This window comes from Leuresthes tenuis, unplaced genomic scaffold (genome assembly GCF_036924035.1).
Source record: "Leuresthes tenuis unplaced genomic scaffold, fLeuTen1.0.hap1 SCAF_17, whole genome shotgun sequence".
NCBI lineage: Eukaryota > Metazoa > Chordata > Actinopteri > Atheriniformes > Atherinopsidae > Leuresthes > Leuresthes tenuis.
The window spans coordinates 32999768-33060715 of record NW_027325371.1 but is presented as its reverse complement, the minus strand read 5'-3'; the positions used below and the strand labels follow the sequence as shown (position 1 = coordinate 33060715).

The 60948-nt window shown below is 40.0% G+C and overlaps 2 protein-coding genes across 4 annotated transcripts; one reads left to right on the top strand and one right to left on the bottom strand.

The window, feature by feature from the left end:
• Positions 1 to 2999: 2999 nt before the first annotated feature.
• On the top strand, positions 3000 to 17582 carry slc16a6b (solute carrier family 16 member 6b). Of its 3 annotated transcripts, none has more exons than XM_072368791.1 (6): positions 3000 to 3188; positions 6494 to 6741; positions 13152 to 13295; positions 14084 to 14212; positions 14502 to 15422; positions 15520 to 17582. In XM_072368791.1, exons 2-6 carry the CDS (start codon positions 6510 to 6512, stop codon positions 15768 to 15770), a joined length of 1677 nt encoding a protein of 558 aa, XP_072224892.1. In that variant the 5' UTR covers positions 3000 to 3188; positions 6494 to 6509; the 3' UTR covers positions 15771 to 17582. The 3 variants fall into 3 exon arrangements, with proteins under 3 accessions (XP_072224892.1, XP_072224894.1, XP_072224893.1); XM_072368793.1 differs by lacking the exon at positions 3000 to 3188 and adding an exon at positions 8361 to 8696 and having other exon boundaries at positions 6683 to 6741; XM_072368792.1 differs by lacking the exons at positions 3000 to 3188; positions 6494 to 6741 and adding exons at positions 9615 to 11235; positions 11333 to 12172.
• Positions 17583 to 21411: 3829 nt separating this feature from the next.
• LOC140273784 (guanine nucleotide-binding protein subunit alpha-13) lies at positions 21412 to 42810 on the bottom strand. Its single transcript, XM_072369447.1, has 5 exons — positions 42486 to 42810; positions 35608 to 35837; positions 33470 to 33520; positions 30153 to 30353; positions 21412 to 29461 (listed from the first exon to the last, which is right to left on the bottom strand). The coding sequence occupies exons 1-5, from the start codon at positions 42766 to 42768 to the stop codon at positions 29090 to 29092; spliced, it is 1137 nt and encodes a 378-aa protein (XP_072225548.1). The 5' UTR covers positions 42769 to 42810; the 3' UTR covers positions 21412 to 29089.
• Between the last annotated feature and the right edge of the window lie 18138 nt (positions 42811 to 60948).

The window sequence follows — 60948 nt, the reverse complement described above, 5'->3', positions numbered from 1 at the left end:
TGAGAAAACCATTCTTATCAACTGTTGAGATGACGCAAAAACAGTTCGTCCCAGGGGACAGAGAGAAGGCAATGCGGAAAACGAATTATAGAAAAAAGGTCCAAAATTTATAGAGAAAGAGTGGAGGAATAAAAGGTCTTTGTGGCTGTGAGAAACCTGAGTTTCTATTGTATGCAAAAAAATTGCTTTCTTTTAGTGTAAGTGCAAGTCTCTGGAATATTAGCTCCAAGATCCATTTTCATAGATATGTATTTGTTTATGTTGGTTTTGTTAGCCCGATTCTTTCATTGGAAGCCCAAGAACAAGCTGGAGAAATCTTTTAATAAACAAAGTATTTATTAGTGGTCCCATGTAAAGTATATTGCAGCGCTGTTTTCGCAGGAAATCCGTCAGGCCGAGCCCCGATATCCGGAAACATTTCATATTTATATTCAGCTTTATCTCACAGAGGTTGCACCCACACTTGACAGAGTATAATTGGCCAGTTTTTAGTGGCCTGAACAGGCCAACCACTGTCCTCCTCGTGTTCTTTGGATGTGATAAACAATGTGTGTGTGTGAGTGCTGTTTTAGGCGTGGATCTAATATACCAGACCTATCTACTCCAATAGAGATGTTTTGTCTGGCCCAGTTGTTTTGTCTTGCAATGTTATTCTAAAGTCTTAGACCCTTCAAGGACATACATTGCGTTTGTATGAGTAGAGTGGAAAAGTACCAGCTAGGAACAAAGGTTATTTAGTAAAATATAGATTATGAATACATAATGTCTAAGAAAAAAGCCAATTATAACAGTTTCTACTGGCGTTCAGTCACGTTTTGAGTGAGAGGACCACTCTCATACAAAGTGGAGCACCTCAAGTGAGTCGGGAGGATCATATCTTGAAAAGTGAGAAGAATCAATGAAAATTTTGCTTTTGTAAGGAAAGGACAGTTTTTCCCAGCAAATTAACAGTTTTCAAAATGTATGCTCTCGCCCTTCAAGACAAGCTAAGCTAATAACATGTTTAATAGTGAAATGTGCATTTTTATAATGTTCATCTGCTTTGAGGGTTTTTTTGTGAGTGTGTGATTATTTTATCACTGAGCCATAGCATGGCTGTATTGAATGTGGCTAAAGACTCGCAGCCTTTGCTGTTTTCTTAATGCCATCATCCTGCTGCCACACTGAACTGATAAACTGTGCCTATTGTTCTTCAAAAGCTTGTGCAAAAGCCAAATGGTGGACATGGGTTTATTGTTAATTTAATCTTACATAGCATTTAAGCATACATTAGCTGCATGGTGGTGCGGTTGTTAGCACAGTCACCTCACAGCGAGAGGGTTCCAGGTTCAACTCCTGGCTGGGGCCTCTCAGTGTGGAGTATGTGTGGGTACTCTAGCTTTCTCCCACCATCTAAAAAATCATAATCATAAAAAATCATAAAAAACATGCATGTCAGGTTAATTGGTGATTGCTGGCTCATATGGAATTTTATTGTGTCTTTGCTATAGTATTCATATTTTTCTTTTATCAAGGTTGGAGCAGCTAACTACAAACATATTGATGCGTAGTTTCAACTGTTTGTTTTCTAAACTGATGTTCCTTTAAAGAATGAAAGAGAGAGAGAGAGAAAAAAAAGAAAAACACAGCTGGGTTTGCATTGTTCTCCCCGTGTGTGCATGGGTTCTCTCCAATATAGTCCAATTCAAATCAAATCAATTTGAATTCCAATTCAAATCAATTGGAATTCAATTCATTGTAATCATAATCCAATGAAATCCAATGAATTAATTTCAAAATAATCCAATTCATTCATGTAGAGTCAATTCAAAAACAATATCCTAGCTAAGAAAACCAACAGATTGCACCAAAACTTCTCTTCAGTCCAATCTTCCAACAGGAAGAAACTTCTGGCAGAACCAGACTTAGGAAGGGCGGCCATCTGCCTCGACCAGCTGGGGTTTGAGAAGACAGAAAAGAGGGAAAAGAGGGGGGAAAACCACAATAATGTCACATGTACACAATATCATTTGAGAAATTAAACAGGGGAAAAAAGCAAAGTGAGGCAAGGTGTGACAGATGAGGTCCCCCAGCAGTCTAAGCCTATAGCAGCTTAACTATGGGATGTTTCAGGATCACCTGAGCCATCCCTAACTATAAGCTTTATCAAAAAGGAAAGTTTTAAGACTAATCTTAAAAGTGGAAAGGGTGTCTGCTTCCCATACATTTACTGGCAGCTTGTTCCACAAGAGAGGGGCCTGATAACTGAAGTCAGAGTTTCATTCAATATATTCAAGGTTTAATTCAATATATTCAGAGTTTCATTAAATATATTCAAGGTTCATTCAATAATATATAATATATATAATAATATATGATATATATATATGAGTGGGGCCCGGTGGGGATTGACGTCAAACCGTGGCGCAGCCGTTACGTCCCAGATGGAAATCCCCAGTTGGGCTACTTGTTGAATATTGCTAACGCTAGGCAGTCAAAAAGCCATGTTTTGCATAAACGTGTTGGTTAATATTGGTTAAGAAATGTCCCTATGAACGCGACGACATTAAAAAAAAACTTGAAATGTAAACTGTGCAGTTCCCTGTACTATTTTCTCGCGTGCCAAAACTATACCACATTACATTCTACATCCTGATAAGTTCAAATCAATACCAATGACAGCTTCCATATTTCACAATTAGAGAATGCTAAGCTAATTTTGGTATATATATATATATATTTATTTATACAAACAGTGGCATTGGGGAGTGGCTCATTGATAATGCTTCCGCATACATACGGTTTCAGCGTCTCGTAGCCATACGCATTCATGGGCCTAGAAACTCGCGTGCCCGCGTTTGAATACCGGCCTGAGCCGGTAAAGAGCTGCCAAAGCAGAGCTGCAATTCACGGAAGCCAAATGATGCTGCTTAGACCAAGGAAGTAGCCAGTTTATTTTACAAATTGCGTTGTTTTTGCAAGTAAAGCACTTGCTGCTTTTTTCTTATTCATAAAAGTTTTTTTTTTTTAATAAAAAGCTCTCCAAAAAGTTAAACAGTATTTAATTACTGCGTTGTCTGAGCTAGTTAATATCTATTATAGCCGCCTTAAAGGTACACACACACACACACACACAAAATGACAAGACAATAACAGACGTCCGTGATATCCAAAGGCATCCCCTCCATCCTCTATTGTCATCTCTGCTGGTAAGTAAGATACCGACTTGGTAACTCCAGATGTAGGGAATGCTGTCGAGCCTCCATTCACATCAAAGCAGCAGTTGCCGTTGTTTTTTTTTATGTTGTTAGAAATGTCGGTCTTGGAGATAAAAATGGGTATTTATTATGTCGACTGAGAATTACAGTTCATTGTTATCATGCTTTAGACATGTTCATTAACGAGTTGCCATGTCCTACGTGATTTAATTTATTTACACTTACGCATACAATAACAGCAGCAGGAAGTAATTGCTGAGCAGTTTGCTGTATTAAACGCCCGTGATGCGGTACATTGACGTCATCTCTCCTCCACTGCAGTGCGGATAACCCGAACACACAGTATATGTAAAGTTTGAAGTGCAGAAATAAGTGTAAGCAAGACATAGACATAACAGCACAGAGGAGCTCGTTTAGCAGCAGGCTGCTGTCCTGAACTGCTCTACGGACAGACTCAGAAAATCCTTCCTACCCAGGGCCATTACACTGTATAAAAGCACATTGGTGGAGGGAACGGGCACTACAGGTAGTGCAGTGGACAATGCGTAGGACTGTAAATGACTAACCTTTTTAACTCATGTCACGTTGTATGTTCTAAACACCAGTGGTGCGCATTTGCAACCCTAATTGAACAAATTGCCTATTTAGAGCCTAACTTTCTTTGCTGAACTGAAATTTCCACAGTCATCATGAATTATTTACACCCAAGACTCTCTCTTGTGTTATGTCATATCTTTGCAAAAAGCCACCTGAAAGATTGAAGGCAGAGATTGAGGGCAGAGAAAGTGCTGAATTGTTTGTCCAAAGCATGGAATGATTAGAAGAAGGTGACATAACCATTATATTGTACCATTATAAAGTATTTCTCTATTGAGGTCCATGCCTAGCAGCCCACAGTGGTATTGCATTTTAGGCACTTCCACATTGGCCTGACGTTTTGGAGCCGATGACGGTCCATCTGTTATGTACATTTTAAGGCCTAAACACATTATCGTCCTCTACAGGCCTTGATATGCCCCTGATCATCTATGTTTATATTAATACCAAAGCCTTCAGCTGTGGAAACATCACACATCAAGTTTTTCATTGCATAATAATTTTAAAATTAAGGGTTAGGTTATTTATCCAGTTGGTGGTAGATTTTTGCATAGTTGGAAACAGGGAGGAATGAGGAATTGCCAATTATAACTAAGGGAGATAAACTCTTGTTTATTAACATAAATGCTCTGAAACACAGTTTCTCTGTGAGATTCAAAAATGTCTTTACTGTTGCATTAAAATCAGCTAATTACAAAAAAATAGAGATGTAGAAGTTTGAGTTAGATTAGTCATAGTATAAACTTTAAAGGATTTTTATGTGTCACATGTATGTGCACACAGATGTGTGTGAGAAAAGTGTTTTTTGGCTCGCATAGTCCTTTGTGTTTGTGTGTAAGATATCTGTTTTGGTCCCAGCAGACAACTTATGCCTAAATTTCCCCACAGAAAAATTGTCTTTGTTTGATGTAACCTTGAGATTTTTTTTTATCTTGGTGCTTTGTGGAGGAACGTGACCCAATGGATTGGTTTTGTTCAATGATGGTGCAATTTTTTAAAATTTAACTCATACTTCTTACAAAATGGAAGAAATGAAAATCAAGGGAAAACACAAGAGATTATTTGTCCAGATATTTCAAGATATGGAACAATATACCTGTATCAGCCAGTTTTGTTGCAAGCTCGAACGTTTTATACATATTATATGTAAGTATATATATATATATATATATATATATATGTATGTATTTTTTAAAAAGAGTCATGTGTTGAACTGGCCCTTTTAAGTTTTTATTAGGTAACATTAAGAATCCTTGAAGAATCCTATTGGGCATTATCTCATGTCAAAAAATGTCAAGAATGTCAACTCAGATTTCCATGTCAGGATGAAAAATATTAAAAACTGTGTGTAGATCATTTTAAGCTTTTTTCCCCCCTTTTCTGTTAAGTAAACTATGTAACCAATGATAAGATTTGATGTTGATATCAAAGCAAATAGAAAGAGCAAAAGAGTTTCAATTTCCATTTTCTAAGGTCCATCGAATGGAGCTTCGGCTTAAACTCACGTCCGAGCTTTGGTTTCTATTGGGTTTCTCTGTAACTGTTCAGCTGAACACAGAAGCCATATCCTTGTTGCTGAAGTTCAGCACTGCCTCACATTCTGCTCGTGTTATCTCAGTGATACTGTGGATAAAAAGTCTAAGTAGGAACCGTCTGTGCTATCACTGCACTTCAATAATAAAGATGACATACACCCATCAGCCATATCATTATGACAACCTGCCCAATATAGAGTGTGCTCTCCTCATCCTGCCAAAGAGCTCTGACCAGTCAAGGCGTGGTCAATATCTGAAGGTGTCGTGGAGTGTCAGTACCTTAGCAAAGGATCCTTTGGGGAGGGTCTTCCTGTATTGGACATGCCTGCCACAGCTGTTATCAGATCCCATCAGACTGGTATCTCGAGAGTTTAGAGGTCAGGCTTTTTTAAATGCATTTTAGACCTTACTAAGCTGTTTTGCCAAGGCTCAGTGCTGTCCATCTGTGAAAAGTTGTTCATTAGGGGAGTGATGTTGCCATACTTTATGGCTGTGGGAGTGATTGGTCTGCAGAAATGTTTAGGTAGGTGTCGGATTGGTTGAAGATGATAAGCGTTGCTCACTTTAACTGTCAGTTGTCATAAACCTATGGATGATTTGTGTATGTTTCCTCCTTGCTACTGCTTGGGTCTAAGTCAGCCATTCTGTATGTCACAAAGAAGAAAGTTTGACAAAGATACACTTCTCTGAAGAATTCTCTAATAGGCTGATGATGTTTATGGAGAACGATTACTTAATAAACTGAAAGCTCCCAGTAATATATTGGTTTATATTTTCATGTATTTCAAGTATTTTTTTTTTTTAATGGATAAAACGGCAAATCTTTTTATTGTGTATGACAATAAGAAGAACTATCATTGTCCTTCATACTATAAATTATTAATAATGTCAATTTTAGTAATGCTCAATTACTTGATAGATTTAGTGTTCAGTGTATATTGTAAATCCAGTTGGTTTTCTTTCATGTAGACTTGAACCTTTTATGACCTTTTATTATAAAAAAAAAGTGTCCCTGACTCTGGCTCAGCTGTATTTTAAGCAGCACCGGAGCTGTTTTCGCTGCCATTCCTCCACCTTTCAAGTCGCCCAGAATCCACAACTGTGGCATTGACTTCTAAATTAGTTCTAAAACAGATGTCTCATGTCTCATGTTTCTTGGTACAGGTGGCCTATTGTAGCCATGAGGATGCCCAAAGTGCCACATTGTTTGGGTCCAAAAGTGTATACAGAGGTGCCTGAAGGCGGCTGGGGCTGGGCTGTGGCTTTGGCCTTTTTCCTGGTTGAGGTCAACACCTATGGAGTCCTCAAAACCTTGGGCGTCTTCCTCCAGGATCTCATGGAAGAGTTTGAGGAGAGCAACAGCCGTGTTTCGTGGGTCATTTCCATCTCTGTCTTCATCTTTGCCTTCACTGGTTAGTCACTGAATCATGTGTCTCACCTCTCTTATCCACTTATGATACATCTTTCCTGATGGCTATTTAAGAGACTGAAAATGTTGTATTATTGATCATTACAAAGGATGGGCTGGACGATATGGACTACAAATCATATCTCAATATTTTTGGCTAAATGGTGATACATGATAATCTTTTTTCCTGTAAAAAAATAACAAAAAGACAGTTCTAAGTCAAAGCCACATGTGCTAATTGTCACATAGGCACTTTCATTAAGCTGCAAAATAGCAACATGAAAATGTAAAATGTAAAAGAAAATGCAACAAAAAAATCAACTTGCACAATCACACTCTGGGTTGCAGCCCACAGCTTAATACACTCTTCATACTGCATTTTATGATGCTGATGTAAGTAGTGGAACAAATTTGTCGTGCTCGAACCTTTGATTGTAAGCTCTTGTCCTATTCCAATACCTCGCATTAATATGATTTAAAAACTCAAAATGACGGCCAGCCTTACAAAGGACAGTTAAATGTATGGGAAACTTTCAACCATTTGCAAACACATTAACAAATGTAACTAAGTTTAGCTTTATCCAAAATTATTTAACTAGATCTTATCATCTGTGTGATATGGTTTGTTTTGTGAAATAGAATTTCCTTTTGGAATCAGTGTTCACTATTTATGTAATTATGTAATTAGTAATAAACCAAAGAGCTGGTGGTGGACTTCAGGAGATCTAAAACTCCATACCAGTCAGTCTGCATTGATGGAGGGGAGTTCTGTTCAGACCTGCAAATACTTGGGAGTGGTGCTGGATAATAAACTGGAGTGGTCTGCCAACATAGCAGCAGTGTACAGGAGGGGCCAGAGCCGTCTCTTCTTCCTGAGACGGCTCAGGTCCTTCAATGTCTGTAGTGACATGATGTGCATGTTTTATCACATTATCAGTGAGAGTGCACTGTTCTATGCTGTTGTCTGCTGGGGGGAGTTGCACTACAGACAGAAACTGTTGGCGCCCGGACCAACTGGTAAAAAAAGGCTGGTTCTGTGGTAGGCAGAAGACTGGACCCTCTCAGTGCTGTGGTGGAGCAACGGAAATTATATTCCGTTTTGGATAATAATAATAGACATCCTCTCCACAGCATCCTGGCAGGTAAGAGGAGCAGCTGCAGTGAGAGGCTGCAGGACTGAGAGGTTCAGGAGGTCCTTTGTCCCCACAGCCATAAGGCTTTTTAATAATGACTGCTGACATGTTCTTCTCAAATGTATTTATTTCGTCAATTATTATTATTATTATTATTATTATTATTATTATTATTATTATTATTATTATTATTATTATTATTTTATTATTATTTTATTATTATTATTATTATTATTGTTGTTGTTGTTGTTGTTGTTGTCTAGTATGAAATCATTGTAATGTTTATAATTTTTTGAGCTACTCGACTAATTTGAATTTCCTCCACTGGGGGATGAATAAAGTATTTTTCTGCTCTATTTTTCTATTCTATATGTACCAGTTGCAGGATGCAAACATTTAGTAATAGTGTGGTGATTATTATTTTGCATTTATTCATTTATATATTTCTATTGGTTCTGGGTGCTGGCTGGTTTTCTTTGTTTGTTTTCAGGCTGGGCTGGATGGCTTGGATGAGCACTCCCTCACCATTCTCACCTATGGCTGATTATCAGTCTAGCACCGGTTAAAACCTGCTCTCTCCTGTGCTCCTGTGCCAGATGATTGTCTCTCTTCAGTGTGATTCGTATGTCTGCTCTAGCAGCCAGCCTGATATCAGTGTTCGGCCCAACCTTCCAACGAACCAGTCAGCAGCCAACCTCCTAGCCTCTCCCCACGAGCCCCTGCATGGAATCCTCTGGACACGAGACTCACTCCCCTCGGATCACGCACCAGACACGGAGCCTCCTTCCCCGCTGACCCGTACCCTGGATCCTTTCCTCGCTTTCTGGTATCCTAACCCCTCCCCTCCCTAAATTAATCAATTTTTTTACATCTACCTTACAGTCTCCTGTTCGCCTCTGGATCCAGTCTTCTCCAGCCCTAACAGAATCATCTGGCCACAAAAACCAAATGGATCCAGCGAACCCAGACACCCTCCTGGAAGCCCTCAGCTCACAAGGGATTTTGATCGGGAAACATGATCAAATGCTAGATGGAGTTATGGGAACGTTGCAAACCCTTTCCGAAAGCGTGTAGCAGATAGCCACTCAATTGGCTCAGCTGTCCACTTCCAGCTCCAGCTAGTGAGACGATACAGTTGTATGTGATACCTTCTCCCTTGTCTCCAGCTGTTCTTGGCTTACCTTGGCTTAAACTGCACAATCCCCTTCTCGACTGGAGAACTTCGTCCATTTCCAGCTGGAGTGTCTCCTGTCACGCTCCCTATCTCAAGTCCGGAACCCCGTCAATCTGCATCTCCTCCGTAACCTCCAGATCTTTCCTCTGTGCCTCCTGAGTATCGGGATCTTGCCCTGATCTTCAATAAGGATTTGGCAGGCACTCTAACCCCCCACCGCCCTTATGACTGCGCCATCGATCTTCTCCCTGGAGCCCCTCTCCCCACTAGTAGGCTGTTCAACTTGTCTCGTCCGGAAAAGTAAGCCATGGAGACCTATATCAGTGAGTGTCTAGCTTCTGGTCTGACCATCCCTCCTCATCACCTCTGGCAGCGGGCTTCTTTTTTGTTGAGAAGAGGAATACTTCTTTACGCCCCTGTATAGATTACCGTGGTTTAAATCACATCACCGTAAAAAACAAGACTCCTCTGCCACTCTTCGATTGCTCATTCGAGCCGTTATGTCACGTTATCTTTTCCAATTTGGACCTCCGGAACGCCTATCACCTCATCAGGATCCAAGAGGGTTATGAATGGAAAATGGCGTTCAACACACCCCTTGAACAGTTTGAATATCTTGTCATGCCTTTTGGACTCACCAACGTCTCTGCTGTTTTCAGGACCCTCATGAACGACCTCTTCCGTGATATGCTCAACCGCTTCTTTTTCATCTACTTGGATGAAATCCTCATCTTTTCCCGTTCTCTCAAAGAGCATCGCCAACAAGTGAGGTTAGTTCTCCAACGTCTGCTACAAAACAAGTTATATGTTAAACCAGAGAAATGCAAGTTTCACGCCCCCTCCGTCAGCTTCCTTGGCTACATCATCGCTCAAGGCCAGCTGGAGCTGGACCCTGCCAAAATAAAAGTTGTCTCCGACTGGCCGCCTCCTGACAACCGCAAGGAACTACAATGTTTCCTGGGCTTCGCCAATTTCTACCGCAGCTTCATCAGGGATTACAGTAAAGTAGCCGACGCACTTACCAGTGTAACCTCCACCAAGATCACCTTCAAATGGACCCTGGAGGCAGACTCCGCATTCTCCAAACTCAAGTCTCTGTTCACGAGTGCCCCTATCCTTAAGCACCCAGATCCTTCTCTCCAGTTTGTGGTGGAGGTTGACGCCTCTGACACCAATGTGGCAGCAGTGCTGTCACAATGAGATCCCTCCTCTCAGAAGCTGCACCACTGTCCCTTCTTTTCCCGTCGACTTAGCCCAGCCGATAGAAACTACGATGTGGGTAACCGCAAGTTGCTGGCTGTGGTTCTGGCTCTTCAGGAGTGGAGGCACTGACTTGAAGGCTGCAAGCAAGCGTTCCTTATATGAACAGATCACAAAAACCTTGCTTATCTCCACTCTGCTCACCGACTCAATCCTCGCCAAGCCCGCTGGTCACTGTTCCTCAGCAGATTCAGTTATTCCTTGTCTTATTGTCCTGGCAGCTGTAATGGGAAACCGGACTCACTCTCATTTGTCAACTCACCCTTAAGTCCCCAGGATACAGATCCCATCATTCCATCCAACTGTGTGGTGGGTGCAGCATCGTCGGAAATTAAGTCGATGGTTAAGGAAGCCTAGAAGGATGTTCCGGATCCTGGCGGTGGTCCTCCTACTCGATTGTTTGTCCATCCTTCAGTTGGGTCACAGGTCCTTCAGTGGGGACATTCATTTAAACTGACGTGTCATCCGGGAGCCCACCGAACCCTCATCTTTCTTCGCCATTGCTTCTGGTGGCTGGGAATGACCAGAGAAACTCGTGAGTTCGTGGCTGTCTGCTCTGTCTGTGCCAGAAGAAAAGCTTCCCATCGGCCTGCTGCGCCCTTTATCCATCCCCAGCCGTCCTTGGTCACATATAGCAGTGGATTTCGTCACCGGGTTGCCCCCATCTGAAGTCATACTCACTATCATTAAGTCACACAGTCATACTCACTATCATTAATTGTTTCTCCAAGGCTGTGCATTACGTTCCCCTCCCCAAATTACTGTCTGCCTTGGAAACTGCTGATCTACTGCTGATGTAGAGGAGCATCTCCAGAGGATTCAGGAGGTTTGGAGGAACGTGAAGGCAGCGCTCATTTGCTCTGCCGAAAATAACAAGAGGATGGGGGACCTGCATTGCTCTTCTGCTCCTGAGTATGAGGTCGGGCAGAAGGTGTGGCTCTCTTCCAGGGACCTTTCACTTCAAACCGAGTCATGTAAGCACCATTTCCAAAATAATAAACCCTTCCTCTGTCCGCCTAATCCTCCAGGATTCGATGAAGATACATCCCACATTCCATGTTTCCCTCCTTAAGCCTGTCTCCACCAGTGATCTCAGCACTCTGGCCGTTAACCCTCCAGCAGGGGTGCCGGCTCATCGATGGCCACCCTGCATTCATGGTTTCTAGGATACTGGACGTCAAGCCCCGAGGATGGGTTTCCAGCACCTGGTTGATTGGGAGAGATATGGCCCTGAGGAGTGCTCTTGGATCTCCCGCTGTCTTATCCTGGACCCGTCGCTCCTCAGGCTAACCCTGGCAGACCGGGGCGAACGCCAGGTGGCGTCTGTTAAGAATGGGGTACTGTGGTGATTATGATTTTGCATTTATTCATTTATATATTTCTATTGGTTCTGGGTGCTGGCTGGTTTTCTCTGTTTGTTTTCAGGCTGGGCTGGAAGGCTTGGATGAGCGCTCTCTCACCATTGTCACCTGTGGCTGATTATGAATCTAGCACCGGTTAAAACCTGCTCTCTCCTGTGCTCCTGTGCCAGATGATTGTCTCTCTTCAGTGTGATATCTATGTCTACTCTAGCGCCCAGCCTGATATCAGTGTTCGGCCCAGCCTTCCAACGAACCAGCCAGCAGCCGACCTCCTAGCCTCTCCCCACGAGCCCCTGCACGGAATCCCCTGGACACGAGACCCACTCCCCTCGGATCACGCACTCGGACACAGAGCCTCCTACCTCACTGACCCAGACCCTGGATCCTTTCCTCGCTTCCTAGTATCCTAACTGCTCCCCTCCCTAAATAAATAAGTTTTTTGACATCTACCTTACAGTCTCCTGTTCACTTCTGGATCCAGTCTTCTCCAGCCCTAACAATAGTCAGGTATTAACCCCAGGACCTTTTGTTTGGTGCATACTGTTTTAATTTAATCATGTGTAAAACACTAAAGACATGACACAAGAAAAAATAAATGATTGAGTTAGGCTGACAAAAACAGACTTTTAAAATGCATTTAAGATAAACCTTTATTAAGATGTAAATGTGTCAGTTCAACACAAATCGGAGGAAATAAAGTTTCTCAAAACCAGACCAACACACCCAGATAATGCTGTTGCAAATTTGAATGCTCATAAGCTCCAAAGTTTAGTATTTTTCTAAAAACAACAAAGGAGCTCTTTTTCACATATTGTTCAGTTTCTTTCGTCAGACAGCTAAGTTGTAATGGAAAGCCAGCCCATTGAGACATGTAAACTTTTGGTCACTTAAAACATTTTCAGTCTGTCACTCTGCTCTAATAAAATCCTGAGTTTCAGGATCATGGATCATGTGAAAAAAATAAATCACCATTCAAGTAACTGCATTTAGGTTTTGACTTTTTCATTTTTTTTTATTTTTATCTTTTTTACCCGAGTGTCCTTAATTTTTGTTTTATTTTAAAGAGCATGTCCCCTTGTGGATTAGGTTTAGTTTTATTCCTGTCCTAGTTGTTCATCTGGTCTAAGTTTACTGATTGCCACACGTCTGCTTTGCATTTGTCATTAGTTTTCCTCAGTATATATTCTGCAGGGATTCCTTTTTTTCTGCCAGACCATTGTATGCTTGTGTGTTCTTCATTCCTATGTTTTCCATTTTCATATACATTTAGTTTCTCATATTTGGCGATAATTAAATCGATTGACAACACTTTGTTTGTGGCAACCTCTGCTGAGTCTTAGAAAGCAAAATATTGTCAGGGTTCAGAAACATTTTGAACATAGATAGAAGCATTGATCCTGCTCATTATTGTTCAAAGATTGCACTTTGAACCAGTTTGAAATAATTTGAATGAAATTACTGTTTTGTCTTTCTTCCTCAACCCCAGCCCCCTTGGCAACGATGCTGAGCAACCGGTTTGGTTATCGCCCTGTGGTCATGACGGGGGGTTTCCTCATTAGCCTGGGAACCATATTGTCCGCCTTCACCAATTCCATAATTGAGATGTACATCACCGCTGGAATTGTCTCTGGTAATAGAAAGAAAGAAAGAAAGATCTATCTATCTATCTATCTATCTATCTATCTATCTATCTATCTATCTATCTATCTATCTATCTATCTATCTATCTATCTATCTATCTATCTATCTATCTATCTATCTATCTATCTATCTATCTATCTATCTATCTATCTATCTATCTATCTATCTATCTATCTATCTATCCATCCATCCATCCATCCATCCATCCATCCATCCATCCATCCATCTAATTAATTAATCACTGTGAGGTGATGAATCTTGCTATAACAGCTACTTAGCTATCTTAGCTTTCAAGGAAGGACTGACAGGACAGAGCAGGAAAACACCGCCCAGCAAAAGAAAAAAAATCCTTTTCAGATCACAAAAGATGGAACTACAAATAGCTGAAGAGGAATGAATAGAATATTTATCTATGTCATCTGAAATGTGCAACATTGATAAATTGGTGGAATAGGTTATGTATCAGCACATTAACTTTTTTTTCTTGAACAGAAAGCACTGCTAGCTCTCCCACCATAATTACCATTTCTGCCTGTGAAGTGGCCCAGAGCTAACTTGACAACCCCTTCTCTCTCCCCCTGTCTCTTTTTTTTGTCTTTACATACATTTTGTCTTTCAGCAGCAGCTGCAGCAAAGCTGTATCATCTCAAGCAGCCTGCCACCTTTGACAAAGGAGTGACCTGACAGCTTGACTCTTGACCCAACCCCCCCAGTGTTCCTACCATGTGGGAAAGTGGCTGTCATGTCCCCTTTTTCTCTTTTCCTCTCTTTTTACAGGACTTGGCTATTGCTTCTCTTTCCTCCCGACGGTCACCATCCTAGCCCAGTACTTCTCCAGACGACGAGCCCTTGTAACCTCGATTGCTTCTTCTGGAGAATCCTTTGCTGTATTTGCATTTGCACCAGGTGAGTGTACCATCACAGACTGATCCGTGACCTGGTCATTACTTTTATATAATGAAGAAGAATTATGTTTTAGAACCCAGTTCTCTGCAATAAAAACTCTTAACTCTAGTGCCATTTGTTAAATAAAAGCCCTATCACTGCCTTCATTTCTAAACTTGTTTATTATTGAAGACAAAAAGGGAGCAATTTCTTTTGTTGAAAACTTCAGAGAAGCTTATTTCACAATTTGTAAAAGATAAGAACAATTGCAGTAAGAACAACCTCTGCTGTCCCCAAAATCTCTTCACAGCCTTTACAAGACTGAAGGAAGACATTGGCTGGCGGTACTGTTTAGTTGTTCTCGGCATCTTCCAGGCATCTGTAATTGGTTGTGGGCTTCTTCTGCGTCCAATCATTATTGAGCCAGAGCCTGTGAAGGATGATGATGACTCAAACTCAGAATCTCTTTCTCTGAAGCACACACAGAGTGTTTATGAACTAGAGAATGAACAAACCCAAACCACCAGTTCAGAAGTCTCCCGTGGCTCTGACGACTCAGGTGTCACCTCTCTTTCTGCCTCGAATGAAGACCTGCGGATGCAAGGAGCAGAAACCAAGCCTGTAATAGAATGGGAGGTGCAGGATAAAAAGGGCCAGGAAAAATCGGCATGCATGCCTCCTTGTCCAATCAAGGGCAAAAATGAAGCGGAACTGGCAGAGAGAGAGGCAGGTCCTCTACAGCCCACCAACCATAAACTTCTGGACTTCTCAATGCTTAAAGACACTGTCTTTATCTGGTACTCACTTTTTGGCCTCTTTGCCACACTGGGCTTCTTTGCACCACAGCTTTACATCATTGAGCTGAGCAAGAGCCGTGCCGTGGAGCCCAGCATGGCCTCTTACATGCTCTCTGTGATGGCCGTGGCTGATATTTTAGGCCGCTTTTCCATCGGTGTCGTGTTAAACAAAGTCAGCTGTAGAAAGACAATAGTGCTACTGTGGTGTGTGGTTCTGCTGTGCCTGGTTCTTGTAGCCTTCACTATTGTCTGGGAGTTCTGGGGCTTGGTAGTTTGCTGTGCCCTCTATGGCTTCTTCATGGGCACTGTGGGCTCCACACATATCCCAATGCTGGCTGAAGAGGACGTGGTGGGTATCCAGAAGATGCCATCATGTGTTGGAGTTTATGTCTTCATCCAGAGCTTTGCTGGACTAGCTGGACCACCACTAGGGGGTACAAAATCTCTTACTTTTTTATTCTACCGCTGTCATGTTGGATAATTTACAGAATTGTCTTAAGATCCTATTAATCGATTCATCTCTCTTTCTAGGTGTGTTGGTGGATGTCACACAGAACTATGGTGCTGCTTTCTACTCATGTGCTGCAGGCATGGGGCTCAGTGCAATTTGCCTGGCCCTGGTCAGCCCAGTTAAATCCGGAATGTGCCAAAGGCAGACAAGGAACAAAGAAAAAAGCAAGAACCCCAACAAAGAGGAGGCAATAACTCTGGACAGTGACCAGTTGGAGTTCTTGGAAGTTGACTTAGCCCTGGAGGAGAATCCTGTCAGACAGGCCTCATGAGGATCAGGGTAACACCTCTGTTATTTGAACTCAACCTCAGCATGACATCACCCAACAGGAAAGGACAAGAATGTTAACAGAGCAAAATATAGACATCTACATCCAAAGCAAGAACATGTAATGTCAGCTGCTGCTAAATCCAAAAACTCAGGTGTGGTTGTCTTACTTTGACACAAGCTTGAAATAAACTGCTTCATGGGAAGGAAACAGTCTCTTCTCTTAGACCAAAGGCCCATCCAAGTGGACTATATGGTTGTCCTCAACATTCCACTTTTCTGTTCCAGCAGTTTTGGGTAAATTTCTTTCTTATGTAAGAGCCTTTCACTATGTCTATTTCAGTTTTTCAGCTTTAGTAGAAAATTATCAATATCTCTAAAATTGACATTACGTTTTTACTTGTTTTTGTACTCCTGGGACAAACTGTCCATGTTAGGACAATAAATTCACACCCACTACATTTTTTTTTAGGAAATTAAATCCTTTAGTAAAAATGGTTAAAACAGTCACTTTATGAGCACCTGAGCGTTATGAAATAATGTCCCATAATAGAAGACTTCAAAGTGTGGCTTCATGGGGACTCAACATCCTCTTAACTTGGTTTTGCCCACTTTCATTAAGCTCAGCAGTTTATCAAACATTCGATAAATAATAGAAACACATCCTTCACTGAAATGGCCATTGATACCATGACACAAGTTATAGAAATTGATAAGAACACTCACACTTGGAAAATGGGAGTTCTGGTTTTACTAAGGCCACTTATTTTTTGTTTACTTTTGGCTGGAATACTTCCATCTCAGGAAAGAGGCAGTGCTTAAGCAGTCACATTATTGTTCTCTCCTTTTGGTTCCTGCTCATATTTTGGCAGACATGAGGCTTTTACTGCTTTTATTAAAGCCTTGTCATGTCTATTCCTCCTGCTGATCAAATGCACATTGTGTTTTTCAGCCCAAGTTCAATTCCAAGGAAGTTGTCACATCATCATAAAAGTGTGAAAGTTAAAAACATACCACGTTGCTTCAAAGCTTAATGGGGTGGTAGACAGTCCACCTGTATGCATCTGATGCATAAACAATGATATTCTGTTGCTAAAACTGGAAAAGAAAATGAAGTCATGCTGTATCATGCATAGTCTTGTCTTCTGATTGTCGTTATTATGCACCTTCCTGTAATTGATTGTTCATTTCTGACATGATTGTAGCTATAGCAATACTGCAGCAATGTTCATTGATCATTTGGAAAGGATTTAGGGGCTCCAGCTTGATCTGTTGATCTGTACATAAATCTGTTCTGTGTGATAATGTTGGTTGTGGCATTCACTTTGCATGAACCTCAGCTCAACCTTTACATCCTTTATCCTTTGCTGCAATGTCCTTTAATCTCTCATCATGATCCTGCTGTTGTACTGTGGAATTATCTTGTTACACATAATGCCAGACAAACTGAAAAGAAATGAGACAGTGATAGTAATAGATGATTTTCTTTCTTTTTTGGGGATTTTTTTCCCCCAGTGCCATTGCAATGTAAGTAAAAAGACAGTCACATATATATGTTTGTATGCAAAAGTGCGAAAGACAGATTTGACAGGACAGAGATTCCTTTCCCTGAAGCAGCTTCTACCAGAGTCCATCCTGCAGCCTCAGATTGTCTCCACACCTACTTGACTTGACGTTTACTTCAGAAACCTTTCCATATTGACATAATTTAAACTGTCCATAACTATTATTTGATGTTCTTTTTAACACTTTGAATAATTTACATGTGTCACTTTCATTAAGAATTTTTAAAATAAAATATCCAAAGTGATGGCTATTTGTGACTCATGTTGTGTTTGCGGGTGTAGAGGCGGAAGCTTGACCAGGAGCAAGGGCAGTAGGGGACTGTCTGTCTAATTTTTTTATTATTTCACTGTTGTATTATTACTCTACAAACAAACAAAATGACAGGTTAAACCACTTTTTGGAGGAAATGTTGAAAACATGACAATGACTTAAGGAAGAAGGCCCCCTCTGTACTTTCTGCTGATATACGGCTTAATAGTTTTAGTTTGTTTTTTTTGGTGAGGGGGTCAGTACTTTCTGAAAAATTAACAGTCAGTAGGTGGTTCTGTGCAAAGGCTCAGTAACACTTGTGATATTAGAAAAGATATTAATCAATTAAAAAAAAACTTATATTTTGTTTTCAAATCTAAATAATGAAATTGGAAGTTGCCAGAAGAGTCAACTAAAAAAATCTTTTACTCAATTCCTTAAAAAGTTGGGATGTAGTGTGAAATGTCAATATAAAAAAAGAACACAATGCTTTGGAAATTTCATGTTCTTCAACCCTGGTCCTCAGGACCCACTGCGCTGCATGTTTATGATGTTTCCCTCCTCCAACACACCTGATTCAAATGAATGGCTCCTTATCAGGCCACTGCAGAGCTTGGTGACGAGCTGATCATTTGGTGGAGGAGGGAAACATCAAAAACATGCAGGGCAGTGGGTCCCGAGGACCAGGGTTGAAGAACCCTGCAATAATGTATCCTTGATGCAGCAGTCCAGCATTTGAACCAAAAAAGCTTGCTGTAAAAGATGCAGTATGTGTCAGCTTTGGCACAGTGTTTCCTGATCACATTCACATATGGCCTATTATTTGTACAACAGAGCTTTAACCTGCATTTGTGGATGGCACAGAGGAATTTGTTCACAGACAATGATTTTGTTGAAGTGTTCTTAAGCCCATGCAGTGATTTATAGCCTAAAGATCACAGTAATCCATTACTAATTTTTAGTCGTGTCCCTTGTGCAGAGAGATGTCTCCAGATTCTCTCAATCATTTAACAATATTATGTACTGGAGATGATGGAATCTTTAAACATTTGTAATTTCAGTGAGTGACATCCCGAAATTGCTTAAAAAATTTGTTTTGCAGATTGCTGAACCTCTGCCTCTCTAAGGTGTTTTCTTTATATCCATCAATATTACCGACCCCTCGCCAGTTAACCTAGTCATTTGTGACATGTAATTTCAGTTGTTTCTTTTTTAATACCTCTTTGTTTCCCAGGGTTTCTGTTGTCCCGTTCCAGTTTGCTGCCATCATATTCAAGATGAGCTGTTATTTTTTCCTGAAATAGTAAAATATCTCACTCTCATGAAAGTAGTAAGCACCACCGCCTCATAGCAAGAGGGTTCCTGGTTCAAATCCCGACTGGGGCCTTTCTGTGTGGCATTTGAATGTTCTCCCCATGTATGCGTGGGTTCTCTCCAGGTACTTCCAGGCTTCCTCCCACCACCCAAAAACATGCATGTCAGTTTAATTGGTGACTCTAAACTGACCCTAGGAGTGAGTGTAAGTGGGCTTGATTGTCTCTGTGTGGCCTTGTGATGGACTGGCGACCTGTCCAGGCATGTATCGTGTCTCGCCCAATGACAGCTGGGCAATGTTGCAAGCATGTGCAAGTTCATGCTTCTCATGAACTAGTTTAAAGTTCAATTAAATTAATTTTTTAGGTTAGAAGTGAGTATGAAAGACTGAACTTAAGAAAGAGAAGAAATTAGAGTGTTGTGTGCAATGAAATCAATAATACTAGACCTTAAATTCTATTACACAACATGGATATGGACGTGGAGCAGACGTGTGGACAAAAATTGTTTGTATTTTTTTGTTTTATTTGAAGTTTTATTTGAACTTCTTCAGAATAACTTTGTCTCCAACAATGTAGTCCATTATTAATCTGTCTACCTGTTGCTGGGAAACCACACCCCTGAATACTGCAGGCAGTGTGATGTCAGTCATTTGGGGCTGTTGGCAGGGGGTCTTGCCCTTTCTTTATGATTTTTTTATGATGGGAAATGTAATCTCTCCAGCATGTTCTGGGTCTGCCCTGAGGCCTTCTCCCAATTTGATGTAAAATGATTTACCAGGACATCCTTGAAACCAACTGGACATCCTTCTCCATGGCCTCACCAAATTCCTCTCATACCTGAGTTTCAACTATCAATTCAATTTATTTATTTATTTAACTACCAGCCCTTTCAGCTACTGAGTACTTGTCAGCTGCTTCACGTGGAATAACCAAGCCCGAAAGGCCTCCTTCATCTTGACAGCTTTCATCAGTGCTGGCATCCGGAAGCAAAAACTCAGGATACCACCACGACAGGCACCAACGACCTTCTGGCTACAGCTCTTGGAAGCCGCATCTGCAACGAAGGTCCTAAACATGGTCTATTTGGATTCCATTTCTCCAATCACCTCCAGTAGGTGAAAGATACTCTCCCACAGGTGTGACTTGAAGACGTGATAGACAGGGGCCCCCATTAACCTTTCCAGTTTACCCTCACTGCCCTCTTGGCGTAACCAGGTCTGTCTTCCCTGCCAATGGATCATTTTTTTCCTCCTCATTGTCATTTCTCACATTATACTCTTGTTTACAGTAAATGTGAGTACTATAAACGACTGCAGCAATGCCTCATGTGTAATGGCTATGGAAAACTTCTGAAACTAGACTTGAAAAAAGAAAACAAATATTTAGAGATCATTCAGGTACAAGATTGTCTCATTGCCCTTCCACAGGGCTAACAGCAAACACACCATGACCTATCTGTTCATGTGCATATTATTCCTGATCATCACCAGGACTCCTTTGCAGATAAACCAGAAGGTCACCCATGCCATAGATACGGATACAATAACAAAGCCAACTGCAGAAGCAGATATCAGCTGAAACGTGGTCTCCTCTGTACACAGAACTGTCTTTCTGAGGTGAGCTTGTGCCCAGTGAAAACAGTATTTGTGCCGAGTTAATATATAGCTTCCTCCCTGTGTAATACAATTTCAAGTCACATTTCTGGATGCAGCAGCATTTTAACAAATTTATGGACTGTATATGTTGAAACCAAAGTTCTTTGAAATTCTGCATTGAGAATTATTTTTTTTTCTATCTGTTCAATGATTCTTTGATTGGAGTTTGGTACAAGATGGTGAGCTACCACCCATCCTTGCTTGGAAAGACTGGTGTATGATCTCTTCATACCAATGCTGGCACCCTCACTGCTGATTATAAAATCTCCCAGAACATTATTACTCATAGATTGTACTATGCTTTCAACTAATTTCAGTGTGTTGCTGACATCTTGACAGATGTACATGCTTGTCTCCCAGTTTTTTGCAAACGAATTGGTCTGTGATGACACTAGAAAAAAATTTGGAGAATTTGAATTTGCAGATAAACTGAGAAATAGGTTGCACCAAATCAAGGGCACACTGACTGTTTTTGCTTGCCAAACTGTTGATAATCAAAACAGTAGAAGTTGTAAGGATTCGTAAACATTTTGCATGGGCTCTTGACTTGCAGTGCAGAACTTCACTTTTGCATTACAATAGTTTATTCATTAAACATCAAAACACTTTGTGGATAAATATTTTAGTGGGAAGTGCAACTGTTTCTGTGTGGTTCTCCTCTGACACAACAGCATTTGTTGACTAAATGCATCTAATCTGGTGTCTATATCTACCTTCTGGAGACCCAGTAGAGGTATTACATGTCTAAAGGTGTTAATTCATGAATATGATCCACCAAATATGTGGTTTTCAACTTTGTAAGCTTTGCAATTCTGTCATTTAATGTCTGGTCTGTGAAAATCAATACCTCAAACAAAAGTTTAAAAAACAGCTAATTTATTGATGAGAGCAGATAGTTAAAAGAGCATAAGTTAGACTGTACATTGAAAGCGTGTCTGTTTAAAATGACTACATCAGACTGTTGGCACCAAACTAAAAATGTTTCAAACTTTGTTAACATGATTTTATAGTAGAAGCAGAGTTTAGAACAGGAGGTACTAAACATCTTTTGCAGATTATTTTCCTGATGCGATAACAGACAAACGTTCTAGAAGACACTGGCATTAATAAATCAATCAGTGGGTCTACATGATGAGATTAATTTGATTATAGCTATAGTTGGACTATGCTCCTTATTTGGGCAAGGGCAATTATCCAAGTATATATGGCGGTGAATAAATCAAATCATTGGCACAAAGCATGTCATACCCCGGTACGATTTCAGCTATCGCTAATAGAGCCACTTCCGGTTGACGTCTTCACCACCACCAACAACAACACACTCAGGCATTCGAGAAAGATGGCAAACGAAGCGCGAGATGAAGCCACGTCCCTCTATGTTTGGTTTGTGATGAGCTGGTTATTGCACAAACGCCATGCACAACGGCACTCTTGGTTGCGATGATTATGGAGGAAAGATGCTGCCGCAAACCGTCTCCTTCGACTTCCGGGTCACGACCCTGGGAAAAAATCTCAAGCATGTGGATAACACAAAGTCCAATTTCCAGTCTAATTCACCATATACGAATAGAGTTGATAGTCGCACCAGTCATGGTCTAAATCCGACTGCGAGGAACCCGATCCGGTCCAATTTTTAGTTAAACTTATGTGTATACATTAACTTAATAACTCAGCCTTATTGTAATTTAATTAATTCAGTTATTTACAGTACCATGTAACCCCACTGAGTGAGATTATTTGACAACATTTACAGAATACCAAATCATCCTGTGGAGTAGTGCTGTTGCATAGCTTGGACTGTGTAAGGTAACACTAGCTTTCTCTCAAAGTCATTCACACAAAAAGACACTTTTTGATAAATAAAAAAAATTGATAATTCAGATTGACACTGTTACTATTGTGATGATGGTGTAAGATTCACAGAATACAGAAAAATGTGCAAAATCAGTAACACCAAAATGTAAGAAGGCAAAGTAAATGGCAGAACAATAACACACGTTTAGTGTTCGGTATGGTCTTGAGAGCAGAGAAGGTTTAAAAAAAACAAACAAAAAAAAAAACACTTTTTACAGCTTACAGAAAAGACAAACTAATCACCACTAACGTCCGAGGCATGGCAGTGGGTGATATCCGTGCTCCTCTGGCTATATGATCAGACAGAAGGAACTAGACGAGTGTGAAAGGCCAAGAAATAAGAGGATTTATTATGCTTTAAACAGGGAACCTGTCAGACCCTTCCACATTTTTAAACCCCCTCTATGACAAAGCAGAATTATACTATCAAGTCCACTTGACACAGTGAAAGGATAGGAGTGTAGAGGAGAAACAACAGACGGAATTTAACTTATCCCACAGATTCCTGTCCTTTGTTCCTCATACAGCTAATGCAGACATACACCACTAATACTTTAAAGGAGTGGCTGTACACAAGAGGGGACTGTTTTTCTAACACGTCTCAAGAGAAGAACAGATTACAGTACAGTGACAAAGACAACAATGCAGTAAGGGAAATTCTTGACTGAAAATTTTCAGATAAAAGTTTTTAATGTTTCAGAATGTGCTAAAAATGACTTTCTGCTAGACTTTAGTTTAACATTTAAGCTTAACATTTAAACCCTACAGAACAGATACAGACTTTATCATTTGACTGGATAGTGTAGTGGTATGATTTCCATCTTTCGTGTGGGAGACTTAGGTTCAAATCCCCTCCATTAAAGTTACTATCTCCAGTTGGGGTCCTTGGGCAAAACCCCCTTACCCTATCTGCCTTCCTGTAAGTAAAGTGTATGCTGTATGCAGAACCATAAACATCCTTTTCAAGTTAAATTGGCTGCCAAACTATTTATGTGACACAAACCATTCAGTAATTAATAAAGTATTTGATTCTGATTTTATTGAAGACAACTTATCTTTGAGAGCAGCCCACATAGTTGAATCCATCAAGCCAGATGCATTAGCTACTCAACTTACAGTGGTTGTTCCATGATACATTTGCCCATAACTAGAGCACGGTGCAGCCCATACACAGGTGTAGTTGTTACACTGGGCTTAGGCTTTATATGGTAGATTTTGACATCTAATGACAATTTGATACTGTATTTGATAATCACCCTGAAAATTTTGCAAATTTAAGAACAAAAGGTACCCTACTGTATATTGCACTTGATGAACTAAAGTGGACATCAGCAGGTCATTTGTGTCAGCATCTTTAATTATGAGAGATTTTGCTTAGTTTTGAATCAGCTATAAAGAGGATTAAGTAGTCCTAAATAAGCCTGACAGTTATTCTCATCTCATTATGGATCATCATTTTAAAAATGAATGCCCTCGTTTATGCTGCCACGACACTGATGAAAAGTTTTACATTTTAAGTCTTTACTAATCAACATGTCTCTTAAACTGTGTGTACACAAAGTACATGAGCTGAGAAGCACCACAACTCAACATGTACTAGAACCAAGTCCTTACTGCAGCAGGCTGGGCTCAGTTTCACCCTACGCCCTTTGCTGCAACTGTGCCCCTTCTCTCTTCCTTTCATTTCCATCTCTAACTTTCAATGTCATTATAAAAAAGAAAAAAAGAATTTAAATTGGTTAAAATAAAAATATGGTGTTGCACATACAAAACAGATATATTTCTGGTAAGAAACTACCTCTGGCAAGAAAAATGCACAATGAAGTCACAATATATAGAGCTGAAATGTCGTGCTAAAATCACATGACCTCTTCAATCTGCTGTGGCTTGTGAATTATGTACCAACCCTGAAGGCAAAGCAGCCAAAGGTTTACGCTATGCTAAAGACACAGGATGATGGATGGACTAGTTTGCGCCAACCTGTTGGTGGGAGGAATGTTACCACACCTGAACAACATTTTCTCTAAAAGACACACTTCAATGTGACTTTTACAATGTACATCATTCACCTATCATATGACATTTTTGGGTCAATTCCTTGTCAGTTGCTTCCTGTCACACTTCACAGTAATTGTCATTGAAGTCATTTTCCCCTTTTACACATTTTTATCAATTTAGCCTTTTACTCCAGACTTGTAACAGATCACATTTGCTTGTACTATACACACACATTTCCCACGCAGCATTATGCAAAGCCCAAAGTATAATTAAGTACAGATCCTTTTATGAAATGACAAATAAGCTACACATTTTCAGTAGAGAGATAATGTAGAGGACTCCTTCCAACAGTTCTTAAGTTGAATCTCCCTCAGATGTATCCGTCCTTTTTAAGGTGTGAAGAGAACGTTTCACAAAGGCTTGTCAGAATATTAAAAGAACAGGTGGAATTGAGAAGTCTGCCAACAACTGAACTTTGTAATTTCTTTAGGTAAGCCAGTCCAGGATCCAGCTACAGTACTTTGTGTCTAACTGAAATACTTAAAAGAACTGAGTTAGTGTTTAAGAGTTTCCTGTGACAAGATGTCAGCGGTGAAGATCTGCTGGGCTGCAGCCAAGTTATTGCCCAGTACTGTGTGTGCACCTGTGTGACAGAGCAACAGGTTGCTGCAGTCGCTCAAACGTGCAGCTATCAGTACGCCTTCTGGACACACCGACTTGTTTAACTGTCGCAATGTTTGGAAAACAAAACCATTTTTATAGAAAACCTAAGGACATAAAGCACAAACTAAGTGATGATTCCAATAAAGACCCTATAGTTCCACACCATCACTCACACATCTGTTCATGCTCCTGTGTGACAATACTGTGTTATTCTCCCATAATAAACCCACTTTGTTGAGTAAAAGCTGACTCGGGTGGAGGACTGTTTTAAGAGGACTTCATTGCATGAGCACACAACAGGCTATCGTCTGACCTGACAAGATCATTTGAATCTATACAAAGAAGCCCTTTCTGGGGTTTAGGCTGTCCGAGCAGCAACATATAGAACATAGAACAGTGTCTATGTCACACAAATACACACAGAGGGTTGCTTCATTTAGACTGATGGAGGGAGAATTGAGTTGGCTTGCACTACAAAGTCCGCAGAATTCAGAGCTTCTTATAGCTGGATCAGTGTCCTATTTAGAAGAGTTAGGAAACACATTAAATCACTTTACTGTCCCATGCAAATGCACACAACAGCAGTTTGCTTGGTTTGAGAGATATGAAAGCTGGATCACTGTGCTGTTACAGCTGTCAGGCATCCTGGTAGGCAATCGGTTAGTCGAAACTTAACATTAATGCTGAGCAAACATCAACGCTGCAGCAATTTCTTGAGAATTTAAGAAGAAAAAAGGACCGCAGTGGAGGAAATGCCAGCAAACATAAAACTCAAATACTTGACCCAAAGTGTCAACTGATCATGTGACTGTAGCTAAGTGGTATGGGAACAGTTAGTTGCCTTTGAGTCAAAACACTCGGAGAGCATGCCTAAGAATCATGATAATATGTCGCAATCTTTAAAAAGGTAACCAGTATAAAATTTAGGTGCACTATTTTAGACCACAGCTTCTCTAAATGACTAACAGCAATTTTGATGTAATTATCACTATAGCTGCCATAGCCAGGAAACACTGTTTTGGTGTGCAAACAAAGCTGGTTTCATATAGACACTGAAGTCCAGAGCGGTGGCATGTACGAATGCAAAAATCTGCAACATGCACTCCAGCCGTTTTCAAACATCCACACCGCAGAACTTTAGGAGAATGTAAGGACAATTTGATCCAATCTTTTCCATGCTGCCTCCTGCAGGCGGAAAAATGTGTTGCAGAAATCAAAATCACTGCTTTCTTGCAGGTCAGCAAATGGGAGAAATTCTCTCAATCATTCACCCACGCTCACTTTTGCACAGCAGCCACAAATGCTCTGGAACATATGCTGAGGTACAGGGACTATGTTGCAGACATTTACGTTCTTACATCCCACCGCTCCAGAGCATCTCTAGAACATTTCAGGACTCCAAAGTGTGTATGAAAGCAGCTTTAGTGGGAGAGTGGGAGGGCCTGTGTGGAAAGTTAAAGAGATGCTCAAGCTACAGTGGAAGAGTGCTTTTTAGTCTCTTCAGCAATTAGCTGTTGTTTGCAATTATAGCAACTACAACAAGAGTAACAAAAATTTAAACCACAGAGATGCACATAGTACGATGGCTCCTGTTCGAAAAGGAAGATTATGATTGCTTTGTTAGAAGTTTCTAACAGCAGAGACACAGAAACTCAGTCACAACCAGTGTTCACATGGATCAGTGGACCCACGTATATGCAGGCAAAAGCGCACAACCTTGTTGTCTATGCCCTCAGCAATTTAAAAGAAACTGACAACTGGGGCCGTCTGCTAAAACACCGTGAGGCAGGCAAAAAGACTCCTGCTTTAGTTTAAATGAACACCATTGAACAAAATACCAGTCATGAGCAGACATACAAATGAGTTTGGTAGGTTACACTGGTTGTTAGTAAAGAGCATGGAGCTTTGCTGTGGGAGATGCAAAAGGATACATTAGGCAATAGGCTAAGAAGGCAATGTGAACTGAACATATACTTTACACAATGCAAGCAGCCAGCAGTCGCTGAGACCCATCAGTAACATACAGGCAGGCATTATCCCTTTTGTTCTGAAATGTGTGGAAGGGAGAGAAGGACAGGTAGCATCTTGAAAATTAATATTTTGCCTGCAAAAGAAAGACTTGAACCATCTCATCACTTTTACTATATGGGATGTACGATTCCATTGGGCTTCAGTACAAATGTGACTTTGTTCAACATGGATCAAATTATCTAAGTATTTGTTTGTGTCTGACACACTTGATGCTGTAGTGGTCATTTAGGATTAAAAAAAATAATAAAATAGTTGTAACAATAAAACTACCCGATACTTACAAATGTTTTACCTTGTACATAAATGATCTCAGACAATTACATTTTTGCAGCAATGGATTTGGCAGCTTGCCTCGGTGCGACTGCACTACACCACATGTGACCACACTGTTTTTCTTGTTTTTTTGCACCACTGACCAACAAGTAGCTCCAGTTCAAAATTGACACAGACCAGAGGCCCAATGTCCTCCTGGTAATTGAAGTATGTATATCGGCACCACAAAAGCACGCCAACAGGGATGCAAACTTTGCATGACAGTTTAAATTTTGCATACTGAAATAATTCATCTACATTTTCATGATCAATCAATACAAAAATTATTCTTTAGATTCATGAACTGATTAGTTGATGAAACTCAAAATCAAAACAGCATCATAAATCTAATGTGACGTCAACAATCGAGAACTTTAAAATAATCTATCTATTGCAATCTTAGACTAGGAAACATGAAAAATTAAGCAAAATAGTTGACGATAAATTTCTTTTAATTGACTAATTGCTGCAGCTTTAGATCTGTATGGGAAAATAATTAAGATCACAACAAGGCTCATTACCATGAGATGTCACTGTCCAGGTAACAAATAGATACAACTCTACTTATAATAACAGATGGAAATAGGGTCATTTTGTCCAAATCCTGATGGTGAAATATGATTCCAGGTAGAAGATGGCTGGAGTTCTTTCTCATATGGAGAAAAGCCACTGTGACTTGGCTTGTGAAAGGGCAGGGTCATGATAATTTAGGTTGACTACAAATCACAGAGAAGTGGTTTATAATAAGCCCTGAGAAACAGCAGAATACAATGTGTCATTCTTATCCCTGCACAAGTTAGCCTTCTAGCATTGTGGTTAATTTTGCAAGTGGTCTATTTTTTGTGTCTGTGCTCACACTAACAGCCCACCCGCCCGCCCCCGCGGCCACTTTAAATAACTGTAACAAAGTACTTCAGCTGTCAAAAATGTGTAAACCCCTATAAAATATAAGTTAAAGACAAATCCATAGGTAAATACAGTATATTCAGAGGTTAGAAAGAGAAACTTGATGATAAGATAATTAGAAGTGGATTTAGAAATAAGAATTCCTATCTGAATCTGTGTGTGCTCAAATGCTTTCAGAGGGCATTCCCAACTCTGTCCCTGTGATGTCATCGCCAAGCAAAACAAAAAGACAAAACTGCATTAGTTCTGCAAAAGAAGGCAACACCTGGCATCAGTTGCTGAGTCGCTGATTTAGGTGACATCTGCTGCGATGCTTTAAAAGAACCCTCTCCCTCCACAACAACAATGGCCAGAGTAGCAGAGGAAAAAAGCACAGTGTGAAGATGTGAATCAAAGCAGCGCATTAAGTGGAAATATCAGGAAAAGTGTTGGGGAGGTCGACTGCATGGGAACAGAGTAGTGGCTCAAAGTCATTTACAGTGGTTTGAAAACTGAATGGAAGTTGAAGCTCTCAACCAAAGTTGGCTCTTATAAGTCACAGTGAACAAGCTCAGTGACGCAGAGAGCAAGCGTGGGGAGAATGGATATTGTAATGGTGGCTTTTAATACACAGTCTACGTTCATAAGCGAGCAAAAGGTCAAAGTCAAGGAGGGAGGTTGGATGCAACGATACTGCCCGCACTCCCCTTACAGGCAGCTGTTAGAAAAAAAGGCACTGTGACGCCCACTTTCTGTCTGCCCTAACCCATCCCTCCTCCTCCTGGTCCATTCTCTCACTGCAGCATCAACTGTTTGAGGTTGTCATGCAGGATGGTGTCCTTGACGTCACGAAACACCAACCGGATGTTTTCGGTGTTTATGGCTGTGGTGAAGTGGTGGTAAAGTGGCTTCTGCAGCACCTCGCGGCGCTTTTTCCGAAAGCATTCTACCAGGAAGCACTGGACATCTGCCAGGCTTGAGGGATCGCCCGAGAACTCGGGGAAGTAGTCTTTGATGGATACCTGCTTCACCTTCTCCTCCAGTAGATCCGTCTTGTTGAGGAAGAGGATGATGGAGACATTGTTAAACACCCGATTGTTGACAATGGTCTCAAAGATGTTGAGGGACTCGCTCAGCCTGTTTGTCTGCCGGTCTTCCATAAGCACCTAGAGGTGTTAAATGGGGAAATGGTAAATGGTCCTCACTTACATAACATATTCTAAACTCATCTGGGTCCTACAAAACACTATAAAGCACTACAAGGTATTTCCCATCCACACCATCCCACATACAGTGCCTCTTACAATATATAGCACTTATTTATTTAAAAATAACACACCGATATAAGGATCAGAGGCAATGTGGGGAATTAAGTGCCTTAGCCAAAGACAAAACAGCACATAGAAGGGCTGAGGATCCAGCATCAAATCTTCTGATTGTAAGACAACCACTTTATCCACTGAGCCACAGATGCCCCAGTGCTAGGAGGCATACATGGATGTATTGGTCAAGTTGGCAGTGACAAAATGTTTCTCGTATGAGTAGCATATTTGAACTGTGTTAAAGCCAGAAGACAAATGTTAAATGTTGCTTCTGTTCTGCTGCTGCTGCTGTTCATTCTGGCATATTTCTTTCTCTGGCACTGTGCATTTCTGATGTGCAAACTGTCCCCACCAAAACTTGATTAGTACCCAGTTTTTGTCTCCTCTTTCTTTTCACTGCATCTACTCAACTCCTGTAAGGTTTCTTCCATTTTTCCTCCAACCATCACCAGGTGTTGCTCGCAGTGTGTGGGCGGGGGGTGTCTGTGATTGATTCACTTAAGCTCTTCCCTGCACTGGAAGGCTTCTAACTCACCTGGTCATATTCAGAAGAGGAGACGAGGAAGAGGATTGAAGTGACGGAATCGAAGCATTCAAACCAGCGCCGCCTCTCGGAGCGCTGGCCGCCGACATCCACCATTTTGAAAGGCACATTCTTAATTTCAAAGTCGTACTCGTGGATGCCCTTAGTGGGCTTTCTGGCCAGAAGAATGTCCTGCTGGTTGGGAAGGTAGCCCTGGAAATAAATGATTGCATTTCTAATTACACAATTTAACAGCTTTTCTTCCAAGATTCAAAGCAAATTAAACCTGGTCATTTAAAGTGTTATATATATACATTTTCAGGAGTAATTTGTGATTAATACACAAACTGAATTACGGACTCTTACCTAACTTTAACACAAAAGAACATTGTTTAGTATTAAACCTAAATTTTTTTTTAAAAACAGTGTGGACCGGAATGTGCAATGATGTAACATCTCAACACTCAGCATTTCTCTTGACTACACTTCCAACGTAACCATTCAGAACAAAGCCATAAGACTTTAATGTGGTCAGTCACACGTCTTATGAACAACCACTGAGAAACAATTACCCAACACTTAGGGAAAGAGCGTTGTTTTGTAGAAATAAATCTGTGCACATGGCTGCTTTGGGTACATCCCTGTTTAAACACACTGCATTCCTGAAATACTCTCTTTTTGACAGCACTATAGTTTCAATGCATACAACTTTGGACAATGTTGCCCCTCTGAAAAGGAAGGTAATCACTTAGAAGAAGTTGACTCCTTGGTATAATTCACAGTTTCGTGCTTTAACGCAGACTGCAAGAAAGCTGGAGGGACAATGACATTCCTTTAATTTAGAAGAGTCTCAATTAATCTGGAAAGATAGTTTAATAGAGTATAAGCAATCCCTTTGTAAAGCTAGCTTCTTTGCCAATAAAATTGTTTCTATCAGAGAGAAGATTAATGGAATCCTTCCCTCTATTATCACTGATGTATCGTCAAGTAGAGCAGCTTTAGAAGTATCTTTCGAACCTGAATTGTATTTAGACAGCTTCTGCCCAGTTGATCTTTCTGAGCTAACAACAGCAATAGTCTCTTCTAAACCATCAACTTGTATTTTAGACCCAATCCCAACCAGACTGTTCAAGGAGGTTTTCCCCTTAATCGACACTTCCATATTGGATTTGAATTAAACTTTCACTTAAAAAACCTACTCTTGATTCAGAAGTGTTGGCTAATTATCAACCTAAATCCAATCTTCCCTTTTTGTCTAAAGTTCTTGAAAAAATAGTTGCAGTTCAACTTTGTGATCATTTACATAGAAATAATCTGTTTGAAGAGTTTCAGTCAGGATTCAAAGTGCATCATAGCACAGAAACGGCACTGGTGAAAGTTACCAATGATCTCCTCTTAGCCTCTGATAGCGGACTTGTTTCTGTGCTTGTCCTGTTGGATCTCAGTGCTGCATTTGATACGATCGATCACAGCATTCTGTTACAGAGACTTGAACATGTTATTGGGATTAAAGGAACTGCATTAGGCTGGTTTAAGTCATATTTATCTGATAGATTCCAGTTTGTTCTTGTAAATGAAGAATCTTCCTCACACGTTGGAGTAAGTCATGGAGTTCCTCAGGGTTCTGTGCTTTGACCGATTCTTTTTACTTTATACATGCTTCCATTAGGTAACATTATTAGACAGCATGGCATAAATTTCCATTGTTATGCTGATGATACTCAGCTGTACTTATCTATGAAACCAGATGAAACCTACAGGTTGGTCAGACTACAAGCCTGTCTTAAAGACATAAAGACCTGGATGACTCAAAACTGTCTGCTTTTAAATTCAGAAAAAAACTTAAGCTATTATCTTTGGACCTGAGCGCTTCAGGGAGAAATTGTCTCGCTATATAAGTTAGTCTAGATCAGGGGTCGACAACCCGTGGCTCCGGAGGCGCAAGCGGCTCTCTCATCCTTATACTGCGGCTCGGGAAAATAAATGAAAAAGCATCCAAATGAAGTGTATTCTATTTGTGTCAGTAGATTTTTTTTTTTTAGTAATTCTAAATTGGAAGATTATTGTGATCTTGAAATATCACTATTAATAAATAAAATAAAATAATATTTTATTATTTTTATTACAGTAAATTCCAGACCATAAACTGCTACTTTTTCCCCAGGCTTTGAGCACTGCAGCTTATAATATGGTGCGGCTAATGTTTTTTTCTTCTTTTTTTTCATGCCATCAAAAACATTTTGCCTCATAATATTAGACCAATAAAAGGACCGACTAGTTCACAGTGGTCCAATGAAATTGTACGATAAATCAAACACACTTACACAACTAAATTATTGTATATTGGTCATTTGTACTCACCTTCAACATGGAAAACAAACGACGAAATGCATATGATGCAGCTTTTAAATTGAAGGCAATCAATGACTTTTCCCGGTAGGCTACTGTCTTTCTTTTTTTTTTTTAAGTAGCCGTCTTACAGGCATTGTTCGAAAGAAAAAAGCATTTACGCCACGTATTTGTGTGTTAACGATAGATATTTAAGTTAAAACCATTGGTGTTACAGACGCTGTTCGGGAAAAAAACACTTACAGTATGTATTTGTTTATGTTATCATACGCATTTAATTAAAAGTTTAAAAATCCTCACGTGTAACATCTTTCTGTGTAAATATCTCACATTACAATGTGGACACCCGCCGCTCATAATCCGGTGCGGTTTATACAAGTACGAAATGGATTTTTATTTTTTAAATCAAAGGGTGCGGCTTACATTCAGGTGTGCATTATAGTCCAGAATTTAAGGTACTTCTTCCATTTAGAATCATTTTCCTCATTTCCTAAAAGATGCAGTCTGATTGGCAAGATCAGAAACTTTTGCTTGATTTCAGTTTCACCATCAATGACTTTCATATGTGTGGATATCATCCGTTTCTATATGTCTTAATACAGCTCTTCACAATTAATTGTGTATCATTTTCTGATTACAACAGGTTTTGTGGGTAAAATCCCCCATACATGTAAGAGCTTTAGCTCTATGTTTGTAAAAAAACAAACAAAAAAAAAACATGTTTTCAAAACTCTTCTTGGTAACAATGTTTGTGGAATGTCCCCAACCATCACCTGCAGTTTTTGACTCGGGTAGGCAGCTGTATGGAGGAACAAGGTACACATGAACAAACACGTGTGAAGTCATGAGCGAGGACAGGAAGACAGCACTTTCACTTCTGTTTCAACAAACTAGTTGAGTGATATCACACCCATCCGATTCATCAGCCAACCTGCTTGTAGGACATGAGGGGCTCTAACTACTGTGTGGGTGGGACTTACCGACTGTCCAAGCTTTTCCAAATTGTCCAGGAAATACTTGACTGACTCCCCCTGAGAAAAGGAGAAGAGAGATGAGTTCCATTTTAAATGTAGCATATCACAAGCAAATAAACGCTCTCACATCAAATTGAAAGTGGGTTACATTTAACTTTACTATTTCATGCAACACCATCCAGTAAAAAAATAACAAATACTTTAAACACACAAAGCTGTGATACATTCTGTAACTTCAGTTAGACACATGGGAAGTGATTTTAAAGTTAACTATGACCGAAACAAGGAAGACGTGGAGCTGTTCTAAACTAAGATGTAGCCCAAACACATGTCAAAGGATTTTGAGGCCTATTGTTCCTGCAATTCCTGGGCAATTCCTCCCACCGTCCAAAAACATGTATGTTGGGTTAATTGGTGTCTCAAAATTGTCCCTAGGAGGGAGTGTGAACATGCATGGTTGCTTGTCTTGTTTGTCTCTGTGTGGCCATGTGATGGACTGACGATCAGTCCGGGGTGTACCTTGCCTCCTGCCCAGTGCAAACTGGGATAGGCTCCAGCCCCCCACGACCCAGATTGGGAATAAGCAGGTATAGAAAATTGATGGATCATTACATAACCTGTCCCACTTATATTCACATCCTTATCAGCTGCCAGGCTGGGCTACTCACTAAAGACTTTGTACGTTCTGCGTGGTAAAACTGGCATTATATTTCTCCATATCCATATTTGGAGCACACCCACAATAGCACAAACTCTTCCTTCTCTCTGCCTGCAGCGGGAACAGGCAGTTCGAAGTTGCTATATTTTTCATTAGCTGCTTTCTGGAGAAAATGCTGTTTAAAAGGCTCAAATGTTGCAAAAGTACAACTTAGCAAGCCTTGCTTCCACAAAAAAGTATTATTTAGACAAATGTGTTTCAAAAGCATAAAAAACTTATATTAAGTACTATCTAAAAATAAAGCAAAAACATATTAACATGTAAAAAATATAGCTTGATACCAGAAATGGTGAGGTACAGAGTGTATCTACACAAAAACCTTTCTGAACAGTGTAAAAACACACACACACACAAAAATCATAAGTAATAATGCAGTAATATACCATGAATGACAGTAAACTTCACTGCAGAACAACACACAAAAAAACTAGATTGGGGGGTGTCATACAGATTCTCAAAAACTATGGCACAATAAAAGGGACAAGCTTCAGACTGCCGAGAAGCCTGTGGAGGCTACATTTTTGCTGAAGCAAGGTACTGACAAGGCTAATAAGCTGGTGCAAGTATCCTAAAGACCAGTGGTGAGAAATGAGAAGACAACTACTCATGTGTATAACCCAGTATAGCATCAGCTCCTGGCTTGCCTGGCAAACAGCATTCAAAGGCAAGCAACAGAATAGTTGATTGTTAAAAGAAAGACAATTTTCACATCTTTGTAGTCATACCAGCCACACCTAATTTTAAAGTGCACCTGCATTCATTCCTTTGTATGAAAACAGTTAGGTTACTATACAGTGGCTTGGTCAAACCCTTCAGATGTTAGTTGTCCTTCACATAAAGTCCCAAATACAAAGTATTCTTTTTCCCAAAATTGAGACTGTAAAACATAAACCAAAAACACTCAATTTGGACTTTTAACTGAGCACAGAAAGAGGATTTAAACATCCCTCTTCTGACATGACCATTTGTCCACATCTTTTGGTCTAAATTACATTTGGATGTAATTATTTGCTTTTACTGATCTTTTAACAAATGTTTTTAATCGCTATTCATTTGCTTCCCAAATCTGCCATTAAAAGCTCCAAAATTCTCCTGCTTTTTGTGGTATAACTACTCACAATTTGTGTATAGTTAATGATTTTTTAATCAATTGTTTTTTAAATTATTTTTCCCTATAACTGAAGATAATGGCCCAATCCAGATCTGAACTTTCAATGAAAAATCAAAGCTATGTTTAATCATTTAAGAAATAGATTTTACAAGTGTCTGACCAGAATAATCCAGTAATGTAACAATAGTTTATCACAACATCATAATATTTTCATGCTAGGTGTACTGCCATTAATCCCAATATCACAGGTGTGCCTACTTGAGACTTTGTGCTGCTGATTACAACATGATGCACCATCTAAGTGCAGGGCCTTACCAGTTGGAACTCTCTACGCCGATCATAAGCATTCTGAATGCCCTGGTCAGCCCAAAGTGCCCGGATTGATGGCAGGTAGTGCTGAAAAACTTTGGGCTCTACCATGCCATGACCATGGGCCATTGCTGACCGTGTGTCAAATGCCATCATGATGTCTCCATGCTGCTGGTTTGATGAGTTGCCCCAAGGAATGTGCAGTTTTTCTCTAGCATCCACCAACACTCGAACACCTTAAGGGGGAGAAAGAAAAACATCACAAATGTCCTCTACTTTAGATTATTCCATCACTGAAACATTATTTACCAGAACTTGTATAGTTGTGTAATATGAATATCATCAACAAACTACAGCAGACTTTATAATGGGACAAAGCTTCTAAAACTGTGGTTATACTTGTTGCATTAGACATTGCACATTGGTCATCTCTAATAAATGCAATTAGGAATTAGGAAGCTCAGGAGCTCAGAAGCTCGCCCATCAATTGGAAGGTCGGTGGTTCGACTCTGGTTTCCCCGGGCTACATGTCGAGCTACTTGCCTACCGATGTATGAATGTGTGTATGAATGGTTAGAAGGCACGTAGTTGTGTACTTAAGATGTGCTGTATGAGTGTGTGTGTATGAATGTGGCATGTAGTGTTAGAAGCACTTTGAGTGGTCAGACTAGAAAAGCGTTATACAGTCCATTTAGTCTTGTTAAATTATGTTCTGGATGTTTTTTTAAGTCTGCCTTTTCCAAAGCAGTGTAGACACACAAGCAGTGTTAAATGTTTAAGTTTTTAAGTGGTGTGTGACCATACAGCTTAACCATATGTTGTGAGACTACAGGTCACAGGAGAGTATTTTTGTAAAATTAGTATATCCTAACGTGTGAGAGCAGCTTATAAAGCTCCAAAAAGTGGAAACTCAAGTTTTTGGCAAGCAAAGTTTAACTCCCATGACATGAACAACATGAATGAGCCCTTGGTAAAACGAATGTAACGGGTCCTTATGCTTGAAAGTACAGAGTTCAGTGTCCAGCCCTGAGCATCAGCATTTAAACTGAATTGGTCTCAAAGACTAAACACATCTTAGGGATGGGAGATAAAACAATAACAATAGTTTTCGAGGAATAATTTTTCTTTGATAGAGATATGAAACACGGTCGATATACTTTTCGATAGATTACATTCGCCCATCTTTTGACAAACAATATGAATAGCCAATGACAACGAGAGTTACGCCGCGCTGAACCAATCCCGTGGCTGGAATAGAGCCATGCCAGCAGCTAATCGCGGCATGTTTGTTTGTTTGTGCTGCTGCAGCCATATAAAAAAAGAAAATGAGCGCTCCTTTGGATGAAACAACGTAAGAAACACCCCAAGACATAAGCGCATTGCAGAGGGTACTTGGAAACATTTAATAATTTATTTCCAGGATGATGAGTAAATAATCTCAGTCATTTCACAAGCCCGTCATTAAAATGGTACATGTGCGCTAAAACTAGTTTCCCCGAGGAGACAATAACCTGTGGCACAGCCGCGCCAAAATCAAAACAGCTGCCTACCTTTTTTGATTTAGCCACAAGCAGAGATACGGCGTAAGACACCTCCGGTGCTTTGCTTGACAAGTGAATCCATATAAATTATGCGTCAGTCAAAATATGTTTAGTTTCTGAGGAAAACATTTTGCCTTTCCACATTGGCCTGTCTACTTCCCTGCTCTGAGATGGGAACATCATCAAAACAATGAGAAATATAGCTGCAAGCAGCGATTGGGGGGGCCCAGCAGCATAGCAGGCAAGCCTACGGCTGCTCAGGAAGGCGTCATGAGCCCATACACCAAGTTTGGCATAGATACATCAATGCATCGCATAATACTAATAATAATAATAGGAAATAATAATAATATTAACAATAATAATAATAGGAAAAGCTACTAACACAATAGGTGAATTTGCAGCTTTGCTGCTAGTCCCCCAATAACAGGAAAAGCTACTAACACAATCGGTGCCAGAGGGGTCACCAAGTGTTTTCAACACAACTTTGGTGTGACAAGTGCTGACTATAAGTTGCTACATATGTGACTTAACTTTGGAAAGCTAAGTTTCTTGCAATGCGATTGATGAAAGGCATTTTATGATACGGTGACCACTAGGGATGGAGTGATTTTCAATTGTATCGTCTATAAGCGATCAAAGGGAGGACTGTGATCTCTTTTTCAAATGGCAATCTTTAAGGCGATCTTGAATTAATTTAATCCCATGAGATGTTAATAATAAGCCGACATTGTGGGCTGCCGAGATGCATTTGTGCTTAATCCGGCTGCAGCACCTGATCTCGCAGCGGTGGTTGGGGGTGTTTTTGCGGCCTCGGAGGGATGATGAACTCATCTGCCCAAATAAATGTCGTCTGCTTATCCTTCACAGGCACACATTTTTTGCATATTGTGCAAATAGGTTGCGTTAGGTCTTTAGGCTCGCCGTTGACATCCGGGAAAAAACTGAAATATGCCCAAATAGACAATTTAGCATTCCCTTTTGGCACTAAATTGCTGTCAGCCATGTCAGCGCCAGGCGAGGTTTTTTTTTTTTTAGCTGAGCGATTGGATTGCCTATCTGCGATCGACAGTGGCCACGATCGAATGATCTGAAGACAGGGCTGATTTCACATCCTTAGTGACCACAGTGGGTTCAATCAAGGCCAGCAAGAATAAAAAAACTAACTAACAGTTTTGATTCTTTTGAGTGGTAAACTAAATGGGTTGACCCAATGCATGGGTTTCTGGATCAGCAAGATCCAGTTAATATCAATAGAAAATGCTGATTTTGCACATATTTTAAATATAATTCAAATCTACCTCCAGTTTAGCTTTGTACACATCATATCTTCAAATAGTTTGCAATTGGTTCAGAACAAGGGGGAGTTTTGTCTTGTGGAAAGCCTCCTCCCGAGAATGAGAGGACCTGGCTAAAGTGTCTTCTGATTGATAAAATTCCTGAAAATTAGAAAAGGGGGCCAGGAAGGGGACGATCATGACATCTGAACACACACTACTCTAGCTGCCAGCTAGAAAGCTACGAAAAACATATAAACAAGAAAACACACCACGTATTAAAGCTCAACAACTCATAATATCCAAACACGTGTTTGAGCCATAATAAGATACCGAACATCAAAGTGAGCAATAGAACTGTAGCGATACACTAATCTCACGATACGATACACGGCATTCAGCCGCCGATTCGATACAATTCTATATGATTTGATTCGATACAATCTAATACAGTTGCATCCTTTTCTGTAAGATTTTAAAAGGGTTAGGGTTAGGGTGACAGTGTGATTTAGGGTGACAGTGTGACATGACATTGTCGCTGATTGGAGTGGTGGTCCGTCCTTTGAACCGGAAGGACAACACCGCCAGACAAACGGAAACAAACCAACATGTCACAAACGTGTCTTCAGTGTACGCAGACTCATGTTTATGTTGTGAATATTACATCATCAATCTGCTTGTTTTACTTGCTAAATACCAAATCCAAATTCTCTAATCACAAACCATCTTTTTTCATTTTTGAGAAGGCGCTCAAACAATACATTACAACAATCCAACACTCTATAAACAGAAAAGCCATCAAAACCACTGAGCTATGCACTTTATATAACATTGTTTTTAAAACTAATTTATCACTGTTTTGTATAATGTGACCCCCCCTCGTCATTGTATTGTATCATGTTAATGTTAAATTTTTTTTTTTTAAAGAATTGATACTCGCGGCTGAAAAACTGATACTTTGTCGGGTAACAAAATATCAATATATATCGCAGTATCGATAAAGCCCTAGTGAGCAGCACGATGAACTGCCACGACAAACAATACAGAGGGACATCTTGGTTTGGTAAATATATTCAGTAACTGCTTGTGTGACCAACTGTGCTTCTAAGTGATAGTAGAAGTAAAAAATGGGTACGCTCAGTTTTCCTGTGTATCACTTTAGTAACATAAAACACTGTTAGGTCTCCTACCTGCCTTTTCCCTCAGTGTAAATATGATGTTTATATTAAAATCCGCTTATTCATCCAATGCCAATACAACACAGATATTCTAAACGGTTCCACTCACTGCTTGCTTTTCAGACTTGTGCCTTTTTCTTGTTGCAACAGCCTAGAAGTGCATCTTCAGTCCCTCTGCAAAGCTAGTGTGTACTAGGTCTTGTTAATAAAACTGTTGTCCGTAAAGTATAGTGAACAAATGCTAAGCTTTTCCCCAACTGTGTTGCGGGCCAGGAAAAACAAACCGTTCCACTAATCCAAGGCTGATAAGTCTTTGGGGAAGCTGAAACAGGTCAGTTTGCCCTCACAACCAAAAATGGATTTTCTTGAAAACATTATGAAGGCAAAAACACAGAGCAGTGCAAGTACTATCAGATCAGTTGTACCTTGCAGCACAATAACTTCCACTTTTAAAAAGCTAGCACTGAATAACGTGCAGGCTGCCACTCCCATGTGCATACACTGCCAAGAAAAGTCCACCAATCATGTCTTGCACTCATTGTGAGGTCTAAGTGGAAACCTTGTAAAAAAAAAAAAAAAAAAAAGTGAGAAAATTAGTTTCTTCTATATAAAAATACATATACCTCTTTTTTCTTTTTTAGCTTTTAATGATGTTTAAGGTTATAATACATCATTTTAACACTGCAGATGAGCCAGAAAGCATGGGAAAGCATACCATGGAACCTTTAATAAAAGAAAACAACTCGATGTCTTAGTTTAAATTCAGGTTTTTTAGTCTAATCACATTAGAACAGCCTATTACAGAGTTAGAATTATGCTGGATAATAAAAACTGAACTAATAAATAACAGACATTTTTACAAACATTTTGTTAACATTTTTTATCTTACTTAATAATACATGGACTCGCGGTTCATTCTGCACTGCAATGTTGTATTCTCTTGCACACGCGCACCTTCTACATCCGAGTCCATCCAGTTGGAGGTTGTCTTTGCGGTGTGTTCAAGTGTAATTATTTCCCGACACTGCTGACATGTGGAGACTCACCAGGAAAGTCTACTGGAGGTTTTGAGTACTCACAATAAGGTTATGCTCATTGAAACTGACCAAGATTGTATACTCTATAGTTACTTATGAATGTAAAAATATATAGACATGCATAATCAGTTTATTACATGGGATTTCAGACCTGCATATTCATGTCTACTTTAAAAACTTAAACTTATTTCAACAGCAGTGGTGGGCTGTTACCCTAAACTCTGTGATGAGAGGGCAGTTTTGTCTTGCTGTGCACATTACTTTCATTTTACATGGAAATGCACAAATGTGGAAACTGACTGGGGAGAGTGCTTTGTGTCAGGTTTATTATAAGTTGAGATAACATTCTAAACATTAATAGGCATTGGTGTAATGATTGTTCATCAGCGATGTTGTCTCCAAGGTCATTCTCACACACATCCTCACATATAAAAATGTGATTTAATTGCATTTATAGGTTGCACAAGATTTAGATGTCTCTCTCTTGATATTGATGTCAAAAGTGGAAACCAAGCAATTATATGATGTTTAGGAAACAAGGAAATATGAACTTGGTCATATGACATACTGTAATTGTTTTCTAGCTAGTTTTAAAAACTGAAAATTTACATCAGACACGTTTTCACAGTCATGGTTTTGCTCATTGCAAAAATAAAGCTTTAATAAAAGAATGGCTTGCAGAGTGCACTTGATCCGTTGTATAGAACAGGATGACTTAGATCACAGCATTCACTTGAAAGAGCCTCAGAAATTATGCACATGTTAGAAATGGAAACCATACTGGATGTGAACCAGCCCAAAAGATGCAGGAACTACCAGGAGTTAAAGCATATTTTGTAAACAGTAGATATCAAGACAGTCTTCTATATAAGCCTTTAGTTGCACTTTATTGTTGAGGATGAAGAGTATGTTGTTGATACACAATGACAGGAGACATTCATGTGTTTGATGACACTGTTCCCATATGTGCATTCCACTTGATGATGATTCAATATACCCCAACCAACAAATTTACAGTTTCCAGCTGACTCAAAACTGCATGCCTTGGTGTCCAGAAATAAATCCAACTGCTCAATATGGAATAGACTGAAAAACTGTAAGTCTACAAGTTTGCTCTAGTAACTATCAGCTATCAACTATGATGTTACTGACCCACCAACATATATGTATGGTGTCAGTACTCTGACTATATGTCTCAGTTTCTGTCAACCCCATGTATGTAGTGTTTACAGGTGTAAGCCATAATAATAACAATAATAATAATAGATCAAATGTTGTGCTATAACTTTAAAGGTGGTTGATCTGTTTTCAGAAAGGGATTTTTAGCGGTCAATGCTGCTGTTCGTTCGGGTGGGAAATAATACCCGTGTTCACAAAGGATGACAGGAGTGATTCTGTTTACATTAAACAAGCACTTTAGTGTCACGCTCACCGCATACACGACCAAGAGGCAAGTTTGAGTGCGAACAGCAGCCATGAGGAACACTTACACAATGTCGAACCATTGTTAACGATAAGTGAGGCTGAGTACTATGAAAGGACAACTTTACAAATACATGAGAAGTTCTGATTAAGCACAAACAATTGACAACCAGCTGAACGCCTTACAGCTCAGCTTAGTCCCCCTGTTAGACATACACAAATAGCATGGGCGTTTCTCAGTTGCTTAACTAGCTAACCAGACTAGGTTTGTCGAACACAGAAAGTACCCCAATCTGTTCAGCAGCGGCTAGCTTGGTTCTCAACTTCCCATACATTAGTTATTGTAACACGAACTAAATGACCAGGGCAGAGGTCCAAACAAGCTCGTTTCGTCAAATCAAACACAATGGGTTCTCATTGTACACTTACCTTTTATAACATTACTAAAAATTGTAGCCCTGAATTCTTCTTTGGCCTTCTGATCAAAGTCCTGCCCATGGATAATGCGCATCTGTTTGAGGAAAGTAGACTTGCCGCTCTCACCCGCTCCAAGTAGTAAGATTTTTACAAGCCTTTTAACGTAAGTCTTATCTCGACTAAGACACTTATCTATTTCTTTCGACTTCCGCAACTGTTCTACCTCACCGCTTGTAAGGAGACAGTTTGGGAAACATACAGATAAAACGGAGCGGGACGGCAGGAAGTCCGCCATCTTTGAAACAACTTCATCGATACGGTCGGTGAGGACGGCTGAGCTCGCCCCAGTCTACTGCTGCATTCAAATGTCGTAGGAATTCATTTCAAAATAACATTAAACGTTCACAGATGTACCTAGTACAACGAAATCTAATATGAATCCTACATGAGGAGAAGCGAAATTAGCAAAAATGTATGTTCAAGTGGCAAGTGCCGTGTATCAAGTGGGGGAACGAAACACCCTGTTCTCTCAAATAAATTAAATTATATCAATAACATCAAAATAGGAAATCACAAACACTGTTTAAACAACCTAAACATTGTTGTAAGATCATATATAATTTATCATAAATCCAAGTCTGGACAATAAAAAAGTCTACGAGGGGCGTCAGTCAAGAGTGCCTCAAATGTAGACTTTTTGTCTGTCACGTGCACAGTAACAGGGACACAAAACAACACGTTTTCTATGAACGCAACACAATACTACAGACGGTGGCTGCAAAGGCCCGCTAGCGCGCTCAAGCTTTATTGTTTGGTGAGTCGCTCAGATTCCTGTATGGGCTTTAATGTGTGTCAAAAATAACTGCACAGAGGGTGATCTACAAATATGCCTTGAGTTGCACGCGTGTTTTGCTATCCAGAAATACAGATTTCCTATTTGTAACTTGTGTGTTGTTGTTTACAAATATATGTGTATTTGTAAATATATAATATCCCATTTGTAAAACATAAAGCTATTTGTGAAACTGAAAATTCTGTTTGTGAATCGTGACTCAGCATTTGTGGATCACCAATCGCACATTCGTATTTTTGAGACATTCTTTCCGCAAAACTACACAAATCCACAAAAAATGGCTCCTGATTCACAAAGCACCATCAAAGCCACTGTTGTTCACTGATGTATCTATGGCTCGGCTTTAGAACGACGAAGAAAGATTGCTGATTAGCAGAAACGGGTCCGTGTAAATCAGGGTATGATTCGTTCTTTCCATTTTCAGATGCCAATCAAAAATCAAATAATGAAAAATTGACTGGTTATTTTGTTTTTTTGATTTTCATTATAACACCAAAAAACGAAAAAATGCCTGTTTTTTCATATTTCACATTTAGGCTCAGATCAAAAATACGAAATGGAAAAACGGGCACCAGGACAGAATTTGATTTTAATATTTAATTGGTCGGGTTTACGTGACCCGGAAATTTGGTCAGGCTGCTCAGCATGGGAGGCTGCATCAGACATATACAGAAGCCGCATCGACAGAGGAAGGGCGTACCTAAAGCGCTGCTTGGTACAGGGCTAGCAGTGGCAGCGGTGCAGGACTTTACAAAAGAAAGAGGTACTCCTCAATCTTAAAGTAGAATTATTCGCTGAATTTTGGACCGATTTCCATACGTAATCATTTGTTAAAAACGTCACACATGTAGCTGAACCTCATTCTAATGTTGTGAGTATTTGCATATAATATCTTTCAAACTCATCATGGGCTGCACGGTGGTGTGGTGGTTAGCACCGTCACCTCACAGCACCTCCCCGTGTATGCGTGGGTTCTCTCCGGGTTGTCCGTAGGAGTGAGTGTGTCTCTTTGTCTCGTTGTCTCGTTTGTTTCTATGTGGCCCTGTGATGGACTGGCGACCTGTCCAGGGTGTACCCCGCCTTTCGCCCGATGACTGCTGGGATAGGCTCCACCCGCTACCCGATTAACGGATTGACGGTATGGAAGATGGATGGATGAGAGCATCATGAGATCTGAAGGGTGTAGGTTAAAAAGTGATTATGGACACCAAGGAAAGATATTCCGGTCAAATTGACAGATCGAAATTATCGTTGGCTCAAACGCTAGTTGGTAACCATGGCAACCGAGACTCAACGTTATTTCACAGTTTATTTATCACAACGGCAAGACAGACAAAAACATGAGTGATATATTTTCTTTGAACTTAGCACAAACAATTGACAACCAATTGTTGGTTTACGTTGGTTTACGCCTCCGGGTAGGCCATTCATTTCTGGTAATGGGCACCTCGTCGGACATTATCCCTTACATATTTCCATCCCTCTTTCCACTACAATTATGCTTTGCCTGATTCTCCAACTGTTATAAAGGCCAGACTCAGTGAAGGTCTTGCTAGAGTGGAGAGTGTTGAGCGCGAGAAGGGGAAAAGCATGCTCCGGGAGCAAAGGGCGCAGAAAAATGTGCACGTTCTTCTCGTGAATCTGAGGGAGGAAGAACCTCATAAATGAAGAGCTGAAAGACAGGCTTGAATGCTACTCGGGTAAAATGGAAAAACTACCGATAACTTGAATACTTTATATATGTTCTTGAAATAAAGATCTGAATACACCTGAACGTTTTCTGGGTTGTTTTCTTTCCATCTATGTCTGTCATGTCTGATGTTTGACAAACAAAGCTCGTGAAAATAGCTTGACAACTGGATGATTTATGATCACTTTTATTGTGTAGAAACACCATTCCTCCATAGATGTAATGCACTGTAGGAGCGAGTGGCACTGTACCAAGATGACCGCCTTGTTAGCACGCCCCTCAAGTGAGCGGCAGCAGTCAATGCGGCGTCTATGCTTGTATGTCCAGAGTGGTGTAAAAATGTGCAATATGAAATCATCATTATCCTAATAATTAGCCTGCAAGGCACTCATTTCTCCAATCACTCTTGGAAGTAGCTTACATAATACTGAAAACAATATGCCTTTTGTACTAGGTAAGCAGTAACTTGCAATTAAAATTTTCAAGCAGCTCAACTAACCAGTTTATTTACAAAAATACACAGTTTATAGTTATTGCGCTCTATGGTTGTGCTGTTAGGCCGGGAGCCAGGTCCACCCCTCAGGATGTTTTTTGCTGCCTATTTTTCACTATTTCCTGTTATCCCATTCATTGGGCCAACACAAGTTGATAACCTCCACCCCCAATTATCCGCCTGACAAATTGTCATCAAAGGTGATCATTTTCAAGCATTTTGTTATACATATCACTGCCTTACATGGATGCGAAAAACTTCCCACATTTGCAAGCTTCAATTTAAGTCCAAGATGACCTTTCTATCTAGAAGATTACTACTGCTATGACCAAAGTTCTCCAGTGAACCTCAAATCGGCATTATCTTTCCAAATGGGATTAAGCATGTTTTTTGCATATAAACAATATCTTAAACAAGAGTCTAGACTTGAGTTACATACTGCTATACTTTCTGAAGTGAATTACATGAAAAGTGAATAATGTTACACCCCTCAGTGGACCAAAAATGCTAACCAATTTACACACACCAACACACTAACCAACCGACACACTAACCAACCAATCACATCCCACATGACGTTAATCAGCAAGGACTGTTTGGAGGTAAGTTGATCTGTGATTGAGTCTATTGAGAGATTGGTGTCTTGTATTTATCTACATGAAAGATAGCAACTCTACTTCTAGAGTGATAACATTAGCTATCGGCAGTTAGTTTGCATATTGTGAGCCTGCATAGCCAGCGACATGTAACTAGTGAGAGCAGGAGTGGGAGACTGGGTAATGCGAGCAGAAGTGGAAATTAGAGAATTTATGATGTGTGTGTGCGTGTGTGTGTACAATATTTCACTGTTGTATGAATATACTGATTTTCTGATACTTGCAATGCTAAGGTATAGTCAAGGTGCCAAACAGACGCCAGAGTGCTTCAAAGACAAACAGTCAATGAGAATATTAGTCCGTTTCTGAGGTTAGACGTCAACTAAATGTGAAACATTGTATCTCAATTAATGTCTATCGGCACATTGAATAATTTTTTTCATTGTAGTAATGAATACATTGATTTTCAGATGCAACGGAATCCCTAAACCATGTCAAAGAAACGACAAGAGGATGAAGACTGGACAGCTGGCCAGAGTTCTTCAAAGAAAAAATAGAAGACTGAGCCACCATCTCAGTCATCTCTCAAAAACCATGCTTTAAACATGTGTCAAGAAAAAAATAGCTCCACTTGACCGACACATGAGCATGTGTATTATTCAGTTTTGTTTCCTATTTATTGCATATTCTGCAGAAGCAGCACAGTAAAGAAAGTGTCCAGGAACAGATATGGATTGCAGAAATTCCAATCAGATACATACAAAAATATAGAGAAAAAAGCAATGGAACTTGGTGATGAAGACTTGTTGTGCAAAATTAGAGGAGTTGATCTTTTTGCCAAGGAGGCACAGTTTCATGATTGCTGTCGCAAGCAGTACTTAGTAAAGAGAGCACCCCAGCCCAACACTTCAGCTGCAGCGTCTGAAATAGCTACAAAGAAAGCACTGATCAGTAAAGCTTTCACTCGGGTGCATGACCATATAAAAAAACGTAAGTTATCCAAAAGGGCCAGGTTATCAAACTTGCTTATCTCACGATCTTGTACAATGACACCTTGACAGAATTTGAGGAAGCAGCTGTTGCTGAGATCACAAACCATAACCTGAGACAAAAAATAGAATGCTGCCCTGATCTCAAAGATTGTATTGACTACTCATCTTGCCCATTCAAAGACACATTTTTGTTTAGTAAATCCCTAGAGTCCATGAGTGCGTTCAGCTTATCAGTTGGGAATACTGATTGGAGCAAAGAGGTCAGCCATGATCTTCACAAGAAAATGTTAACACCCTTCAAAAGCTCTGAACCACTACTTTGGCCTCCAAGGGCTTGTGATCTCCATGATCCAAATGAGGGGATTCCTTCTAAGGTTTTAGAATTTGTTTTAAACCTCATCTGTGGAGATGAGAAGCCCACATGTCGGGAGGAAAGTCTTGCATCATCCAGTTCTCAAGACATCTGCAGAACAGTTACGTTAGGTCAATGGAAGATGTAAAAACACATCTTGCTATGTATGACACTACGCCATCTTTTTCAGATCCAAGAGCATTACCACTCTGATAAATAGGCTTGGTCACTGTGTGTCATACGCATACTCAGTTGAGCTTGAAACGGCTCTGGCAAATTCAGTCGTGGAAAGTGCCTCATTAGTCAGCAACTTGGATATTATCAAGGGGCAATCTGATGGAGCAGTCTTCCACAGTGACTGGGGCAATTTTGATCAGCTAGTATCAGATGTATATGGGGCAGGGTCCATTCATACCACTGCAGGGATCTACATGCAAGATCTGGGTTCTTGTGCAGATGCAGAAGCCCTTATCTCAGAACAGCCCACACAAGTGTCCTGTGCAGATACAGAGGCACTTACCTGAGAACAATCTACACAAGAGTCGAATCCTAAAACACAGCCTACAAAAAAAACATTTAGAAGTCCTGCCACAGAGTTGCTTACTTACTACAAGCGGAAACGATCTGAACCAACTAACTTGGTGTCATCTAGGTCAAATAACTCAACCACATACAGCCAATCAAAATGATCTGATACTGATCTAATTTGGATCTTTGCTCGTAAAATCCCCTCACTTACTGGCCAGTCTCCAAAATGCCTCACCACAATTGGGTAATAGCCCATGATCAATGCTCCCATAACTGACTTGGCAACCATTCAAGAATGCCTTAGATGCAGCCAAGCTGTGTCTTCTGAAGCTGGACAAGAGTACACCATCGGTACATTCGATCTAGGTGTTTGCTTGAAGGCATACCCTCTAGTATGGAACGAACCTGAAAAATACCAAAAACATATAATTCGCATTGGTACATTCCATTGCTGTGGAGCATACTTGAAAGGCATATGCAGAAGATACTGTCAAGAGAGTGGATGGGTAGAAGTGGCTTTGGAAGCAAAACTGATCACCACTGGCTTGGTGACTGGGGTCACTGATGGAAAGAATTGGGACAGAGCGATGAACACACACAAATCCATGCTGGAAACTCATGAGCCACTCCCTCCAGAAGGGACTGCATTCCTGCAAAACCTCACGCTTAATGAATCTTCTCTCACTGATGTTCTCTCATCAGGTGATGTATCTCACCACATGGCAGAATATCATGCATTCAGAGAAGCAGTGAGAAATGTGGAGCTGGGAGAAACTGGACAGTTTTGGATGGAATACATGGACTGCACCTGGCTTGACATGTCATTGAATAAGGCAATCAAAATGAATTACTACAAAGGATATAAAGCCACCTTAAACAACATGCCAGACCTCTTCTTCTGCTCAGAGCAGCAGAACTATGCAAGATTCTTCCCATACTTAGGATACTTTCTTGAACACATTGAGGAAATGCATCCAGGATCTGAGAAACTTTAGCGCGCTGGAGCAATCGGTATCAATGCAGCCAGACCACACATCCCAGACAACTGCTGCCACACTGAGAAAGCAATAACTTCATAAATAAATCTTCACAATTAAGTCTTCTGGGACATATTCTAATATACACTAATACAAGATGGTAAAAAGCTAAAGCATAGATAAGCAGCAAAAAGCCACAGAAATGTATTTTATGTTTGAGCTGTTCTTTAGTGTCTCCATTTGGCTGTATAATCTGTAGCTGTAGTTAGTAATGTTGTCTCTATTGATGGTTGGCTTCTTGATAAAAGGCTGCACACTCTCAGTGCTGCATTTGATACGATCAATCACAGCATTCTGTTACAGAGACTTGAACATGTTATTGGGATTAAAGGAACTGCATTAGACTGGTGTAAGTCATATTTATCTGATAGATTCCAGTTTGTTCTTGTAAATGAAGAATCTTCCTCACACGTTGGAGTAAGTCATGGAGTTCCTCAGGGTTCTGTGCTTGGACCGATTCTTTTTACTTTATACATGCTTCCATTAGGTAACATTATCAGACAGCATGGCATAAATTTCCATTGTTATGCTGATGATAATCAGCTGTACTTATCTATGAAACCAGATGAAACCAATAGGTTGGTCAGGCTACAAGCCTGTCTTAAAGACATAAAGACCTGGATGACTCAGAACTGTCTGCTTTTAAATTCAGACAAAACTGAAGTTGTTCTCTTTGGACCTGAGCGCTTCAGGGAGAAATTGTCTAGTTATATAGTTACTCTAGATGGTATTTCCTTGGCTTCTAGTTCTACAGTGAGGAACCTTGGAGTTATTTTTGACCAGAATTTATCATTTGACGCACATATAAAACAGGTTTCTAGGACTGCCTTCTTTCACCTTCGTAATATTGCTAAAATCAGGAACATCCTGTCTCAGGGTGATGCAGAGAAACTAGTTCATGCATTTGTTACTTCAAGATTGGACTACTGTAATTCCTTATTATTGGGCTGTCCCACATATTCTCTGAAAAGCCTCCAGCTGATCCAAAATGCTGCAGCCAGAGTTCTGATGAGATCTAACAGCAGAGATCATGTTTCTCCAGTTTTAGCTTCTCTTCATTGGCTCCCTGTTAAATTCAGAATAGAATTTAAGATTCTTCTCCTCACATATAAAGCTCTTAATGACCGAGCTCCATCATATCTTAAAGATTTAATTGTAAGATATTTTCCTAACAGAGCACTTCGCTCCCAAACTGCAGGTTTACTTGTTGTTCCCAGAGTTTCTAAAAGTAGAATGGGAGGTAGAGCCTTCAGTTATCAGGCCCCTCTCTTGTGGAATAAGCTGCCAGTAAATGTCCGGGAAGCAGACACCCTTTCCACTTTTAAGATTAGGCTTAAAACTTTCCTTTTCGATAAAGCTTATAGTTAGGGATGGCTCAGGTAATCCTGAAACATCCCATAGTTAAGCTGCTATAGGCTTAGACTGCTGGGGGACCTCATCTGTCACACCTTTCCTCACTTTGCTCTCTTTTTCCCCCTGTTTAATTTCACAATTGATTTTATGTACATGTGACATTATTGTGGTTATTAACTTGTGTTTCCCTGTTCCAACAGATATCCTTTGAATGGTGTTATGGTGTTTTTTTCTCCCTCTTTTCTGTCTTCTCAAACCCCAGCTGGTCGAGGCGGATGGCCACCCTTCCTGGTTCTGGTTCTGCCAGAGGTTTCTTCCTGTTAAAAGGGAGTCGTTCCTTTCCACAGTCGCCACAGGCACGCTCAGGACGGGAGATTGGACTGAAGACATGTTTTCGGTGCAATCTGTTTTTGAATTGGCTCTATATGAATTAATTGGATTATGATTACAATGAATTGAATTCCAATTGGCTTGAATTGGACTATATTACTTAATTGCCTTGAGATGACAATTGTTGTAATCTGGCGCTATATAAATAAAATTGAATTGAATTGAACTTATTTTTGAGGCACCGATTGTGAAATTGTGGGCCGATACCAATGTTAGAAATGATCAGATTTTAAACAAATTAACATCAGTGAAACAATTATATATATATATATATATATATATATATATGGAAAGGTTAGTATATCAGCCCCTCATCATACTATCCTTGAATGAGCTCAAATTCTTTTAAACAGGTTTTTTAACCGACCTCTACTATAACCTTTCACATCAGAAAAATCCTTTGTGTGAAAAATAACAGTTTCAAAAGCCCCTTTAACATGTTAAAGTATGCCCAAATCAATGACTTTTCAGTACTTAACTGACCAGATGTTTCTGTGAAAAATTAAGCATCTGCTATAGAGTTAGTCTGCCACCTACTGGATATTTGCTGAACTTGCTGGAGCCTATCTCAGCAGTCATCGGGCGAGAGGGAATTCATTTAAATTAAATTCAGTTTTATTCATATAGCGCCAAATTACAACAAATGTCATCTCAAGGAACTTAATTAACATAGTCCAATTCAAGCCAACTGGAAATCAATTCATTGTAATCATAATCCAATGAAATCCAATTAATTCATTTTAAAACAATCCAATTCATTCACGTAGAGCCAATTCAAAAACAATATCCTAGCTAAGGAAACCAACAGATTGCACCGAAACTTGTCTTCAGTCCAATCTCCCGTCCTGAGCGTGCATGTGGCGACTGTGGAAAGGAATGACTCCCTTTAACAGGAAGAAACCTCTGGCAGAACCAGAACCAGGAAGAAACCTCTGGCAGAACCAGACTCAGGAAGGGTGGCCATCCGCCTCGACCAGCTGGGGTTTGAGAGGACAGAAAAAAGGGGGGAAAAACGCCATAATACCATTCAAAGGATACCTGTTGGAATAGGGAAACACAGGGGAGAGAGTGTCTATAAGCTTTATCAAAAAAGGTAAGATATAGGCAGACATAGTCCAATTCAAGCCTATATTAATACATTAATATTAAAATCGAATCAAATTCATAATTACACAGATTAGAGCAATTTATACAATGCCAGTTCAAAAAAGTTGCCCCAGCTAAGGAAGCCAACAAATTAAATAAAAAGTTTTGACCCAGTCTCCCATCCTCAGTATACATGAGGCGACTGTCGAAAGAAGAAAAAAAACCTCATGAAAGGACAGAAAAGAGGGGACAAGTATCTCAATACTTGGCCTGGGATAAGATAAACCCAAATTGGAGACAATTATAACTTGTGGAAATGGAGAGTAAAGAGATTAGTGAAGAAAGGTGCATCATGGGGATAGGAGATCCCTTAGTAGTTTAGGCCTATAGCAGCTTAACTATGGGTGGGATGTTTCAGGGTCACCTGAGCCATCCCTAACTATAAGCTTTATCAATAAAGAAGGGTTTAATCCTTATCTTGAAGGTAGGGAGAGTGTCTTCTTCCCTAACAGATACTGGCAGCTGGTCCCATAGAGTCTGAGATCAAAGTGCTCTGTTGGGAAAATATCAAACTATGAGATCTTTAAGATATGATGGAGCTTGGTCATTAAAGTGTGAAGAGAAGAATTTTAGATTTTATTCTGAATTTAACAGGGAGCCAATGAAGAGAAGCTAAAACTGGAGAAACATGATCTCTCCTGTTAGTTCTCATCAGAACTCTGGCTGCAGCATTTTGGATCAACTGGAGGCTTTTCAGAGAATTTGTGGGACAGCCCAATAATAAAGAATTACAATTGTCCAATTTTGAATTACAGGCTCACTCGAGTCATAATAAGATTTTAGAAAAATTTCACTTTTAAGGTTTTAAGTCACTCCCGGCTGGGGCCTTTCTGTGTGGAGTTTGCATGTTCTCCCTGTGTATTCATGGGTTCTCTCCGGGTACTCTGGCTTCTTCCCACCATCCAAGAACGTGCATGTTAGGTTAACTGTTGTCTGTAAAATTGTCCTTAGGAGTGAGCGTGTCTGTGATTGTTTGTCTCGTTTGTCTCTGTGTGGCCCTGTGATGGACTGGCCACCTGTCCAGGGTGTACCCCGCCTCTCACCCGTTGACTGATGGGATAGGCTCCGGCCCCCCTTCCTGTTTGTCCTATGTTCAGTAGGCATAAGCCGAGCACATGTGAAAACATTTTGGCACAAAGTGACCCTCATAGCACAGACAAATTGGATAAAAGTGTGGAATATAAAATTCTGAGTTATTATTTGTAAAAGAAACAAAAAAAACTGATAAACACAAAAGACAGGATGTGCAACAGGAACACTTCCTCCAATACACGTTTGGCATAAATGTGACAACAGTGCCTCCAAGTGACCTTAATGTAGAATTACATGTTACCTTTAGAAACCCCTGCTGCAAACATCTGCGCATTTGGTTGCAGGTGAATAAACCATGTCAGTGTCACCATGCCAGTGCATCTTTATCTGCAAAATCCTCTGTTATTCCCACATCAGATCTACCAAACTTGATCACAAGGCAGCACTCACACAGCACGGTCTCGCCAAATTACTCACTAGGGTACTAACATCTGTCACGTGTCCCTATGAAAAAAACAAATATCACCTCACGACTGTGCAGAGTTGATAGACTTATAGCCAAGCTTCTGATTGGCCTCAAGTGAATTTATACCTCAGTTATTAATGTAGTGTCTCAAGTCTTTGCTCTATAATTGTTGAAAGCTAACTATGCAGAACACTCCTAAAAGAAAAAGGGTTGTTGGCAAAAATTCCATTGATCGTGTGCTTTGACAAGTTTTGCTTTCAGTTTGATGTAGAATAAACCCATTTTAGTTATGATAAACAATATAACTTATTAATAACTACATGATGACCATGATGATTATAATTATTTTTTTTTTCTCTTGGGTCATTTTTAGAGAGAGAGAGTTTTAATTCAACTTTGTGTGTTCATTGAACTTGTGAATAGGCTTCTTAATCGGTTGATCGGTTGCTTTCTGTCATGTGTTGGTCCAACATGGTGTGTTCACTAAAGAAAGTTGTGAACTATCTGTAATTATATTCTCATGAAAAGTGTAGCAGAACATGTTGCACAAAACAGTTTTGATAAAAAAAAGAAGGCATTTTAAATAGAATAATGCGTAGTGTTTAAAACCCAGACTGTGACTGAAAGTCGAAAGCAGGTGGGAGAGAGAAAACAATAATGGAGTCATTTTTCATCTGCTTGGATATAATGAACACACAAATTAATCACAGACAACCATACTCTTTTGTGATTTCCATGCTGGAAACCACACTGCAAGCACCTACACTGTAAAATCCAGTTAGTTATCATTACCTAAACAAGCATGCAAACAGATTGCACTTAAAAAAAAATAGGTTAAGTAGAGTATACTTGATTGAACTTACTTTAGATGTACACTCGACTTAGTAAAGACCAACTCAGAATTACTATTTTAATCTACTAAATCATTGCATGTGAAATTTACTCTGTTTAGTCAATATAACACACGTATCTAAGTTGGACTAACTTAGCATTTCTAAGCTATATATACTTAAACAGCAATCTGACTTACTTAGCAATCTGCCTCAAATATCAAAAAAGGAATGAAAGGTTCCAATTTCCTAAAATAATCTGAATTACAATTAATCGTAATAACTCAAGGTGATAACACAGTTGAAAGTTCAGTTATATCAATTGTTTTTTATTTTTCTTCCTTTTATATCAACTTTTTTTTTAAAGATTGTCTTTAATGACATCCACAAACATAGCTTTAATACAATAATAATAAAGTAAACACAGCTTTGAAACTGTAATAACTAACAGTTTATAGACCACCTGTGGTAAAGAACCAATATGCTGACAAGTGCACTTTTGTATCCATGAATAATGTTACTCAAAATTCACTAAATAAAAAGTATATGAAAAAAACATTTTCTTAAGCATGCTGACAAGTGTAAAGTGGCTTCATTCAATGAGCGCAAAAAACTGAGAGGGTAATGACTGTCAATGGATCTCACATATGTGTGAATGAATATACGTACATCTACAGCCAAAAGTGTTTTTCATGGCTTTAGAGTCGTCCAAATGTAAAGCATATGACAGTCCAAACAAGAGGCAATGTGCCTCAGGTAGGTTCTGGAGATCATCCATTACAATAGCTCCCTCAGCAATGATGGCAGTCGACACTGGGTGAAGGTGGAACTGATTTGGAGTGAGTTGCACATCTTCACGGCCAACAGTCAGCACCCCGACAGATACTTGTGCCCAGATCTCATCAGTGTCACAATCCTGTGATGAAACCGAGCAAAAAAATGACATTACAACAGGGAAATGTTATAAACTGTCACCATTTCATCTGTCCTGCCGACACTGCCTTCCTGTCTTGTGCATTAAAGGAGTAATCCGACGATTTGGGAGTTAACCCTTTCTCCATTATTTTCACAGTAAGACAACATGATCAGTATCTTTTTTGTGTCTGTACATCCAGTAGCTGGCTTACAGCTCTTAACATCACGGCTTAGTTCAGCACAAACAATGGCAGTGGATAGAGGTCAGTTGCATACTCGGTAAAAGTGAACAAAATAATCACTGTCATGATTTTCGCCAAGCTAAGTTGCAATGGTAACAGCTGGAAGCCAACCACTGGACTATACACGCAACTAACTTAACTTTTGTCTGAAACTTAATTTCAGGCATTTCTGCTTTATTTGATAGTGAGAGTAGAGACAGAAAAAGCAGGTGGGAGAGAGGAGGAAACATGCACCAAAGCGCTCCTTTCAAATCAAACCCCAGATGCTTTGGTTTGGACTCAGCCTTGATATTTAATACATCTCTACCAGGTACACTACCAGAAAAACCAAATGCATCTGCATTTAAAACATAATACTTTTTTTTCTTTTATAAATCTTAAATCAAATAGGCGAGGTCGGGAGGGCTCTGGCACCTCAGCTGGTAGAGCATAATGAGGCTGTGTCCTCACCCTGGATTTAATGTCTCTCTAATCTGCATCATTCAAAATCAAACAGAAACCACTAAAATAATATGTACAATGTCTTTCACTTAAAATAATAAAGTTTTACAGATGAAAGCTGTATTCCTCTCACTTCACAGGAGCTAGGCTGGTAACTTCTCCGTGCTGGCATACACCAAACTGTCAGTTACCAAGCCAAGCATGCCAATGTTTGTACTTAACTCATGGATCTGTTTTTATCTCACTCTCATTGAGACACTGGTAATTACAAGTCAAAATTCCCCATAACTGTGTGTGCTCCTTTAAGATGCTCGCATGAGAACTTCCGAAACAGGTGGTGTAGAAGTCACTGGGGTCATCACCAAGTAGAACAGGGAGGCCTCAGAGTTCAATGCTGTGCATTGCCATCACATCTGGTTTCTAGAAGTGGATGATGAGCAAATTAAGCTCTCGATAATGCAGCATTTAAAAGCTACAGTACAAAAATGTCTGTCGAAGTCTATACAAAACAAGTCTCACTGCATTATTTGACAGTGCAGCAAAACAAGTTATTGACTGGAGAATACATTTTTACCCTATTCTTCTTCTTCAAAAGAATCAACAAGACAGCGCCAAAGTCGAGTCAGCAGGCTCCCCTCAGTGCCCCGGCCTGTGTGCTGGTCTGGTATTGCGGAGCTGGAGAGACTGAATGTTTCTACTGCGCATGCACACTTCTTATTTGAATGTGCAGTGGAAGTGAGAGTGTGTTGGCTACTTATTGTTGCAAGTGAGCTTAACTCTAAATAAAGTCATCTTCACTCTAAACACAAAGTATTTTTGCGTTTTTTACCATTCAATTAACTGTTACTTCATAAATACCAGTCATAAGTGTATATTGTTGATAACCTAGTTAAGTTAACTAATGTATGTATGTCAGGGCAGCTATTGGATCTTTACAGTGTATATAGATATTTTATTTGCAAGTATATGTACTGGGGGTGTCCTGATTATGAAAATTTTAACCAAAACTAATGTTAAAAACAATTAGGCCGAAAGCTTATAATAAGAGTGAAACAATTAAAGGTGTATTCATAAATAACGAAAAAGTTTATATATCATGCCCCCATCATACCATCTTTGAATGAGCACAAATTCCTTCATACAGATGTATTTACTGACCTTCACTATCACCTTTCACAACATGAAAATCAACAGTGTGAAAAATAACAGTATCAGAAGCCATTTTAGCCTCTTAAACTGTTTTCTAATCATTGCCTTTTCAGTACTTAACTGGACAAAAATGCTCTTGTGAAAAATGTCTGCTGTGGAGCTAGTCTGCCACCTGCTGGATACTTTCTGAACATGCAGCTAACTATGGGATGTGTCAGGGTCACCTGAGCCATCCCTATAAGCCTTCTTAAAGGTCTCTAATCTTAAAGGTAGAGAGGGTGTCTGCTTCCTGAACCCAAACTGGCAGCTGGTTCCACAGAGAGGGGCCTGATAACTGAAGGCTCTGCCTCCCATTCTACTTTTAGAAACTCTGGGAACCACAAGTAAACCTGTAGTCTGAGAGCAAAGTGCTTTGTTTGGAAAATAGGGCACCATAAAATATCTAAGATATGATGGTGCTTGGTTATTAAGAGGTTTTATATGCGAGGAGAAGAATTCTAAATTCTATTCTGAATTTAACAGGGAGCCAATGAAGAGAAGCTAAAACTGGAGAAACATGATCTCTCCAGTTAGTTCTCATCAGATCTCTGGCTGCAGCATTGTGGATCAGCTGGAGGCTTTTCAGAGAATTTGTGGGACAGCCCACTAATAAAGAATTACAGTAGTCCAATCTTGAAGTAACAAATGCATGGAGCAGTTTTTCTGCATCACTCTGAGACAGGATGTTTCTAATTTTGACAATACCACGAAGGTGAAAGAAAGCAGTCCAGGAAACCTGTTTTATATGTGCGTCAAAGGACAGATCCTGGTCAAAAATAAGTCCAACGTTCCTCACTGTAGTACCAGAAGCCAAATGTCATCTAGAGCAACTGTTTGATCCTGAAGCACTCAGGTCCAGAGGCAACAACTTCAGTTTTGTTTGAATTAAGACCAACTCTTTATTTGAGTATCATCAGCATAGCAATGAAAATGTATGCAGTGCTGTCTAACAAGTTTACCTAGTAAAAGAGAAATTCTGATGAAGGAAACAAGTTGGGGGGATATGCAAAGGAAAAATTTACAAAGATAAATACAAATATATGAGGTAAAGATACTAACAGAATAATATGAATGTGATCAGGGGGCCCAAAAAATACTGAGGTCATGAGTCAGAACTCCTAGGCGGGTTCAGGGGCATGCTTCCCTGGAAATCTTTTTAATTCTGTTATTTAAATCTGGTCACTCTTAAGGAGCAAAAGCAACATAATGACTTGTAGGCCTATTTTGTTTTGTTTGTTATCAGAGAACATCACCCTCATCCTAAATGATTTGCAAATGAGTAAAACTGGAGAATGAATTTCATCAAGTCATGAATTAGGAATAAAAAGGAATGAATTGTCCTGGGACAGAGGGATAATATACTGTATACAAATGCTTAATATTTCCTTCAGTATTTAAAATAGATACCCAAGCCCTATTACACTATCATGTTGATGATAGTGCCTAATCTGTGAATCTTACACAATACTTCAATTATCATGCATTAAACAGCTGACTTTTAAAACGTATACAGGTCTGGCATAGTCTCTTCCTTTTATAGCACCTGCTCTCCCTCTATCACTGCTCCTCTTCTTGCTGCTTGGCCCAAAGATGAGCTTGGTTTGGCTCAGCCTTTTCCTCCCTGTCCTGTTTTCCCTTTAGTGAAGAATATAAACACAGTCAGATACTAAACTGATAAAAATGAAAACAACACACCATTTCAACATCATGTTTTCAGATGTGACAGAAATCTTAAAAAACCCTGAGGGCGGTGCAGCGCTTTTGAAATTTGAGGTAAAAATGGGGCATTCTGAGGCTTTTTGAAGGACCATTATGGTGACTCATGAAGTAAGGGCAAGTTACCACAGAAAATGATTTAAATCAACACTGAATAAACGTTTCATTTTCAATCGAAGACGTCGCTGACATTTCAGTCGCAAAATGAATGTTGACTCAACCGGTGGAAATTTAACCAAAATTAAACTTTGATTTGATGTGTCCTTCCTATCTGAGTAGTACGCTGGGCTGCAATAAAAATATCTCCACATTTTTCTCAAAGTCATCTACCACTTAAACTGCTCTCCACCTACATTTTTAGCTTGATGTGCTCCTCTTGCAGTGACTGGTGAGACTGACTGACTCACTCACGGTAACAACATCAAAGTTCGACTTGTGTGTGGTAGTTACCATATAGACAGTGCAGGTTGTTGATGACGCGCAGCACATATGCCCAAACTGGGCCACTGTTCTATTAAACAGCGCTACTCTTGGCTCTTCAAATATAAAATCACCACAATTTAAGCAATTTTTTTTTAAATTTAAAAAATACCGAGGACACGGTGAATTGCAGAGCAACGTGTTCCCTCGACCCACAACTTTGAATGCTCAACGACGTCTCCTCTCACAGGGAGAAGATAATCTGCAGCATCCTGCTGCTCATCATCCTCACTTCATGTGTCTGCGGTCAGTTTCCATTTTCACTTTATCAAGTCCAAATACTTTGATCATCTTCTGTGTTTGCTTAGATAGTGCAGATTATTGCTATCACATGTGAAAGAGTGTCTGCTCCTCTCTTTCCCTCTCTGTCTCCTCAGCAGCAACATTTGAAGTGAATGTGCCACAGAGCTCCTATCAGGCAGAGGAGAAGCACAACATCACTCTGGAGTGGATGTTCACAACCAAACCTGACAGCTCCTGGAGCTCCCTGTATATCATCTGGAACCTGATAACTGATCACAGAGTCTTATTCCTGTATCATGTTCATGAAGGTGTTGAGGTGTCAGAGTCTCAGGATGAACAGTTTGCAGGACGAGTCCAGAGTGACAAAGACGCCCTCAGAGAAGGACGAATCAGACTTCATGTGTCCAGGCTCAGGACTGAGGACTCTGGGCTGTATGTGTGTGAAGTGAAGACTGATTGTGGCCTCTGCTTTGGAAGATGTCGACTCAGCGTCACTGGTGAGTTCACATCGTGGATTTAATCTCCTTAATATTTTTACTGCTGGTTCTTGTTCATTTGGAGTTTTTTCCTGCTGAGAGTTAACATGAGATTTAAAGCTCAGATGTTCCAGTAGTTAGCCATGAAGAACCACTACAGAACTAACACAGTTTATCCAGCTCAGAGTTTAAAGTAGCTGAGAACCAACTGTCTCTGTTTGTGTTGCTTTGTTGTTCATATAGACTCATACATATGAACAGTATCCACAACATTTTATTCTGTCAGCTGTTAACACAAAATCCAAAACTCAAAGCAAATGAAGAGAAAACAGACAAAATGCAGCAGAACAACAGTTTCTCTGACAGCAGATGAAGAATTACTAACAGCTACTAATGATGAGGGAAATGTTTTCTATTCTATTTTCATAAATCACCTTCATGTTTTGTCCTTTACAGCAGCTGCCGATCACTCCCAACCTCAGAGACCGACTGAGAGTCCACAGCCAGACATTTCAGGGGGGATCGGACTCTACGCTGCAATGGAAGTGATAGGAGTAGTAGTACATGCAGTAGCTCTGCTGATTATACTCACTTGTCTTTATTTAACACAATCCAATAACAGGAGGGCAAACTTCAGTAGTTATTTAACAGAACCCTGAAGTTCCATGAGGCTGCTTTTCCTGCACATCCAGACTGACCTCTGACCTTTTCACCTCTCAGACTGTCTTCATGTACTGAGACAAACAAACTGGATGAAAGATAGAGAGGACCAACATCTGAATAGAGACTAAGAGGACTCTGTAAAGTATTCTGCAAATATAATCACAGAAGAAGAGAAAAAGGCACCATTATCAGTGCCTGAGAGGCTGCGGCAGGAAAAACTCCAGCAGCTTAATAGTCAGTCCAGTAGATGGCAGTAATGCTCCTCACACAACTGGAAGGCATGAACTGATATGGTCTCTGTGGTGATAACAATTCGGTGATATGTTTTCATATTATGCATTGTTAATTAAGTT

What these genes read in the sequence shown, in the direction of transcription:
- slc16a6b (XM_072368791.1), top strand. Translation starts at nt 6,510, where the DNA reads ATGAGGATGCCCAAAGTGCCACATTGTTTGGGTCCAAAAGTGTATACA. An exon ending in CACCGCTGGAATTGTCTCTG is followed by an intron (nt 13,296 to 14,083) that starts GTAATAGAAAGA and finishes CTCTTTTTACAG; the next exon opens with GACTTGGCTATTGCTTCTCT. An exon ending in AGCTGGACCACCACTAGGGG is followed by an intron (nt 15,423 to 15,519) that starts GTACAAAATCTC and finishes CTCTCTTTCTAG; the next exon opens with GTGTGTTGGTGGATGTCACA.
- LOC140273784 (XM_072369447.1), bottom strand. Translation starts at nt 42,768, where the DNA reads ATGGCGGACTTCCTGCCGTCCCGCTCCGTTTTATCTGTATGTTTCCCA. An exon ending in TTTTAGTAATGTTATAAAAG is followed by an intron (nt 35,838 to 42,485) that starts GTAAGTGTACAA and finishes CTCCCCCTTAAG; the next exon opens with GTGTTCGAGTGTTGGTGGAT. An exon ending in TGGAAAAGCTTGGACAGTCG is followed by an intron (nt 30,354 to 33,469) that starts GTAAGTCCCACC and finishes ATTTATTTCCAG; the next exon opens with GGCTACCTTCCCAACCAGCA.